This window comes from Pleurodeles waltl, chromosome 6 (genome assembly GCF_031143425.1).
Source record: "Pleurodeles waltl isolate 20211129_DDA chromosome 6, aPleWal1.hap1.20221129, whole genome shotgun sequence".
Lineage (NCBI taxonomy): Eukaryota > Metazoa > Chordata > Amphibia > Caudata > Salamandridae > Pleurodeles > Pleurodeles waltl.
In genome coordinates this window covers 35473140-35545228 of record NC_090445.1, presented here as the reverse complement: position 1 = coordinate 35545228, position 72089 = coordinate 35473140, and positions in this window count along the sequence as shown.

The window sequence follows — 72089 nt, the reverse complement described above, 5'->3', positions numbered from 1 at the left end:
GGCACATACCAGGTCTTCAACTCTGCATTTCAGATAAGTGCTATCTCTAGCAGTAGTACAGTGCACTGCAAGAGCATGCCAAGTCGTGATCCCTAGCTCCTGTACACTACAGAAACATGTACTGTCCTAGCTGATAGAAACAGCACCAGTACAAAAGAGAAACTGGAGTGCGGACACTTTTGCCCCAGCCTTAAGATTATGCCCACCAGATGCATTTTCACATCTTGGTCTAACCTGCAGAATCACCTGTGCCATGGCAAGAGCACGCTTTTCTGTCACTCCTTTCCGAATCTTAAGAGCTGTGTGCACTGTGCACCACAGTAAAAGCATTTCATACTTCTACACTGTAGCCACACTAGGCAGTTTCTGTGCAATGGAGAAGTTAGGTGGCATTAGAAGACCAATTACGGGGAGGAGAGCTCATTCAACCAGGTATTAGTTAGAGTATTTTGTCACCCTTGGGGCAAAGAGAAAACAATAGAAAGGGGGTGCGGACCCCCATTACCAACCAGGACCACCGACCCCCAGGGCTGTTCTTGTTGGAGGGGGACCACACGGCCCCTCTTGTGGAGCCACAGATGGCCCTGGGGACCGCCACCCCCCAGGGCCGGCTCCTGCTATTTCCCGTGGTGCCACCCCTATAAAGCAGGTCCCGCTGTCAAAAATCCAAAGTTTTCATCTCTGTCCTCTGCACACGTCATAAGGTAACTATAACTTGCGTCTTCGCCAAGCACAGCTGATTACTCCACATATTATGTCACTGATGAGATCTTGTATGGCATCTTTGATATCACTGCAATGTTTGCAATAACTTTATTGATAAGAAAATTGTGCATGGCAAGGGTGCGAGTTACAGTTACCTTAGGTTGCGAGTTATAGTTACTTGTAAGAACTCTAACTATATCTGCAAAATTTCTGTGGTTTTGCATGAGTAGATTCAGAACCTAACTATAACATCCCTGTAACCTTTGTTTTATTCTGTGAATATATATATATATATACATATCTATATATATATATATATATATGTGTGTGTATTTATTTTTATTTTTTAGGGGTGGTCTATTTGTGGTGATAGAATTGTAGGCAATCGAGAAGAGCATCAGTTTCTTCTTGTGATAGCTTGTTACAGGTCCTCATGGGTAAGATGCTACTGTTGTGTAAAGGGACTGTGGGCCTGATTACAACTTTGGAGGAGGTGTTAATCCGTCCCAAAAGTGACGGTAAAGTGACGGATATACCACCGGCCGTATTACGAGTCCAATATATATCCTATGGAACTCGTAATACAGCTGGTGGTATATCCGTCACATTTGGGACGGATTAACACCTCCTCCAAAATTGTAATCAGGCCCTGTGTGCCAGGGGTATGTGTGGTGGTTCAAGATGAGTTTAGATTTTTACTATGTCTGTGCTCTGTACAAATGTTAGAGGGGAGGTTGGTAGAAACAGCATCTAGTCGCTTGATTAGGGAGAGGAGAGATGGAGAGGGTGGGACTTAGATTGTGAGCAGCATAGTGAGGGTTATTAAGGATTAGCGCTGCTGTAATTATGTGGTTGGTTTGGTCACTGGGAGTCTGCATAGTGAGGTAAGCCCACTGAGGACAACTGAGGTAACAAGGATGTGGTTAAAGGCTCTCTGCTTTAGAGTAGTGTATTGGAGAATTGCTTGTAGAGTGGAGGTCAGTTATGGTACGTTTTCTGACTTTCTTTTCAAAAAACGTCCCAGAAATGCCTTTATGGACCATCTCGCACTAAGGACTTTGTCAATATGCCAACCTGAGACCACAAAACGCAGTGAAATGCAACCTCCCTGAAAACCACTAAATATCACCTGAGTGAGGTGCATTCTAGATAACGATCAGTCCTGTGGGATATTAGGGGACACATAGTGGAACCCCAAATCCTCTTTCATCATGACTAGGTGCACTTAAGAACACTAGGAAATGTGCTTTCAAGAGTTCTGAAAACCTAAATCGAATCCTAGCTCACCCAATATGAATTGTAACAATTATGAAATTGAAGAAGATGATGGCAATATTACTTTTCAGGAGAGAGAATAATAAGAATTGGCAAGATAATGTAAATTTTACTTATCAGGATAGATAATGAATAAAAAATATTGTAACATTATGACCATATAAAAAAGCTTCTTTACATCAATATCCCCAACCCCTCCTTGCACTTGTCTAACTAAGCTAAGCGTAGCACAGGAAGGGGCCTACTCTGACTTTCATAGATGGTTCACACCTGCATACCTCTTCTGAGCAATAGAATGTATGTTCAACAAAGAAGCAGCAGGTGCCTCTGCAATTTAGCAGGTAAGTCGAGTGAAGGCTGAATATGCCCCCTCTGTACCCCTCAGCAAGGAAACATGGTTATGACTCTTTGTGACTCTCAATCTCGAAATCCTGGTATGACCTTCCTATTTATCTCATAACTCTCTGGGTATATATTCTACATGTACATTGATGAACGTTATAAAAATCCAATTAGTACTAATCCATTCTAATCTTTCACTTACTTAAATTCTGTGAAACCTTGCTTATTGTTTAAAAACAATAAGTAAGAAGTCAATATATTGGATTCCTTGGAGCATTGTTCAATACTTAACAACAATCAGTGGAAAGGCAAACAAAAACGAAATCGAAAACATGAATATACATTCTGGCAGATTGAATTATCACATTACCGTGGATAACAGCATTAGCATATGTGTATTTATATTTGAAACATCAATCCCAATTAATGAATATCTAATACAAAAAGGGGATATCTAGAAGAGAATATATATGATAAATAAATATAACAATTTTAGGTTGTCTCAGTAGGATCTATTATCTATTGGTCTTCATGATGAAAAATTAATTGGCAGTGTAGCGCTTCATCGCTGATTGTTAGATTTGAGGGTCTGAACACATTGAGCTGTGCTCTTTGATCAAAGTCTTGATGGTAGTCTTGGAGAAGGTGGCTTTGTTTGAGGCTAAGGGCGTAGCTTCAGGAGGAGTGGGGGGGTTTGGGGTGTAACACCCCCAAATAAATGCATCCTAACTTGGTCTTTTGGCCCGGGAGCCTTGAGTCGGGTTTGCTGTGTCTAATTTGGTATTTCTCATCATAAGCCAAGAATGAAAGACAAAACATTGACTTTCTATGTAAACATTGGATGAGAGAGGAAGAGAGAGAGAGACAGAGATAGCTATCTGTGGTTGAATATCAAAATGTGAAAGTAGATAACCTGGAATCAATACTTGCTTCCCTACTTGTCCAAGTTGTATGATCATAAGAAAGTTTTTTTTTTATTTCACAGTCTCCTTTTTATTTTTATTATCACATAAAACACATTTTTAAATACATGAGTTCAGGATGTGTGCTGTCCAAGCACCTCTTCTATGTGATTTAATGGACCATAATGTTGTTCCATCTATACTAAGAATTTAGGCTTGGGTTAGGGTTTACTGGCTACTGACTTGTCTCTTAGTTCCCTAAATTGTCGTTTGGGGGAGTTTCTACAAACCATCACTTCTAATAAATGCCTGTTTATGCAATGATATAGCCTAATGCACTATAATGAAATGTTTCTACAAGTTAAAGAAATACACTTTTCGAACCTTGAAGAGATTATATCATATTTAACATTATACTTGTTGCAGAATATATGGCAAACGTTTTCATGGCTCAGCTAGTGCTATGGCTCGGCCTGCCCTATTAATCTGCCTGCTTGCCAGCCTCTATTTACAACTTGGGCTTAGCACATGGAGCTGTCAGTCACTTGATAAAATGATTTGTAATATGCAAGGACTAGAAACAAGAAACCCTGCCACGTGCACCGATTTGACCTCTCTACCACCAAGGTGTCTTGCAGCAGGGACAAAGGAGAGTGTGAAGATACGTTTGAAACAGGTGTTTCCAAGTTGGGACTCCAGACCATTGTGTTTTAAGAAACTGTAGTCATGTGTTCCCAGGAAAAACTACCAGGCCTAAGTGGAACAGGCAAGAGTATAGCTTCAGCGGGGGTGTTTGGAGTTTGGCACTAATCAAATGTATTTTGATTTGATAGTTGGTCCTGAGAGCCCTGATCTGGGACTGCTATGTCTATATCAGCTTTTCTTATCATTGTCTTTTCACTAGTATGTTTTAATTTGTTCTGTTTTTTTAATGGGTTCTTAAATATATATAGTGACCTGTTCACAAACAAAAAGTAGTAAATCTGCACTGATAGAAGTACTCCTTAAATGAGAGCAAATGTACTACTTTTTGGAATTCACAAACATTGGCAGTAGAGGGATTGGAAAACTGCACCCATCTCAACTTCCTAGGCATAATAGTGGCAATCAGACACCCAAAATGTGATGGGATGAATGCGTGCAAATAGTCCAACCAGTGGCAATCACTTAGGGTTGCATTCCAACCTATCTTTTTTCTCACTGTGCCGTTCTAGATAGAGGTAGACATGATGCAAATCAGTACTGACACTGTTCCCCATGGAAATAGTCTATCCTGAACCTTAGTCATCTTGCCTCTCCACCCTGAAGCCTGCAGCTTCTTTAATTGGGAAATTTGAGATTCACGTCCCACTGCCCCCGAATTGCTGAAATGTTAGTCAATCTCCATTTCTTTTCTTATCTACTTATGAAATGTCTGTCCTCAAAGAGTTCCTAGATATACCATAGCATTGAGGATTTAGGTTGAGTGCATTTTTTCACTGATATATTGAGTTGTTCTTGGTTTTTGAAGGTACTGTTGTTTATGTTGAGGAGTATATTGACATCTGATGTGGTTTTGAGAAATATAACAGATTGGTCAGTTTTTCTTGAATGTTATTTATGAGAAGGTCATTGAAGAAGCAAAATGTCTGTTTTTCTCTTTTTTGATTGACTTTGATACATGGTTGTGGTGTGTGGGATGGAGAAGTGGTCCATCAGTTCAGTTGCATTGGGGGTTTGAAGTGGGTATAGTGTGAAGCTGTGATGGTGAGGTTGGGTGTGTCCATTTGTGGGGTAGGTGGGCCAAACAGAAACAGGGGTAGAGAGGTCTGGGACTTCTTTATTAACATTGTTTTCTGGTTCCATGGTGTCTGTAGGTCATACTGAAGATGGTTGCTGAGAGCTAGAAAATGTTGAAAGAGGAGTTCCAGTGACTTTGGTATTGCTGTGTTACCAAGGGTGCAGGGTCATAAAGACTTGTGGGTGATGATGAGTCCTCCTCCAGTCCTATGTGTGAAATCTAGCTGTTGGACACTGTAGCATGTGGGGAACACAGCATCAAATATATGAGGTTGGTTTGAGTCACCAACCTCCAGCCATATACTACGATGAAGAGTGCCTGGAGATGTGTTTTATATATTGATGTCAACTGTATCAAAAGAGTGAATGATAGCCTGTGTGTGTGGATGAGCATGAGTTGAGGATTTGTACTGTTGAGTGTGTGTGTGTGTGTGTGTGTGTTTGTGTGTGTGTGCGCTTGCGTGTGATGTAGGTTATGGGTATTATACAAATGTGCGAGTGTGTTGCATGTGTTCTCTCAGTGTAGGTGTGATTGTGGGTAAATATTTAGCAATGTTTACAAAAAATTTTCAAATGTTGATGGCTTATCTTAGGTGCAGGAGTTCTGGCCTTAGAAAGCCCCAGATGGCTAACCATGTGATACACTTCTCCTCCTCCGCAGTTAACTGAAAAAGCTCATCCATGTGTGCAGCTACAAAGTGGGCCAGTATGTGTGTCTTGTGCAGGGACTGGCTGGTGGGGATCTCAGGGGATAGGATTTCATAGGTAACAGCAGGGATGAGAGCCAGAGTTCTTTCATTGCCATGCAGAAGCAGTACATAAACCCGATAAAGAAACCCTCTTCTCCATCTTCTGCCCTTCTCTATTTCTATTGTTCTCTTTCTTCCTTCGCTCTACTCCGTTCCTATGAGTCTCCATACTTTATTTCTCCATCTGCTATATTATCTCCACTGCACCATATGTCTCCTTTCACTCTATTCCTTAAACCATCTTTCTGCATCTTACGTCTTACTCTCACTCCTATCCACACTCTTGTTATTCATTTAATTTCTGCTTGACTCTGCATCCTCACGTCATTTGTTCATATTTCTTATTTCCCTCTTCATTTCCCCATCAGCCTTCATACCCTCTTCATTTCCTAGTCTTCTTCTTTACTCTCATCCTTTCTTCTGCTTTTCTTTAGCTTTCTCTGTAGTTTCTCCCACTTTCACTGTTTCTTTGTCTCTGTCTTCCTTTACTTGTGTTCCCCTACGTCTGTCTTTCTTTCCATTTCTTCCCCCTTGCCCTGTTTTCCTCTGCCGCGTTTTTGTTTTGTTTGTCTCTTTTCACATTGTTCTCTTTAGCCTCCCTACCTTTCTCCGTTGTCTTCACATTTTCTACCCTTTGTACAAACTTCTGCTGCTTCCTGCCTATTATCTTCTTTACTGTTATGTTCTTTCCCTCTCCCTCCCTTTCTCCTCTCTTTTTCCTCAGTGTTCTCATCTTCCCTATTTACTTTCTCCATCCTTGTCCCTGTCCTCTCCCCGGCTCTACAATCATCTGTTGTTTGGACAAAATATCAAGTTGTAAATATCGGGAGACAAAAATATCAGAAAAAAATATTGTGATCAAAAATATCGTTCTCAAGAATATCGTTTTTTAGGTAAGTGATACATTTTTTAAAATAGCATTGTTTTTAATATCATTTTCAATAATATAGTTGTAAAAAATATCGTTTTTTAATTATTTTAATGTGTTTTAGTTCATAAACGAATTTTATGTGTTACTATTGTATGTGCAATGGTATTAGGGCCAGATGAAGCAAAGCTTTTTACCCATTCTGTGTCTATGGGAAAAAGTGTTCGTACATATGGCCCTTAGGGCCAGATGTAGCAAGGGTTTTGCGCCTTGCAAACGGCCCAAAACGCCGTTTGCGAGTCGCAAAAGCCTCACCGGAATGCAGAAATGCATTTTGCGAGTCGGTACCGACTCGCAAAATGCATTTCCGACTCGCAAATAGGAAGGGGTGTTCCCTTCCTATTTGCGACTCGCAGTGGGATGCAATTCCATTTGCGACCGCGTACGCGGTCGCAAATGGACTCGCAGTTACCATCCACTTCAAATGGATGGTAACCCACTCGCAAATTGGAAGGGGTCCCCATGGGACCCCTTCCACTTTGTGAATGGACCCAAAAATATTTTTTCAGGGCAGGGAGTGGTCCAAGGGACCACTCCCTGCCCTGAAAAAATACCGAAACTAAATCAATCAATCAATCAATCACAATATTTATAAAGCGCGCTATGTACCCGTCAGGGTTTCGAGGCGCTGAGGGGAGGGGGGGGCGTGGTGCGCTGCTGTTTAGCGGTCGAAGAGCCAGGTCTTGAGGAGCCTTCTGAATGCGAGGAGGTCCTGGGTCTGGCGTAGAGGTGTGGGGAGAGAGTTCCAGGTCTTGGCGGCGAGGAAGGAGAAGGATCTGCCGCCGGAGGTCTTGCGCTGGATTCGGGGTACGATGGCAAGGGCGAGGTTGGCGGATCGGAGTTGACGAGTTGGAGTGTAAACTAAAGGTTTCGTTTTTTTTTTTAAGTGCAGCTCGTTTTCCTTTAAGGAAAACGGGCTACACTTAAAAAAAAAAAAACTGCTTTATTTAAAGCAGTCACGAACACGGAGGTCTGCTGACTACAGCAGGCCTCCATGTTTGCGAGTGCCTATACTCGCAATGGGGCCGCAATTTGCGACCCACCTCATGAATATTGATGAGGTGGGTCATTGCGACCCCATTGCGAGTCGCAGTCGGTGTCTGAGACACCATACTGCATAGCAAATTGCGACTTGCAATTTGCGAGTCGGATGGACTCGCAAATTGCAAGTCGCAAGTCGCAATTTTGCCCTTAGTTCTTTTCAATACAGTTGATAATTCTAATAGATTTAGAATTTTTTTATTTAATTGCTAATAGTAATTTATAGTTTTGGAGGGGGTTGTCGGTATTGTAGGGGGATTGAGTTGGAAGATAATTAAGCAAAAACTAATTATGAATTAATATATTTTTTTTATTATGTAATTTATATTAATTATGGAAACTATGCAATACTAATTTATTAATGATGTTTCTCTGAGTCTTATATTTGTCTTTACTAAGCTAAATCCATTCATTATCTATTGTTTGCTATGACTCAAAGATCTGGATTTTGAAAGCAGATTTTTTTACTCCACAAACAGCTCTGTGAGAAACAGGAATATACTATATAATTTGAGAAATTGAGGTAAAATTTGAGAAATTGAAAAAACGTTGACAGTACTATTACATGCAAGATCACAAGCCTTAAACCTGTATTTATCAACAGGGAGCCTAAAAATGTGGACCACACCATAGATTTTCAGTGCTAAATCTGTAGGAGAATCCAGCAGTTGGATTTCACCTACCACAGGGTTTAAAGGTGAAGGAAATAACACCAGAGTAGTCTAGTCCACATTTAGCACTTCCTCAAGAAATAGGATACTTTTCTCCTGTGTAAGACACAATGGCCCCCATTACAACCGTGGCGGACGGTGCAATGTTGGCGGTAGGACCACAAACAGGCAGGCGGTAATTACCGCCCGATTATGACATTGGCGGTTTGGCACATGCCAAACCGCCAATGTACCACACCGTCCGCCACTGCGGCAACGACCGCCATGCTGGTGACAACGATCTCCAGCCCAGTGGCCGTCACCAGTCCGCCTGCGGGATCATGACCCTGCATACCGCCATGGATTTTGTGGATTTTTTACTGCCACGAAATCCATGGTGGTAGGCACTATCAGTGCCAGGGAATTCGTTCCCTGGCACTGATAGGGGTCTCCCCCTCCCCTCTCCCCCTCCCAGGAGTCCACCAGTAACAACCACAACCCCCCCACCACCCCTTAAAGGTGGTAGGGCCCCCTCCCCACCCCCACCCCCCATAGGCCTCCCAAACATACACCCCCACTCACGCACGCACACACCACTCACACACATACACACGCACTTACAAGCACACATGCACACATACATACACGTTACATCCTCACTACACACATCACACACCCCGCATCCACACACCCCCTCTAAACACTCACACTCACACCCCCATTCACGCACACACCACACAACACCCCCCCAACCCTCTCCCCTGTCGGACAATCACCTTACCTGCTTCTGTGGTCCTCCGGGAGGGAACAGGATCCATGGGGGCTGCTTCGCCACCAGCACCCCGTCACCAGAACACTGCCACATCGAATACTGGAACGTAATTCGGTGGGCGATGTTCTGATGACGTGGCGGTGATGGAGGAGCTGCCTCCATTACACTCCCAAGCACCCGTATGGTTGCTGGCGGCTCTCCGTCCAAAAAATGACAGAGGGTCGCGACCAGTCATAATATGGTTGGCGAAAGACTTCCAACACTGGCGGTCTTTGGCCCGGCAGGACCGCGGCGGTCTTTCAAAAAGACCGCCGAGGTCAGAATGAGGGGCAATATCAGGGTGAAGAATTATACATGCTCGACTTGGGTCTGAAAAGCTGAGGGACACAATTATTTCATCAATAACTATGTAAAATATTTTTTTTTCATTTAAGCATTGTTTTTATTATAGTATTAGATAGTAAGCACTAATCATTATAAAGCATGTTGCATTTTTGAGTGTGATTAGAATTGAGCAATAAAAAAGTGTTATTCTGAAATTAAAGTACCTTGATGGAATGGTGTGTAGGTACACGTCTCATGCATTCCTTGCCTCTGTGGTTGCAACACCTGATAAAGGTATATTAAGAGGTTTGTGGAAGTCACACTAATTTTCGTTGTAAAGTTATCGCCTACATCGCTGGTGGAGTCCCTCAGGGATCGCCCTACCATCAGGCTTCTTAGATGTACTGTCCACTGGCCAACATCCTGTATCTTCACGAAATAGAATGCCCCATGTTTGGTGAAAATAGAAAGCCCCATGTTTGGTGACTACAGATTTCTAAAACTTAAGGCAGGGTCTGGTGATGTTAATGAACTGTTAGAAGTTAACACAACACTGAATGCCATATACTTGGCTCCGCATGAACATCTCGAAGACAGAGAGCACATCTGTGGGACCCATGAACATTTCACCACTCACTTATACCTCACTAGAATCTACGAGCCCACCCATATACCAGTTCAGAAGCTAAACAACCTGGGCATCTTGTTTGACAAGCACCTTTGCTTCTTCTGTCATATTAATGCAAACACCAAGACAGCATTCCATTCAGTGCTTAATTTGAGCCGGTGGTTTCTGGTGCGTCGGGGGGGAACTTATTTTTGGGGGGCGGCATTTTTTTTTCAGCCCCAAGCATTTACTGCGAGCAAAAGACACATATGGGAAAGACTGAGGAAGAAAAAAATAAAAAAACATCACAAAGGGAGAAAGCAGAAAGCTGCAAGAGTGAGCAGAAGGGGCAGGGAGTGGCTGTAAATGGATTGAAGAGGCCCGAGATGGCTTCAGGATTACACTGCCTCAGTATCCCCTGCTTTCACATTTAATTGCAGCTGCCGTGGGTTCCAGAGGAGAGTTTTGGCCACTGCCACGTTTTTATTTACAAATTAAACACTGATTCCATCACCTCGTGGCATCCGATGTATCCTTTCAAAAATTACCTTCGTTCCAAGCCAGGGTGACCCTCATTTGAACTATTTCTGCAAATTTCAATGTCTGGCGCATGTGTGGCCTAAGATGTATGGACTATATCGCCCCCATACTCAGATGACTCCGCTGGCTGTCAGTGAACTCGACTCTCTTTACATAGTGTACAGGTCTCTCCATAGCCACTCAACTGAGACTGGGCAACTAAAGTCAAAGAGCTTTTCTTCTGTTTTTAACAAACCGATTGTATTACATTACAGTACAAAACGGTGCAAAAGTCAGTATTGTCTTTAACCTGGCATAGGTTGGTCTCTGATCAAGAAGTCACCTTTGTCAGCATTACATGAGGAAGAACTGGTCCATTATTAAAAAAATTAGCGTCAACAAACAGTGTTTTATTCGATAGATTCCATTCCTTCCTGTGCATTGCTTCTTCCCATTGAAGTCAAACGGAAGGAGCGATTTTATATAATTAAAGACTGCAGTTTGCGTCTTGAGTAAGTGCATCAACCTCTGATGAAGTGGAAAAAGAAAGACAAACAAACATTTACATATATCATGCAATAAAACCGCATAGAAAATGTGCTTTAGCAAAGAAAATAGTGTATGTAGAGAAATGTGCCCACGAAGTAGGTCACCACTAGCTTCAACAAGCTTGATTAATCATGAAATCTAATCAAATGTATTATTAAATGTACTAATATGTCATATTTGAAGGTATATTTTATGATTTTCTCATCAAAACTGTTACGCACTTAGCTTCAATTTAGCAGAGGCTTTGGCCCAGTTGCCTGGTCTCGAATTTTAAATGCGTAGTTTCACTTGTATTAACAAAAGACGTGTTTGAATCTCTAAAAGCTGTATTTTTCCAGTAGATGACTAATACTCTTATCTCAAAAGTTGCGTGTTAGGCAACTTTCATCTACTTTGAAGCTCAAAGTCAGTTTCTGCAGGTGCAGACAATGAAGACACTGATGCAGAATTTAATTGGCAACTTTGTTGCTACTTATGTTCCTAAATTCAAGGATACCTCATGCGTAGATGAACTTTAAGAGAAAAGACAACAATTCATTGGTCAAAGAAAAATCATCCCATGGACCCTCCAAAGGAAGAACTTGAAAGAATTGGAACCGTTTTTACTTAATCCCACCAGACGAGGAGAAGGGATCCATTTTGCCATTGCCATTCTTACCTTGATGACACCTTGATGCGTTTCTTGATGCCAGAGAGACACTTTGAATAATTCTCACCCTAGAGATTTTAACTTTAAACTTTACCCCTTCTTGCCCATACGATAACTTTTGCCCCATTTACCTTGCTGCCGCAAGGAAACTTGACTTAAACCTTGCCCCCTTCGAAGCCTTGCCCCATGCTGATCAAATTGGTGCCCTGAAGGACGAAGAATTACCTTCAATGCTGATTGTATTTGGTAATTATAAAAGGATAAATGTATTATTCATTGTGCTCTTCGTTCTTAGGTACCAACTGCTTATTTTGACAAGAAGTTTTCTAAATTTATGTTGACTAAATTCATTTTGCATGAAGCCCCACATGCCATTGCTAATCAGAGGTTAGTTGAGGTATTCATTTAATGCACCATGCTGAATTGAAATCTTGTTATGCTGATCAATGTATGCAATTAGCCAATCCCAGTTGGTTCTATCAGTGATTTGCACTGCTATATCTGAGTGTATCATAATCCAAGTTTTGCGTAGATTGCGTTTCTTCCACCGCTATGGACAGCCAGTAATGTTCGTGTATGTGTATCATTTGATTTTGAGACTTATTAACATTTTATTAGCTTTGTTAATATAGGGAAATAAACTCATTAACGTTTAATAAACAAGTGTGGTTATTCATGACTGAAAGGTCATGATGTGTCAGTTATTGACTTCTATTGATTTCTAACCGTTGTTTGATTACTAATTGAGTATTGGTTATTGATCACAAATGAATATTCGATTACTGATTTTCCGGATCTGATGATTTCTTTGGATGAGGAGAGCCCAACCCGGTCAAAAGGTTCACTGACCTCCGACGTGTCCAAGTGTATGTAATTTACAAGGACTGAACGCGCTATCAGTAGATGGTGGCAGAGTTTGATGGTTTGGCCCTTTGGGACCCCATCCGAAAAATAGACGGATCCAAGTTAGAATTTTCTTTAATAAAACAAGTTGGAGAGAAACTGATGCCCTAAATCCCCAATGACTTTCCGGGAATCTCGGAGCTTGCGAATGGAGGAATGTGTGAGGATGTTCCCGGTGTTTCTAGTGACAGTATGAGTGAGGTTAGGGTTTTGCGCTTGCACAGCTTATGCCGCAGATGAATTGTGAAGTTTGTGAGGATTTTTAGGGAGTTACGAACTCCAATTGAAATTTTAGAGGAGTGGTACTCCAAAGTGTGAAAGTATGGAAGTCGTCGAACTTCATATGTGTGTATCGCTTTGTGCGGAAAAATTGTCCACGTGGTTGTTGATGTTGAAACGGGCCCTGCGAGGTCAAGAGATTCCAGAATATGTTGAAAAGTGTATGAGACACTTGATTGATGTTGTAATTTGTTTGGTTTAATAGGTTGATCCGGCGTGGTCAACGAGTCAGTATGAATTTTGAGGAATACAAAAAATATTACACTTTGAGATTTGACGAATTCTAAGGTGCACTAGAATAGTTCATTGATCAGTTGAGAGTAAAGTTTGCAGGTCAAATTTTGCTTGCGAAAGTGGGAAGCCGAGAATGATGGAATAACTGCAGAGGTTAGTGAAAAATCCCTAAGGTTTCTGAAGCGACTGTATTACCTTTTCCTGTAGTAAACCGTCAGATTTGTTTTCTTCTTTTGATTTGTGCTCGCGATATATTGCAGAAACTAGTTTTGAGTGAAGCTGAATGAAGGAGGACAAGCCGCAAGACTTTGTCAGCCGCTGTGTATGAGTGTGACGTCACTGGAGCCGCGCTGGGATAGGTTGGTTGCTTGGAGGGGTCGCGCACAGAGTGGACACAGTCTGTGAAGCGCAATTGGTGGGGAAAGGCAAGCGAAGAGTATTCTGGGGAATTAAAGTCACTTATTGATTACAATTTTTGAGAAAATAAAAGACGGAAAGATGAAATTTTTCAAAGCATTAAAAAGTGCCTTGAGGGGAGATGTAAATATTAAAGCAAATGTAGGAGAAGAAACACTGCCCGAGGGTACACCAGCTTGCATTGTAATTGAAGAAAAGGGTGTCGCACCATGTCTTTGGTTAAAGCAATGGTGTAAATCAACAGAGAAGCATGAAAGTGTAGCTTTTCCTACCCATGGGACATTTAATTTGAGAGTTTTGGAGAATTTAAGATTTACACTATGGGGGTCATTCCAACCTTGGTGGTAAAAGGCGCATACTGCTGTCAGAAGACCGCCAACACACCGCCGCGGCCGCGGTAAACTGCCACGGTCATTCTGACCCACAACACGCAAACCGCCAAAATACAGACACCCACAAAAGTCCGCCACACCAAAGGCCAGCGATAAACTGGCAATAACCAAACCGACACCGTCACGCCAACAGAAATACGCCCACAGTATCACGACACACGAATCCACGCAGCGGTCTTTCAACCGCGGTATTCCATTGGCGGTACACACCGCCGCGCTCAAAATACACACACAGCTCCAAAACACCACCACATTGGACAATTCCAAATACACACACCTGATACACATACACACACTACTCCCACACATCCAATACAATATAAAACACACACCCACATCACCCACAAACCCCCACTCCTAGAGAATCGGGACCACGCACAGAGAAATAGAGAACCGAGCACCCAGACGCGCATATTACCATCACCCAGCAATATTACCACGCACTTCACACAACACACCAATACACATCACCACACTTAGCACCACACAATCCACCCCACACATCACCCACACCACCCCATGGCACCACAAAGACACCCCAGGTTTTCTGAGGATGAACTCAGGGTCATGGTGGAGGAAATCGTACGGGTAGAGCCACAGCTCATCGGAACACAGGTGCAGCAGACGTCCATTGCCAGGAAGATGGAGCTATGGAGCAGAATAGTCGACAGTGTCAACGCTGTAGGACAGCACCCAATAAATAGGGACGACATCAGGAAGTGGTGGAACGACCTACGGGGGAAGGTGCGTTCAACGGTATCCAGGCACAACATTGCGGTTCAGCGGGCTGGCGGCGGACCCCCACCTCCTCCCCCAGAATTTACAACATGGGAGGAGCAGGTCTTGGCGATCCTGCATCCTGAGGGCCTCGCAGGAGTATCTGGAGGAATGGACTCTGATAAGTCTCATCTTAAATACTTCATCCCCCCCACCCCACCAGCATGCCAACTCATACCCTCACCCTCACCCTCACCCCCATCACTCCTACTCCTTGCAAATGTCTCACCATCACAACCCACCCATCCCAACACCAAGCCCTGCATGCGACCACAAAGCATGGACACCCATCACCAAAGCATGCCCACTGCACATACCCATCCCCCCCCAAACCACCGTCACAAAAGCCCCCACACAGGAATGCAAGCACAGGGGTACACGGGCACCCACCCATTGCACACCATGGCACACACAGATGCAATAATCATGGTTTTATACCACTGCAGGACCCGAACGCCACGTCACCGCGCTGGAGGGTCCACAAATGTCCACTCCACCCCCAGAAGAGGCCCACAGTGATGACAGCAGCTCTGTCGACCTGGATCTAGATGACCAGCCCGGCCAATCGGGGACCTCGGGACAGTCGGTTCCCCTCAGACAGCCACAGGCCACAGCAGACCTTCCCCCCCTCTGTGAACACCAGCACAGCACCCACCCAGCGGGCCCATACCTCTGTCCCCAGGACACGTCAAGCAGCGGTGTGTCCACCACTACAGGGCACCCAGGTTAACCCACCACCCCAACAACAACAGGGACCTGGGGGCAGTGGTAGTGGGCACTCGGTCCAGGGGACAGAGGCCCAGGGAAACAGGGGAACTGGAAGGGCTGCTGTGCGACAGGGGGTGGACAGGCCCAGGGAACCCACTCTCCACGAGGCCCTCACCTCCATCATGGGAGCGTACCATCATTCCCAGGAGACGATGGCGACGGTACTGGCCAGGTTTCAGGAGACCCAGCGCCTGCAGGAGGACCAGTATTTAGGGTTCAGGGAGGAACTACGATCCATCAGTTCTGCCCTGGGCACCATCATAGGGGTTCTGAATCTGGTAGTCACCACATTGCGGGACACTGTGGCATCACAAAGGGCCCCTGACACTAGCATGGACCAAGAACTGCCTACCACCTCTGCCGGCGCTAGTGGACAGGAGGCCCCGCCACAGGACCAACAGGCCACCAGCACCCCACCCCCTGCAGAAGGAGAACCACCCCGCAAGCGGTCCCTGAGATCCAGGAAGAAGACAGAGTAAGATGCCAAGACCCCCGCCAGGAAAGGATACCTCCCTGATTGTCATCCCACTGTCCCACATTGTCACCCTGTCCATCCTTAAACTGCCCCTGCTCCACTTTCCACAGGCATTTGGACAATGCACCTGTGATACTAATAGTCTGGACTCTGCCATGGACATTCCTCCACCATCACCCCTCACCAATTTGCAACCACCCACCAATATAGAGCACTGTAATAAACACAGTCATTGCACAAAACAATCAGGAGTCTGGCTGTGATTTGGAACAAATGTATTAGACATAACCGTGCCAAAATGCTTATTTACATTGTGATGCCAACATACCAATGTCACACAGCTGTAGTCCATGGGGAAACAAAGCAGATGTCACACAGTGGGGCCCACATCTCTGAAATCGGAAGGGAAAGTCACAACTCAGTTACCATACATTGGGTGAAAAGGACAGACAGTAGAGAGGTAGTAGTGTTAAAGTACATGTAGTATGCCGGTGTGTATACTTACCTGTGTGTCATTGGAAATATTGCTGTATTACTGTGTTCCTGTTGTCTATGTCGTCTTCTTCGCATTCCTCGTCTTCACTCTCCACAGGCTCCACAGCTGCTACTACACCACCATCTGGACCATCCTCCTGCAGAAAAGGCACCTGCCGTCGCAAAGCCAGGTTGTGAAGCATACAGCAGGCCACGATGATCTGGCACACCTTCTTTGGTGAGTAGAATAGGGATCCACCTGTCATATGGAGGCACCGGAACCTGACCTTCAGGAGGCCGAAGGTCGCTCGATCACCCTCCTAGTTCGCCCATGGGCCTCATTGTAGCGTTCCTCTGCCCTTGTCCTGGGATTCCTCACTGGGGTCAGTAGCCATGACAGGTTGGGGTAACCAGAGTCACCAATTAGCCACACACGTTGCCTCTGGAGTTGACCCATCACGTAAGGGATGCTGCTATTCCGCATGATGTACGCGTCATGCACTGAGCCAGGGAACTTGGCATTAACATGGGAGATGTACTGGTCTGCCAAACACACCATCTGCACATTCATGGAATGATAACTCTTCCTGTTTCTGTACACTTGTTCACTCCTGTGGGGGGGGACCAAAGCCACATGAGTCCCATCAATGGCACCTATGATGTTGGGGATATGTCCAAGGGCATAGAAATCACACTTCACTGTAGGCAAATCCCCCACCTCTGGGAAAACGATGTAGCTCTACATGTGTTTCAGCAGGGCAGACAACACTCTGGACAACACCTTGGAAAACATAGGCTGGGACATCCCTGATGATATGGCCACTGTGGTTTGAAATGACCCACTTGCTAGGAAATGGAGCACCGACAGCACCTGCACTTGAGGGGGGATCCCTGTGGGTTGGCGGATAGCTGACATCAGGTCTGGCTCTAGGTGGGCACACAGTTCCTGAATAGTGGCACGGTCAAGCCAGTATGTCAGTATGACATGTCTTTCCTCCATTGTCGACAGGTCCACCAGCGGTCTGTACACCGGAGGATGCCTCCATCTCCTCGCATGTCCCAGCGGACGGTGCCTATGAAGGACAACAGCGAGCACAGAGTCAATCAACCCACAGGTACATAACCACAGCTTGCACAGAACACGATTCTCAATGCATAGAATGGCTTGTATGAGTGTTGATGCAAGGCCTAGGTATGTGTGACGCAGTAAAAAGTAAGCCATGTGGGCCCCTGAAATGGCGGCTGCCTGACCTGTAAAGTGTGACAATGGAATGTGAGGTAAATGCGCTGGCGTTGCACACCGTGGCGTAGGCGGTCGAAGACCGCAGCGCAATGCAGCATTGGTTAACATTGAACCCTATGGGTCTCAGGAGCCAATGATGATGTGTGCCGGCGGTCGCGGTACGCACCGCCGCGGACGTGACCGCCATTTTCTAACTTCTTAATCACTCGATACCTGATCTTCGACAGGAGAGGACCTACACTGCAAGTGCTGCTGTGACCTCGGTCTGGAAGAGACAATGGCTCATGCGACTGGGGAAAGGGCCCCTGCCTTCACTGCGGAGGAGTTGGAGAAACTTGTGGATGGGGTCCTCCCCCAGTACGCACTTGTTGGAAAATGGGTTATTGGTAGGGCAGGTAGGTACCTACACCTAGCAACAAGCCACAAACCTCCACAAAAGTACAGTTAGGTCTCAGTAAATTAATCCCAGCTCTACCCTTGGTAGCTTGGCATCGAGCGTCAAGGCTTAACTTAGGAGACAAAGTGTAAAGCATTCAGATATCACAAAACAGTAATTAAATAAAACACAGGAAACAGTTTAAAAATCCAAAACCAATTTATAAAAATAGCTTATATTTTTATCTTTAAAATGACACAAAAACGATTAAAATCGGTTCAGGGGAACCGGAGATATGAATTTTTAAAGTATTATTATTTTCTAGCGCTTAGAAACAAAAAGCGCCAATCGGGTCATCTGGTTGCACCAGGACCGGGGCAAAGTCAAACTTTCAGGCCGACCGCGATGGAGCCCTGCTCGGCTACAGGTCGCGGGAGGCCTCGGTTAAAAAGTTACCTTCTGACTTAGTCTTTATTTTGAAGTTTTTCTTCACCGGGACGAACCTGCCAGTTGGATCCGACCTCCTGGAGCCCTTGTCCGGATACGCGAAGTCGGTTTCCTCGGTGGTGATTTTTACCTTCGGACTTAGTCGTTTTTTCGAGATGAAAATCCTTCGACCGGGGTAAACCTGGATCTTGATCCGACGTCCGTGGAGCCCTTCTCGGATACGATGGCTGGAAGGTCCCGGTCAACTTTTTACGTTCGGACTTAGTCTCTTTTTTGGATGTTTTTCTTTACCGGGACGAACCACGAAGTCAGGCCGGGTCGCGGTTGAGGCAAGCCGGCTAGAATTTCCGCGTCGGGTCGGTCACTTTATGGAGCTTTTTTCCAAAAATTCTCCAATCTTTTCCAAACTTCTGGGGCTTCACCCAGATGTTCTTTTAAGGTTCTTTTGGGGTCCACAGCTCACCCCAAGGGTCCAGAAGTTCTGTGATGGTCCTTGGGAAGTGCGGACTTCAACTCCCAGAATGCACCTGGCGCAAACTCCTTTTTGGCCACTGGACAGTGGTCAGCTGGTCACTTTTTCAGGAGTTGGTGCAGGGGACTCTGGTTAGCAATTTTTCACCTGTAGCAAACAGGGAGTCCCTCCTTGAACCAGTGGAAGCCAGGCAAAGTCCTTCTTGTGGTGAAGCCCAAGTGTGCAGCTGGTGCAGTCTTTCTGAGTGCAGGGTCCAGGTGCAGGCCAGGGGTCCAGCAGGGCAGTCCTTCTTCTTCTCGTAGTTCCTTCTTCTTGAAATTTGGTGGGGATCTGAGGCGTGGGTGCAGGTCTGCCAGTTTTATCCTTGCTCCTGGGTGAAAAGCAGGGGGGCCCTGGTCCTCCAATCAGGGACAGGGTCGTCCCCCTGTGATGACCACTTCCTGGGAAGTGTGGCAAAAATCCATCCCAGAAGGCAATAGTCTCTAAAAATCCAAAATGGATGAATCTGATTTTTGGAGGAGAGATCTGGCTGGGCCCACCCACTGGTGTGGCTAAAAATCATAAACACACCCCTCTCCTGCCCTCTCCTAATCTAATCAAGGGGGCACCTAGCTGTCTGGGGTTGCAGGATGTGGGGGTGTTGCTGGGTGCTCCAGATGTCCTTCTCTGCCTTTGAAGACCAGTTTGGCAGCCCTCCCCCTTCCTGCCTCACCATCTGCTGAGGGGAGATTCTCTCCCCCAAGCACATTCCTTTGTGTGAAGCCAGGCCACTTCACACCTCATTAAAGTGGCCTGGCAGAAGCTGCTGCAGGCTGGCCAATCAGAGCACAGCAGCAAAAACAATGCAGAGCTGAAATTGGCAACTTTTTAGGTAAAGTCTAAACTTTTTACCTGCACTAGTTATATTAAATCCCACAACTGGAAGTTGTGGGATTTATTATAACAATCAATTTGATACCAAATTCTTGGTATGTAACATTCAAGGAGACTTTAAAATTTTAAATAAAGTCTGCCCATTCTAGCCTATGAAGGCCATTTACTTCAATGAGGGAAAAACGAATTTGGCTGTTTTTACCTCACCAGGGCTTATAAATCTATTTTTATAAAGTCCCTGCTTATAGTTACATGGCACCCAGCCCTAGGGGCACATAGGGCACACCTTAGGGGTGACGTATATGTAAAAATAAGGTAGTTTAAGACTTTGGAAGTACCTTTAATTCCAAAGTCGAATTTGCATATAACTTTAATTTAAAAGCAGCCAGCAAGGCAGGCTTGCTTTTAAAATGACACTGGGCACCTCAGCAATGCACCTAGGTGTGCACCACCTATGCTGTGGTCCCTAAACCTACATGCCCTACCATATACTAGGGACTTATAGGTAGGTTAACTTAGCCAATTATAATTAGCCTAATTTGCATATCCATTTTACACAGAGCACTGGCCCTGGGACTGGTAAGCAGTACCCAGGGCACAGCCAAGAGTCAGTAACCACCAGTACCTATCCAGAAAGAGTGGGGGTGATCAGGCAAAAAAAAAGGACTTTCCTACACTGCCCCCCCCCAGATGAAAGGTGATGGGTACTAACCTACACCCTGGTAGTCCTCATCAGCTAAGTGGAAAAACCTGGAAAGGCCATCTGCATTGGCATGAGCAGTCCCAGGTCTGTGCTCCACTGTGAAGTCCATCCCCTGTAGGGAAATGGACCACCTTAACAGTTTAGGGTTCTCCCCCCTCATCTGCATCAACCATCTGAGAGGTCTGTGGTCAGTTTGTACACGGAAGTGAGTGCCAAACAAGTAAGGCCTCAACTTCTTCAGGGACCAAACCACAGCAAAGGCCTCCCTCTCAATGGCACTCCATTTTTTCTCTCTGGGGAGTAGTCGCCTGCTGATGAAGGCAACTGGGTGATCATGGCCCTCTTCATTAACTTGTGCTAACACTGCCCCAATCCCTTCCTCTGAAGCATCTGTTTGCACTACAAACTCCTTGCTATAGTCAGGGGCCAGTAACACTGGTGCTGAACACATAGCCTGTTTTAGGGTGTCAAAAGCTTTCTGACACTCTGGGGTCCAAATGACCTTCTTGGGTTGTTTCTTGGAGGTAAGCTCAGTCAGAGGGGCCACTATGGTCCCAAAATTCTGAACAAACCTCCTGTAATACCCAGTCAGGCCAAGAAAGGCCCTGACCGGAGTCTGGGTTTTTGGAGCCTCCCAATCCAGGATAGTCTGGATCTTGGGCTGGAGAGGTTGTACATGGCCTCCACCAACAAGGTGGCCCAGGTACACAACAGAACTTTGCCCTATCTGGCACTTGCTTGCCTTGCTAGTCAGGCCTGCTTGAAGCAGGGCCTGAAGCACTTCCTTCAGGTGGTCCAGGTGGTCCCTCCAGGTGGAACTAAATACAGCTATATCATCCAGATAAGCTGCACTAAAAGATTCCAACCTGAAAAAAAAGAAGTGAAAGAAGTGGCCCTCTGGTGTGGAAAATGCTGACCTCTCCTTAGCTCTTGGACTTAAGGCAATCTGCCAATATCCTGAGGTCAGATCAAATGTGCTCAGGAATTTGGCAGCCCCCAACCTGTCAATGAGCTCATCAGCTCTAGGTATGGGGTGAGCATCAGTCCTAGTGACTGCATTTAGACCTCTGTAGTCCACACAGAATCTTAATTCTTTCTTCCCACCTTGGGGATTAGCTTTGGGTACCAGTACCACTGGACTGGACCAAGGACTATCAGAGGGCTCAATTACCTTCAGGTCCAACATCTTAGCCACTTCAGCTTTGATGTTGGCCTTGACCTGGTCAGACAGCCTGTACAGCTTGTTCTTGACAGGCAAGCTGTCACCAGTGTCAACATCATGGACACACCAATTGGTGAGTCCAGGGGTCAGGGAGAACAGACTAGCAAACTGTCCCAAGACTTGCTTACAGTCTTGTTGTTGCTGATCTGTCAGTTTGGGAGAGAGTACCACTCCCTCCACTGACCCATCTTTTTCCTTTGAGGACAGGAGGTCTGGCAGAGGTTCACCCTCCTCCTCCTTCCCTTCATCAGTGACCATCAGCATGGTCATGTCTGCCCTGTCCTGGTGGGGTTTCATCCTATTAACATGCAGGATCCTGTGAGGATTCCTGGGGGTGCCAAGGTCCACCAAGTAGGTGACCTCACCTTTTTTCTCTAGGATTGGATAGGGCCCAGTCCATTTGGCCTGTAGTGCCCTAGGAGCCATGGGCTCCAAAACCCACACCAGCTGTCCTGGGTGATACTCAGGCATGGTAGCCTTTTGATCATGCCAGAGCTTCATGAGCTCCTGACTGGCCTCCAGGTTCCTGCTTGCCTTCTTCATATACTCAGCCATGCGAGACCGCAGGCCTAGTACATAATCCAGCACATTCTCCTTGGCTTCCTTGAGAGGCTTTTCCCAAGACTCTCTCACCAAGCACAATGGGCCTCTTACAGGGTGCCCAAACAGTAACTCAAAGGGGCTGAATCCAACCCCCTTCTGTGGCACCTCCCTGTAGGCAAACAGCAGGCATGGGAGGAGGACATCCCATCTCCTCCTGAGTTTGTCAGACAAACCCATGATCATGCCCTTCAGGGTCTTATTGAATCTTTCCACCAGACCATTGGTCTGTGGATGGTAGGGTGTGCTGAACTTATAAGTAACACCACACTCCTCCCACATGGCTTTCAGATAGGCTGACATAAAGTTTGTGCCCCTATCTGAGACCACCTCCTTTGGGAATCCCACTCTGGTGAACACACCAAGTAGGGCCCTAGCCACTGTGGGAGCAGTGACTGTCCGGAGGGGTATTGCCTCAGGGTACCTGGTGGCATGGTCCACTACCACCACAATGTACCTGTTACCTGAAGCAGTTGGTGGGTCTAGGGGACCAACAATGTCAATCCCCACCCTCTCAAAGGGAGTCCCAACCACTGGTAGTGGAATTAAGGGAGCCTTTGGCTTGCCCCCTGTCTTGCCACTGGCTTGACAGGTGACACAGGAGCTGCAAAACTCCCTGACTTTTTCTGACATTTCAGGCCAAAAAAAATGGTTGACCAGCCTGCTCCAGGTCTTGGTCTGTCCCAAATGACCAGCTAAGGGGATATCATGGCTTAAGGTAAGGAGGAATTCTCTATACTTTTGGGGGACCACTACTCTCCTAGTAGCCCCTTCTTTAAGGGTCCTAGCCTCAGTGTAGAGAACTCCATCCTCCCAGTAAACCTTGTGGGTACCACTGGTATCCCCTTGTTCTTGCCTGGCAGCAGTCTGCCTCAGGCCCTCAAGAGTGGGACACTCTCTTTGTCCCTGGCACAAATCTTCTCTGGTGGGCCCACCTGCCCCTTGCAGTTCTGCCAAGTCAGGCAGAGTTTGCAGGGAAGGTGTCCCTCCCTCAGAGTTCAGATCCTCCCCCTCAGGGTTGGATTCTTCCTGACCCTCTGTACTTGTTGGGGCTGGCAAGCCAGACCCAGTGCTCTTTCTCTTTTTCTTGGAGGCTTGGCCCATTGTTCCAGGGTCCAAGTGTCCAGCATTTCCCTGTTGTGCTGCCTGTGACCTGGTCACAGCACACACCCATTCAGGGAGGTCCAGCATCTGTGCATGGACCCTTCTCTCCACTTCTGACCATTCAGATGCTTCAAGATCATTTCCCAGCAGACACTCTACTGGGAGGGCAGGAGCTACAGCTACTTTTTTAGGGCCAGTCACACCTCCCCATTCCAGACTCACCATAGCCATGGGATGGAGTTTGGTTCTGGTATCTGCATAAGTCACCTGGTGGAAGACACCAGGTAAGACCTGCTCTCGAGAAACCAGCTTTTCTGCAACCATTGTCACACTGGCTCCTGTATCTCTCAGAGCTTCCACTTCAGTCCCATTGACTTTAGGCCTCTGCCTATACCTCTGCATGATGGGAGGTAAGGTGGCCATAGTTGCAATGTCCACCCCACCCACGGATACTAAGGTGACTTCAGTGTACCCTGATTCCACCCCTGGGCCAACTTCCACCCCCAACCCTACACTAGCAATCCCCTGGGATTGCCCACCAGTGGGGGGCTTCTTGGTGCAGATAGCATCTCCTCTTTTATGTCCTGGCTGATAACAGTCAAAACACTTGCCGGCCTTAGCAAGCTCCTGAAACTTTCCTGCTTTAGCAGGATCAAAATTCTTTCCCTGATACCCTTTCCCTTTAAAAGTGAATTGGCTCGGGGTTCCCCCTCCCTGAGAAGTTTTTGGGGACTCTTGTGAGGACTCTTTGGGTTTTTTGTCATCTTTCCCCTGGTTCTTCCCCTGAGAAGAACCATGTCCTCCCTTTTTCTGATCACCCCCTGGGGGTCTCTGGTTAACTCTAGTTCTTAACCAGTCATCTGCTGCCTCCCCCAGCTCTCTGGGGTTGGTCAACCTAGAGTCTACTAGATACTGGCGGAGCCTCTCTTGGACACAATTAGTTAGAAGGTGCTCCCTCATAATCAAATTGTACAGCCCCTCAAAGGTACTTACCCTGTTGCCTTGTATCCAGCCCTCCAGTGCTTTTACTGAAATGTCCACAAAGTCTACCCAGGACTGGGCGCTTGTCTTTTGGGTGTCCCTAAACTTAAGCCTATACTGCTCTGGGGTTAGACCAAACTTTTTAGTCAAGCAACTCTTCATACTGGGGTATGAGTCTGCATCCTCCCCACTCATGGTTAGGAGCCTATCCCTCCCAGAGTTGGGAACTAACTCCCAAAGGAGTGAACCCCAGTACTGAGGCTTGACTTTCCTCATCTGGAGGGCCCTCTCAAAGGCCCCCAGCCACTTATCTATGTCATCCCCCTCTACATAGGCAGGAACCACCCCTTTGGGTAATCTGGGGGCAAAACCCCCACCCAGGGACACCTCAGTTTCTTTCTCGCTGCCTCCATCTTTTTTTTCTTTGCTTGCCCACTTTTTCTTTTCTAGGGCAAGCTTATCTGCTTCCAAAGCTATGTAGGCTAGCTGGGCTTCCAGCTCTCTTTCCCTGATGGATGGGTTCTCTCCTCCTGAAAGGACCCTCTTCCTACCACTAGCTTTGGGTCTGCCCCTAGTGACTGTATCCAATGAGGACCGTTCCTCCTCTTCCTCACTTGGGGTCTGATGCCTTCCCTCCCCTGAGTGGTTAGAGTTAGCATCTTCCTCTTTTTCTTCCTCCTCTGGAGCTTCCTCTGTCTCTACCTCTTGGGCCTCAGCCCATGCTGTCAGGGATTTAATCAGGATTTGCTTCCTGAGATCAGGGGTTGCAGGCAACCCCCTCTCAATACACAACCCCCTAAGCTGGACTACTGTCAGTGTGGGTAGGCTAGCCAGATCAAGCTCCATGGTTCCCTAGTTTTGTGTCAACAAAAACTTTTTGCAAAAATTGGAAACAAGAATTTAGAAAAAATTACAAAAATTCAATAATTGAAATTAATCCAAATTAGTTTTAAAAAAAATTAAAATTAAAAATTAAAAACAATTTTTGCACTAGGACAATTTAAAGGATTTTTAATTTGTTTTATCTAAAACTGTAACGTGATATTGAACACAAGTACAGGATCCCGTCGCTGCTTCCAATTATGTTGGAAAATGGGTTATTGGTAGGGCAGGTAGGTACCTACACCTAGCAACAAGCCACAAACCTCCACAAAAGTACAGTTAGGTCTCAGTAAATTAATCCCAGCTCTACCCTTGGTAGCTTGGCATCGAGCGTCAAGGCTTAACTTAGGAGACAAAGTTTAAAGCATTCAGATATCACAAAACAGTAATTAAATAAAACACAGGAAACAGTTTAAAAATCCAAAACCAATTTATAAAAATAGCTTATATTTTTATCTTTAAAATGACACAAAAACTATTAAAATCGGTTCAGGGGAACCGGAGATATGAATTTTTAAAGTATTATTATTTTCTAGCGCTTAGAAACAAAAAGCGCCAATCGGGTCATCTGGTTGCACCAGGACCGGGGCAAAGTCAAACTTTCAGGCCGACCGCGATGGAGCCCTGCTCGGCTACAGGTCGCGGGAGGCCTCGGTTAAAAAGTTACCTTCTGACTTAGTCTTTATTTTGAAGTTTTTCTTCACCGGGACGAACCTGCCAGTTGGATCCGACCTCCTGGAGCCCTTGTCCGGATACGCGAAGTCGGTTTCCTCGGTGGTGATTTTTACCTTCGGACTTAGTCGTTTTTTCGAGATGAAAATCCTTCGACCGGGGTAAACCTGGATCTTGATCCGACGTCCGTGGAGCCCTTCTCGGATACGATGGCTGGAAGGTCCCGGTCAACTTTTTACGTTCAGACTTAGTCTCTTTTTTGGATGTTTTTCTTTACCGGGACGAACCACGAAGTCAGGCCGGGTCGCGGTTGAGGCAAGCCGGCTAGAATTTCCGCGTCGGGTCGGTCACTTTATGGAGCTTTTTTCCAAAAATTCTCCAATCTTTTCCAAACTTCTGGGGCTTCACCCAGATGTTCTTTTAAGGTTCTTTTGGGGTCCACAGCTCACCCCAAGGGTCCAGAAGTTCTGTGATGGTCCTTGGGAAGTGCGGACTTCAACTCCCAGAATGCACCTGGCGCAAACTCCTTTTTGGCCACTGGACAGTGGTCAGCTGGTCACTTTTTCAGGAGTTGGTGCAGGGGACTCTGGTTAGCAATTTTTCACCTGTAGCAAACAGGGAGTCCCTCCTTGAACCAGTGGAAGCCAGGCAAAGTCCTTCTTGTGGTGAAGCCCAAGTGTGCAGCTGGTGCAGTCTTTCTGAGTGCAGGGTCCAGGTGCAGGCCAGGGGTCCAGCAGGGCAGTCCTTCTTCTTCTCGTAGTTCCTTCTTCTTGAAATTTGGTGGGGATCTGAGGCGTGGGTGCAGGTCTGCCAGTTTTATCCTTGCTCCTGGGTGAAAAGCAGGGGGGCCCTGGTCCTCCAATCAGGGACAGGGTCGTCCCCCTGTGATGACCACTTCCTGGGAAGTGTGGCAAAAATCCATCCCAGAAGGCAATAGTCTCTAAAAATCCAAAATGGATGAATATGATTTTTCGAGGAGAGATCTGGCTGGGCCCACCCACTGGTGTGGCTAAAAATCATAAACACACCCCTCTCCTGCCCTCTCCTAATCTAATCAAGGGGGCACCTAGCTGTCTGGGGTTGCAGGATGTGGGGGTGTTGCTGGGTGCTCCAGATGTCCTTCTCTGCCTTTGAAGACCAGTTTGGCAGCCCTCCCCCTTCCTGCCTCACCATCTGCTGAGGGGAGATTCTCTCCCCCAAGCACATTCCTTTGTGTGAAGCCAGGCCACTTCACACCTCATTAAAGTGGCCTGGCAGAAGCTGCTGCAGGCTGGCCAATCAGAGCACAGCAGCAAAAACAATGCAGAGCTGAAATTGGCAACTTTTTAGGTAAAGTCTAAACTTTTTACCTGCACTAGTTATATTAAATCCAACAACTGGAAGTTGTGGGATTTATTATAACAATCAATTTGATACCAAATTCTTGGTATGTAACATTCAAGGAGACTTTAAAATTTAAAATAAAGTCTGCCCATTCTAGCCTATGAAGGCCATTTACTTCAATGAGGGAAAAACAAATTTGGCTGTTTTTACCTCACCAGGGCTTATAAATCTATTTTTATAAAGTCCCTGCTTATAGTTACATGGCACCCAGCCCTAGGGGCACATAGGCACACCTTAGGGGTGACGTATATGTAAAAATAAGGTAGTTTAAGACTTTGGAAGTACCTTTAATTCCAAAGTCGAATTTGCATATAACTTTAATTTAAAAGCAGCCAGCAAGGCAGGCTTGCTTTTAAAATGACACTGGGCACCTCAGCAATGCACCTAGGTGTGCACCACCTATGCTGTGGTCCCTAAACCTACATGCCCTACCATATACTAGGGACTTATAGGTAGGTTAACTTAGCCAATTATAATTAGCCTAATTTGCATATCCATTTTACACAGAGCACTGGCCCTGGGACTGGTAAGCAGTACCCAGGGCACAGCCAAGAGTCAGTAACCACCAGTACCTATCCAGAAAGAGTGGGGGTGATCAGGCAAAAAAAAAGGACTTTCCTACAGCACTACTCTATGGTCCTCCAGACAAACAGGTAAATACACTGGGAGCATGCTTCATGGGTTATGCCTGTGTTGAGTGGGGTGGATGAACGATGGGGGGGAGGGGAGCGATTGAGGCATGCATCAAACGACGGTGAGAGCATGTGCCACATGGCAAGGGTAGGGATGGGGGGCCACTCACATTGAGGGTGCAGAAGGTGATGACTATTCTTCTCCCCTGTACATTTCATATAGGTCAGCGCCCACCAGAAGGTCGACATTTGGCGTGCCATCGCCAAAGACGTCCGGACCCTGGGTGTCCACCACAGACGGGGCACCCACTGCCGAAAGAGATGGGAGGACATCTGCCGCTGGAGCAGGAAGACGGCTGAGGCTCAGCTGGGGATGGCCTCCCAACGTGGGAGGGGTGCCAGTCGGACTTTGACCCCCCTGATGTCCCGGATCCTGGCGGTGGCCTACCCTGATTTGGATGGGCGCATGAGGACATCACAGCAGACACAAGGGGGTGAGTACACTCTCATTCTGCTGACTTTGCACGCAGTGGAGGTGTCTGGGTGGCGGAGGAGGGCTGTGGGTATCCCTAGGCCAGGGCGATTTCTGTAGGCTAGGCCCCTCCGTAAGGCATGCCCTGTGCCCCCGCCCCCCACCTCTGTAGGGTGCCAAGTACAGCTAATCATGGCCCTGTGTCATCTATGTGTGCAGATGTCGTCCATAGGCTTGTAGGCCATGTCCCACGGATTGAGTAGTCGTCCCCAAGTGCGTGGGGTAGTGCAGGGGGCTTCTGTGTCTGTCCTGTCCGCAAACGGTGATGCCAATGCATGCACTCAACATGTCTTTATTCTCCCCCCCCCCTTTTTTGTGGTCTTTCTGTTCATGTGTGCATTAGCATCATCAGGCGGAGGAGAGGTGGCCTCGGAGCACGAGGGAGCTGCATCCCACATGGCCATGGAGGGCCACGCAACGGACTCCGAATTCACCAGTGGGACGGAGGGCGAGTGGAGCTCCACAGCGGGGACTCGGGCAGAGATCAGTGACACCGACTCGTCCTCTGACGGGAGCTCCCTTGTGGTGACGGCAACATCTGTGCCCCCCGCAACAACCGGTACAGCCGCCACCCACCGCACCAGCACCGCCCTCCCAGCAGCCCCTCAGCGTTTGTCCCGTGCCCGCTAACCCAGGAAGGTGGGCATCTCCTTCGCCCCAGGCACCTCAGGCCCTGCCCCAGTCACCCCTGCTGTGCTCAGTGAGGAGGTCATTGACCTCCTGAGGACGCTCACTGTTGGGCAGTCTACCATTTTGAATGCCATCCAGGGTGTAGAAAGGGAGGTGCACCAGAGTAATGCATACCTGGAGGGCATTCATTCTGGTCAGGCTGCCCTTCAGCGATCATTCCAGACTCTGGCCTCTGCACTGATGGCAGCCATTGTCCCTGTCTCTAGCCTCCCCCCTCCAACTTCCTCCACCCATACCCTATCACCTGTACCTCTGCCTATCCCAGACACACCATCAGACCAGCCTGCACACACCTCAACACCCAAGGGAAGCTCAGCCAGACATAAGCACCACACATCACACAGGCATTCACACAAGCAACATCCACATACAGACATACCAACACCTACTGCCTCCACTGTGTCCCCCTCCTCCTCGTCTCCCTCCTCCCTCCCTGTCACGTCTCCACTCACGCCTGCATGCACAACATCTTCAGCCACTACGTCCCTCAGCAGCACACACACCAGAACCCCCCGCACACGTGCAGTCACCACCCCCACTGCCATTTACACGTCCCCTGTGTCCTCTCCCAGTGTGTCTGTGACCCCCTCTTCCAAGATACACAAACGCAGGCAGCCACCCACCCAACAGCCATCCACCTCACGACAGCCTCCAGCCCAAGCACCTGCACCCAAAGCCACCAGACTTACAACTCCTACAACCACAACCTCTTCCTCCACTCCCATACCCACTACACCTACCCGTCCCACTGCTCCTAAAAAGCTTTTCCTGTCTAAACTCAACCTCTTTCCACCAACTCCCCCACCCCATCCATGTCATAGAACTATAGTCAGCACCTCAGCCACGACAAAACCGGCCCCTGTCATCACAGTCTGCCATGGACTGTGGAGTGCCCCACCCTCCAGGGCAGCGAGTTTGGTGCGAAGCCAAGGCACGGGCAGCCCACCCCCGGAGAAACATCCAAAGATAGGCAGTGGCCGGCGTGAGAGGGTGAAAACACCAGGGACTAAAACCCCTACCAGGGCTCTGGCTGGGAGTGTAGAGACAGCTGGCACACCGCCCAAGGTGGGGAAGGGCCACAGGCGATCAGGGAAGGCTGGGAAGGGCAGCATGCCCGACAGCACCGCCATCAGCCCAGCTGGCCAGGAGGGCCCCGCCAGCCCCATCCCAGGTGGGCAGGAGGCCACCAACAGCCCCGGCACAGCTGCCCAGGAGGGCCCGCCAGCCCCAGGACAGATGGGCAGGTGGGCCCCACCATCCACAGGACAGATGGGCAGGAGGGCCCCGCCAGCCACAGGACAGGTGGGCAGGAGGGCCCCGCCAGCCACAGGACAGGTGGGCAGGAGGGCCCCGCCAGCCACAGGACAGGTGGCAAATGACCTCCCCGCCATGGCCGGAACCGCTGAACTGGGCCCTTCATCTCAAGCACCGCTGAACTGGGCACCGCCGTCTCAAGCACCGCTGCACTGGGCACCGCCGTCTCAAGCACCGCTGAACTGGGCACCGCCGTCTCAAGCACTGCTGCACTGGGCACCGCCGTGTCAAGCACCGCTGAACTGGGCCCTTCATCTCAAGCACCGCTGAACTGGGCCCTTCATCTCAAGCACCGCTGAACTGGGCCCTTCATCTCAAGCACCTCTGCACTGGGCACCGCCGTCTCAAGCACCGCTGAACTGGGCACCGCCGTCTCAAGCACCGCTGAACTGGGCACCGCCGTCTCAAGCACCGCTGAACTGGGCCCTTCATCTCAAGCACCGCTGCACTGGGCACCGCCGTCTCAAGCACCGCTGCACTGGGCACCGCCGTCTCAAGCACCGCTGAACTGGGCACCGCCGTCTCAAGCACCGCTGCACTGGGCACCGCCGTCTCAAGCACCACTGAACTGGGCACCGCCGTCTCAAGCACCACTGAACTGGGCACCGCCGTCTCAAGCACCGCTGAACTGGGCCCTTCATCTCAAGCACCGCTGAACTGGGCCCTTCATCTCAAGCACCGCTGCACTGGGCACCGCCGTCTCAAGCACTGCTGCACTGGGCACCACCGTCTCAAGCACCGCTGAACTGGGCCCTTCATCTCAAGCACCGCTGCACTGGGCACCGCCGTCTCAAGCACCGCTGCACTGGGCAATGTCGTGTCAAGCACCGCTGAACTGGGCCCTTCATCTCAAGCACCGCTGAACTGGGCCCTTCATCTCAAGCACCGCTGAACTGGGCCCTTCATCTCAAGCACCGCTGCACTGGGCACCGCCGTCTCAAGCACCGCTGCACTGGGCACCGCCGTGTCAAGCACCGCTGAACTGGGCCCTTCATCTCAAGCACCGCTGAACTGGGCCCTTCATCTCAAGCACCGCTGCACTGGGCACCGCCGTCTCAAGCACCGCTGAACTGGGCACCTCCGTCTCAAGCACCGCTGAACAATGAAACAATGAATTAACATGCCACAGAATTTGGGTAACAGACAGAATCCGGATGCAATATCTTTGCCTATCACTGTAGGTCCGCCAATACCATTGTATGCACAAGCAAAGCCAAGTATGTGCGATCAGGGCGTAATGACACAGAACGAGACAGGAAGAGGATATGTAGAAAATATCCAAGACATGACTCCTGTAAGACCGATCCCAAACGGATCTGGGTCTCTGTTGGAATTTAGTTTGATTCCAATTTGTGTTCCGTCAACTGTGGTAAGGTCAAATCCACCACTGATAATACCACAATTTTCAAAAACAGAAACATTACAGAAACCATCAGTAGCAGTGGATGTAGATGCTACAATATTGGGACTAATGGCCAGATGTATGAAAGCTTTTTGCATTCGCAAACGGTGCGAATGCCCGTTTACGAATGCAAAAAGCCATTTCAGAATGTATGAAAGACATTCTGAACGCAATTTTAAGGAATCACTAAAATAGCGATTCCTTAAAATTGCGACCCTCTAAATAAGAAATCGCAAATAAGGATTCCTTATTTGCGATTTCTAAGCACATGTAAGAAGCAATTCCTAAATGCGATTTGGGCATTTAGGAATCGCTATTTACCACCAAGTTGAACTTGGTGGTAACGATGTGCAAATTTTAAAAATGCATTTAAAATGCATTTTTTTAAATTTACATGTAAAGCACACATGCCCTTCTGGTATGTGTGCACCTTACATGTTCCAAAAATCTATTTTGGGGTGCAGCAGAGGGGGCCTTAGACCCCCAGCACCCTGGGGTTTTGCATTTCCAAAATTGCGATTTCTGGTTAAGAAATCGCAATTTTGGAAATGCAAAAAATTTGCAGATATGGGCCTAGGTGCGAATGGGGCCAGTATCGCAATTTGCGATTCTGTAATAGCATTTGCGATTTTTAAGAAATCGCTATTACCGATCGCAAATGTGATACATTGCATTTTGCGAATCAGAAATAGCGATTTCTTAAAAATCGCTATTTCCGACTCGTTGAGGGAACTATGGGTCTGAACAGGTTGGAATCATATACAGAAGAAGAGCAGAGATATATATGCCCTAGAATTACAAGAGAAGTAGGCAGCATACATAAGAGGTTACAAGAAATCACAGAGAAACATAACATAGACATAAATAAAACCAAGCACTTGATCAAAAGTTACAGGTTAGACTTTGAGACAAAAGATTTTGAACACATGAGGTCTGCAGGAATGAAAAGGCACCTTAAAGAAATACTGCAAAGTGCGCAGATTTGGAGATGCTTAGACAAATGGGAGAGCAGGTGGGCTAAGAAAAACAATAAGAAGAAAGAAAGTACCCTAGATCAAAATGTTAGAATACAACAGGATAATGATCTTATAACCATGTTACCGATGAGAGAAACAGCAGAAGGAAAACATATTCATGTACCATGGCACAGGTGTGATATTCAATATTTTACGGATGATTACCCTAGGTTAAGAGAGAAACCAATCGAATGGTATCAACAAACAGAAAGATTTGTGAAACTCGCAAAGTGTCTTTGGGAAGATTTGAATACTCTATTTGAAATTGTAGTTCCAGCAGATCTGTGGGAAGAATGTAAAAGGGTTATAGATTGGCCGACAAAGGAACCGGAGAGAGATAAGGACACAGGTGCACCATCGCCTGAAGAAATGAGAATATACTATAAGGTGATCAAGTTTCTGAAAACAAGAGTTGCGTCGAAAAATGTAGATTGGCAGAAAACTGACAGAACAGCACAGGAAGTTAAAGAGTCGCTATATGTATACTATGAGAGATTGTTGAAAGCATTTAAACATTATAGTGGTACGGAAACGATTGAGGTGAAAGACATGCTCGATTTTGTATTCAGATTTGTGGAAGGATTGAGACCCGAAATTAGCCAGATGATTAAAATGCATTTGATTTGTTGACAGTCAAAGTCGATTGATGAAGTGTTGAACTATGTAAGATACTGTAGTGATGAGATTGAGACAAAGCAGAAAAAGTTGAAAGAAAAAGTGATGGTGATGCAAATCAGAGCAGCTCAGACAGGTTTGCAAGGTTTCCAACAACAATTGCCACAGCAGCAACAGCAGGGAAATGCCATGTTTCAGCCACAGATGAGAGGCACAGGCCGAGGAGGGTTTGTGAATAATGGTCCTGATTTAAATACTGTTGTGATTCCAAATGGTGTACAGGCAATGAAGAAAGTGATGCCATGTCACACGTGCGGAATCGTCAGACATTGGAAACTGGAGTGCCCAATGTTGGTGCAGGAAGGTCAGCAAAACAATGATGTCAATACATTTCAGAATATGAAAGAATATGAAAGGACCAAGAATGAGAGGTCCAAACCCAAATTTCCAAAATAATGTAAATCAGATGCAGGGTCTACAACCTATGTAACAAAAGTAGGTGCAAATGCCCCGTGTACAGATGGTACAATCACAGCCTATGCAACAGCAGATTCCTATGGTACCTAATCAGCAAATGCAAGTACCCTTAGCACCAATGAATCAGCAACAAGTAATGCTTCCTCAACAGGTCACACATCAAGGAATGAATCAAAGTAATACAGTACACCAATTCTCGTTACACAGTGAGAATGCAATAAACGATGATTGGGAAAGTGAAAGTTCAGATGAGGATGGGAATTGAATGCTTGCAGCATCTTTGAAGTTGATCAGAAAGGACCCTATGTGGAAGGAAAGGTTGTGGGTCACAGAGTTTCATTTTTGGTTGACACAGGAGCTACACGCTCTACAGTTAGAAGTATTGAAGTACCAAATTTGCCACTTTCAGGGAGAACAGTTTAAGTAGTGGGAGTAGCAAATCAATACCTGACAAACCCAATTACAGACCCAGTACAGGTCAAAATTGGTAACTTTCAAGGGTTACATAAATTTGTGGTGTGTGACTCAAGTCCAATATCCTTATTAAGAAGAGACCTATTATGCAAACTAGGATGCTCGATTATGTGCTCACATAATGGAATTAAAATTCAGACAAACAGTGATGAGGAAGAAGAGGACAGTTTAGAAGAGGAAGAAATATAAACTTTTGATGAAGCGCATCCCCTGATTACTCTTTATCCTATGCTCACTGAAGCAGATCTTCCAGCTGATTTACAAGAAACTGTTGAAAAAGAAGTGTGGGATATGACAGGGAAAGAAGTAGGATTGATAAAAGGAGCAGAAGCAGTGAAAGTGACTATAAAACCTAATGTAGCCTTTCCTCAGACTCCACAATATCATTTGCCATAAGATACCCTTATGAAAGTCGCCCAACTCATTGACAAATTTGTGAAACAGGGAGTACTGAAAGAAGTACTGAGTAGCCCATGTAATTCACCAATCATGGGATTAATAAAGCCAAGTGGAGAAGTCCAAATTGTTCAAGATTTAAGAAAATTAAATGACATAATAGTCAAGTGTTGTCCCCTAGTACCAAATCCAGCTGTAATAATGTTTCAAATTCCCTGTGATGCAGAATGGTTCACAGCTGTTGATTTATCACAAGCATTCTTTTCTTTGCCTCTTCATGAGGACAGACAATTTTTCTTTAGTTTCAAATTTGTTGACAGAGTCTATGGTTGGTGTTGAATTCCTCAAGGGTTTTTGGAGTCACTATCCATTTTCAACCAGATTCTGAAGAAAAATTTGGAATCATTGGAATTACCTTTTAAATCAACCTTAGTACAATATATTGATGATTTACTAACTGCATCCAAAACAGAGGATGATTGTAAAAATGACACTATTGCCCTACTGAATCAATCGGGAAGGAATGGACATAAAGGGCCTCATTATGACCCTGGCGGGCGGCGGAGGCCGCCCGCCAGGATCCCGCCCTCCAAATTACCGCGCCGCGGTCAAAAGACCGCGGCGGGTATTACGAGTTTTCCCCTGGGCTGGCGGGCGGTTCCAGTAAAACCGCCCGCCAGCCCAGGGGAAAACGACCTTCCCACGAGGATGCCGGCTCGTAATCGAATGGCGGTAGGGGGGGTCAGAATCCTCATGGCTGCGGAGCGCGCTCCGCAGCCATGGAGGATTCCAAAGAGCAGCGGAAAGTCAGCGGGAGACCGCTGACTTTCCGCTTCTGACCGCGGCTGAACCGCCGCGGTCAGAATGCTCATTGGAGCACCGCCAGCCTGTTGGCGGTGCTCCCGTGGTCGGTGGCCCTGGCGGCCACCGGCCGCCAGGGTCAGAATGACCCTCAAAGTGTCTCCTTCAACATTAAAAGACTGCCAAAAGAAAGTGAAATATTTGGGTCATCAAATTGAAAAAGGGTCGAGGAAAATAATGAAAGGAAGGATAACGACTGTACTTCAAATGAGTCAACCCAAGACAAGAAAAGAAGTGAGAAAGTTTTTGGGAATGGTGAGCTACTGTTGCCAATGGATTCCCAATTTCTCAACTCTAGACAAACCTTTACTGAAACTGACCCAGAAAGATGTGCAAGATGAGATAATGTTGAAGAGAGATTAAATGGATGCATTTATTGAATTAAAGGAATGCATGTGCAGGGCTCCAGCCTTAGGTATGCCTGATCACACAAAGCCTTTTACATTGTTTTGTCATGAACGTGATGCATGTTCCTTGTCTGTCTTGACTCAAGCCCATGGTGGCGTGAACAGACCAGTAGCATATTTTTCAGCTACTTTGGATCGAGTCGCAGCAGCCTTACCAGGATGCTTGCGTGCTGTAGCAGCAGTTGGTATAAGCCTTAATCAAAGTGAAGGAATAGTGATGGGACATCCTTTAACAGTCAAGGTCCCTCACTCAGTTGAAATCCTTCTGACATGCTCCAGAACACAGCACATGACTGGTGCAAGGTTGACAAGTTCAAGTTTCAAGTTTAGTTTTATTGACACGGTTAATTAAAACCATCGCAATTCCAAAATGCATAATAATATAAATACTTTGCCTACTCATTATGTTAATAGAGACCCATAATAAAATCATAAAAGCTTATTTGAAATTAAAACATATCATGGTAAAGAGTTGTGCATAGCTAAAATGTTCTCCACTAATTCCAACCTTGGTCTTGGACTTAACTTTAGGACTTTCTTGCTTCCTTACGAACACTGAGTGAGAATCCTAAGTAGTACATAGGGCTGTTTCCTGGCTGGAACGAAACTTTCGGAGCTTTACTAATCATAAAATGATGGCCCTTGCACACTCGGCTTCAACTTTATTCACTAATTCTTTCTGAGCCTGTACCATGAATTTAGTCCCTCGACAAGAAAATGGGATTGAAAGTCCGCTAAGCCAGCTTATAATGGCCGGTCTGCATGAGCGTATGTTCAGTGTCTTAAATTTTCTTTTCAAATATAATGTCCTGAGGCCTAGCAAAGCCGGGCACACACCAAAAATGTGTTCTAATGACTTGTCTGTACCCACACAGTCGACAGAAACCTGTCAGATCCTGCTGTCTCCATGAAGGGACCATATCCTTCGTTTCCATCAACCCAAAGCGGAAAAGCATAAACCGATATTTCAGTTATTGGTTGAAGTTTGCTGCTAGGTATTCCTGTGCCCGTAAAGTTTTGTATGATGTTATTATAGTCCAGACGTGCTGTCTGCTTGCCAGTTTTTGTTTATTAGAATTTAAAGATTTCTTCTTAGTGACAGTGTTTGCTTTCCGAAAAAACTCCTTTTTTTCCAGGTTCTAGTCCCAGGCTTCTAGCTAACCTAGGGCCAGATGTATTAAAAAGTTTTGCACTCGCAAGCGGTGCGAATCGGTAAATTCGGCCGTTTGCGAGTGTAAAACAGTGGTCTGCGATGCATGAAATGCATTCGCAGACCATAAGTAAGAAATCGCTAAAATTGCGATTTCTTGCGTTGCGACCTGGAAATTGCGAGTTGCAATTTGCGATTCGCAATTTCCAGGTCGCAAGGCTATGCTGGAAAAAATCGCAAATTGCGATTTTTCCAAAAATGACATTTTGCACTTGCAAAATACCATGAAATGCAACCAGGTGGTAACCTAGTGCAAAATTAAAAAATGCAGTAAAACTGCATTTTTAAATTGAACATGTAAAGCACACATGCCCTTTTGGCATGTGTGTACCTTACATGTTCAAAAAAAAAATGTTGGGGTGCAGGAGAGGGGGCCTTAGGCCCCCAGCACCCTGGCCTTTTGCAAAAAATTCGCAGCTATGGGCCAACAGGCCCAAAGCTGCGAATGGGGCCGGTATCGCAATTTGTCATTCGGTAATAGCATTTGCGATTTTTAAGAAATCGCTATTACCGATTCGCAAATGTGATACATGGCCCTTTGCGAGTCGGTAATAGCTATTTCCTAAAAATAACTATTACCGAATCGCAATGGGCCATGATAATACATCTGGCCCCTAGTGCTTTAATGCAGTTATTTAAGTGATGACCCCAGGTGCTTTTATCATTGTGTCGCTGTTGCTCCTCAATTTCCATCCAACATAGGTTGTTTAGAGTACCAGTCTCAGCTGCACGCATCTTCCAGCATAGTTTAATGAAGGCACATCTACTCTGAAATTCATAGTTTTTCAGACCCAATTCTAAACGAACCTGAGCTGGAGATGCTCGTCGTGGTATCCAAAAAACTGTTTTGTAGGCCTTCGTCTGGTCTTGAAAGAAACTGCCTCCTTCCCCAGCATAATTTTGGTGCCATAAGTGATGGTGGGCATTAGCCGCGCTGCCATGACAGAAAGCAGGTGAGTGTATGAAGGGCAGCTCAGTTTTTGTTGTCGAACTTTAAAACCATAGGTCAGTGAGAGTGCTTTTGCTTGAGCGACAGCAGGCTGCGGCTTGAAAGTCAGGAGGCGGTCCATAGTGAATCCCAAGTACTTATATGTGGGTGCAACCTCCACCCGAGATCCGTTTATGAACCATGAAGCAGATTTAAAATTCCTGTCAATTAGGCGGACAACCTTAGTTTTACTCAAATTCAATTCTAGGCCTTGCATTGTTATGTATGTATAAAATGCATCAATGCTATGCTGTAGCCCAACAGGTGTTTGGCTGAGTACAACTATGTCGTCTGCGTACTGTAGCCATGCAATTCCTTTCTTGGCCAATACTGGTGGATGGCTATTTACGGGAGCTAGAGCCTCGGCTAGGTCTGCAAGATATAAGTTGAACAGCGTGGGAGCCAATACACACCCTTGTTTAAGTCCTTTTGCTGTTAATATTCTCTTGGTGAGGTGGCTGCCCTCTCCAATTTTTACTTGCGCCCAAGTACCTGTGTACAAGTCCATCATTGCGCTAAGAAAGCTGCATGGTAAGCACCACCCTTTCAGTTTCTCCCATAGGTGGGTTCCTAGTACGCAATCAAAAGTTGCCTTTAGATCAATAAAGCATGCAAGTAGCCTTTTTTTCTTAAGCCTGGCTTTGTTTCCCAGCAGGGTCAGGGTTGCCAGGTTGGTGGAAGCACCCATAACAGCTCTGAAACCTGTCTGGCATTGTGGAATTAACTGTCTGTCATGAATCCATTCTGCTAGTTGTTGCAGTAGGCAGGATGCGTAGAGTTTTGCTTCCACATCTATCAATGCTATTAGCCTGTAGTTTGAAGGATTTGCGGGGTTACCTGCTTTGTATACAGGGTGAACAATGCTGCCTTTCCATGCATCTGGGAGACCCGTAGTGCTTCGGAGCTCGTTAAAAAGCAGCGCCAAATAATACGCCCAGAATGAAGGGTCTCCTCTAAACAAGGCGTTTGGAATACCGTTCTGGCCAGCTGCCCCTTCCATTTTTAGTTTGTTGATAAGGCTTGTCACCATTTCTATGTCAATGGTCATTAGTGCGTGCTTTCCTTCGTTTCCGTTTAGAGTTAAGTCTGTTTGCGTTGTCACGCTGAAGCCAAAATTAATCTTGCTTAAGTCATTGGCTATCTGTGAGGCCTCCTCCTTCGCATGGTGCTCTGGGAGTGAGAACATTGTCTGTACGCGGGCTTCCCATGTGGCTGCATCGATACCTGCATTGGTGTGTCGATTTTGTCCATTAGTTAATCCGTTTATTAGTTTCCAGAACTTTTTGTTATTTTTCTGTTTGTTGGACATAAGCAGCTTGGTCCACAGATCCTCGTGATAACTCTGTTTTGCCATCCAGCAGTTTTTCTCATATTTGGCTCTTAATTCAGAAAGCCTTGTGTCATCAGATTTCCTCCCCCAGTGTACGTCCTTTAGGACTTTTTTTGATTCTCTAGAGACTTGATTTTTCAGATTGCGCAATGTCCTGTTGAACCATGGCTTTTCTTCTTTACGACTCTTGACTTTGTTTTTTGACTCTATGACCGAAATTGGGAGACGTTTTTTGATGGAAAATGTATTTATTAAAGAATCACACAAGTGCATCCAAGCGATCACTCGTTCTCCTTGGGGGTGATCTTCTAGTTCCTGCACACTTATTGATTCTTTGAGCTCTTTAGTTGTGCCTGCACTGCGGTACTCTTCTTCCATTACTTTGTCGAGGCCCGGCCCCTTCCATTTCAGTTTTTTGTATCATAAGTCACTGGGGCCGAAATTATGATATTGGCAGTGGGGAGCCGATTCCATTCATTCCGGATCTTAATAAGTTGTGGAAAGTGATTGCTCTCTGTGCGTTGTTGGATCCTATATGCTGAAACCAGTGGCAATGCGGTATCGTTTATTAATGTAAAGTCAATGTTGGATTTTTTTGTGCCACTTGAAAAGGTTACTTGTGCGGATGAGGCGTCCTCAGGGAGAGGCATCAGGCAGCACCAACCCAGGGATTCAAACTTTATATATGTGCATGTTCCGTTAGGGTGTTTTGTGCTGCCTTTTCTCAAATCAAGGTTGAAATCGCCAGACAAAATGAGGATTGCGTCCTTATTTTGTTTCTGCAGCATTTTTAGAATACTGGTCAATGTTTCAATGTTTCCACTGTTGTGGATTCTGTTAAGGTGTATGTATACGTTGATCAATAGTAAAGTTCTGTTGTTGCCTGATGGCGTCCGATGTTCCAATTTTATTGGAAGCAGCCAGTCAATTCCCAGGTCGATATGTTTGATCACCCAGTTGATTTTTGTGGAGCAACACGTTGTGAGGCCCCCCTTGGGGTGTCCATGTTTTTTAGGTTGTTTTGCAGAGACGTCTATCCCAGAATAACCCGAAATTTGTATCGGCTCCATGCACCATGTTTCCTGCAACATGATGATTTCAAACTGCTGAAGGAAACACAGAGCCGCCCTATCAGTAACCAGATTTTTTAAACTGTGAATGTTCCAGGAGCAAATATGGATATATTCTGGGTTTTCGTCAGGACCATTTGTAAATGTCATTTAAATTTTGCCTTCCAGCCTGTTTGACTGTTGAGGGGGTACCAATGAAGATCTGTTGGTGCAAGCCAGGATGGAACGTGCTTTGGTGCTTTGCAATTGTAATGTGGTCCCCACTGCTTAGGGAGGTTTCTACTCCCACGGCCCCTTTTAAGATTGAGCCGCCCTTCTTTTGTTGCAGTACCAGAAGGTTAGGGTATCTGGGCGGTTCTAGTTTTTGCAAGACGATGCCCCATGCGCTCAACGTATCTTGATGTGCTAGAATTTGGTCAATAATGGCGGACGTGGCCCAGGATGTCAGCGTTGCCTCTTTATCTTTATTGTGTGGATGTGGAGTGAACTTCACAGTCATCAATTCTGTTGTTGAGATGAGAGCTAGGGGCAAAATCACATTTATTAACTTCAGTATGGTACCTCTATTTAGAATGTCAAAAGCCCCCTTTGAATTATAGCAAGGAATGAAAAGTTATTTATTTTCCTCTGAGACCGTATTGTCCTGCGTTATCTGGTGTCCCGGAATTCTTTTTTGTGCCGCGCTGTTTGTGCAATCATCTGACCAAGCGTGGTAACCATGATGTAAAATCTGTTTGTTGTTGCCTGCAGGTTGATTTGTTACGGTCATGATGTGTGCGGAGCTTGTGCGTTGAGGGTTATGTTCCCAGGGCTTGCCAGTTTCCTTCCTGTCAGTAGACCGCTGAGTTCCCTGTTCTGGGCACTGCCTGATGATTGTTCTATTTCCCTGGAATTCTTTTAAGGCCGTCTCTCCATGCAAAAGGCTGCTACCCTGCTTGTTGCTGGAACAGGGGTTTTTCAGAGACTGTTGCTGTGATGTCGATTGATTGACAAAAGTGCTTGGTTCACCCGTAGAATTGTCCTCGCTGGCTGGCCGTTCTGCCCTGATCTGTCTAGATTGGCAGATCTAGTTTCTATTTTCAGTGCTTTCTGATTCCTTGGACTGCATGCCATTTGATTTAGCAAACGATTTCCATATACAGCTGAGCTGGACCCCCTTTGTTTTTTTCCGTGCCTTCCTTTTTCATTTCTTTTCCCATTTCATAAGGGATGATTCCTCCACTATTGAATTGTTGGGAATTAAGTCCTTCGATCCAACCGTGAGGGATCCCATTTCTTGTGTACTAAGGCATGATCTGCCCTCTGTGTTGCTTTGAGACATTCCCTGTCCGGATAAGTGAATATCCTTGATATTATTACTTTCCTCATGGGATATCTTTGCGTTTTGTGGGTTATCCTTATTCGTTTGGTTTCTGGGGATCTTCTTGCCACAATTACTAAGATGCTCTTCAGTTCTAGGGGTCTGGATTTTTACCTCTTTCAAGATGTCGTTTAGGATATCCAGGGATCTTTGTGAGTTATCGTCTGTGATGGAGCACTGACATGTCACCTGTGAGTGTATGAGTGGGTTTGAGCCCTTTTTATCAGATCATTCAAGGACTGTAGCTTGTTGTCGATGCTCACAATGTGGATAGCCAGGATGTTGAGTAAATCTACCTGAGTGTCTTGCTTATCTGCTTGAAATTGGATGGCTGCTGATATCGCATCCATTGTTGCTAGCAAGGCCTTCCACGAGTCACCAGATGTTGATGGTTCGACATTTACTTAAGCCCCCGTTGTGTGGTCAAGTGAGTCTTCAAGTTCCTCTAGTTGCTCTGGTTGCTCCGTTGCCATGACAGCTGAGGATACATGCGTGTCGAATGTTGTTGTAGTTGTTATATTACAAGATGAGAGATCTTTTCGTGGTGAGCTTGTACTACAGGTAGATCTCATTTTTGTTTTGTTGTTTGCAGGCTGAGTGCCCTGAGGTGTATCTGAGCAAGTATCTGAAAGGTCTATCAACGGAAATTCCTCAATTATGATACAGTCAGCGTCATTCTCTACTTGCAAGGGTTGTTTGGAAAAAGGAGTGTAGCACAGACTCTCGCCCCAGTTGTTCCAGTTACTGAGGTTTAAAGTGGAAAAAGTATCATCTAGCTAACATCTGTGAATTTCTGCGCTGATCGTTAAGCCGGTTTTATTTGGCTGGGGAATTGGTAAGTTGATTTTTCCAGGTCCGCACAGGTCCTTTCAATGTCCTGCGCATTCTTTACGTCAGCTACACATGTTGTCTCGGAGTCGTCGGCGGGAGCTATACCCATTAAGGCGCTGGTGGGATTTGATTTCTTCTTAGTGAGCAAGAAGTCTGTGATTTTGTATCCTGCTTTTTTTCCCTTGCTTGGAGATTTGCAAGGTGATTTCTTAGTTTGTGCCAGGTTTGGGGGTACTTTCCTTCCTGTAGATTCATTTTTTGGCTTGTGCTGGCCTTCCCCTGGTGAGCCTTGCCTCTGTCTCTTTACTGCTTTTTTCCTTCCACGTGTTAATGTCATCCTTGCTGCCACCCCTGACGCTGGAGGAAGAGGAAGGCTCTGCAGTCCACTCTCGGAGCACAATTCACGCAAAGGCACCGAGCACCAAGCGGCACTGCCAACTCTCGCAGTGAGAAGGAGCCGCGCTCCTCAGGAAAGGAGCCTAAAACAGCCCAGCCTTTAGGACAATCCCAGGCACCCCTGGCTGGGGTGGGAGCGGGTTCTATCTCACAGGGTAGGGGCCAATGGCGATCAGTTCCTTACCGAGAAAGAGAGAGCACATCAATTGCAGCCCCGGGGTCTGCGCGGCGCTGGCCGTGTGGGCCCCTGGCGTGAGAAAGGCGGCTGCGGGGAGCAGAGTGGAGCCTGGTCCGTCAGCAGCTCCTCCTGTGGGCGGCTCATGGCCCCCCTCCGCCCGGCGCCCCCCGGCTCTCAGCGTACCTCCCGCGGCGAGTCTGGGAGTCCGCGGTGCCCAGCAATCAGGGCTGTGGGTACATTGTCTCCTGACCGGGGTGCCGCCCCCGGTGTCGCCGCCGGTGTCGCGGGTGTCGCCACTTGGTGCGCCCGGACCTTGCTTCGCTGGAGGCGGCAAGGGATCCGACTGGAAGTCAGGCAGCAAGTCAGCCCGGAAGTCAGGCGTCAGGCGTTACCCAGGCATGAAACAGGGAAAGTTGCCAGTAGTCAGTGTGTCTACCTAATGTCCGTGACACTAATCCCAAGATACAAAACAATAATTTTGGGATCACCTAATGTGTCAATAAAAAGATGTACTACATTAAATCCAGCAACTTTGTTTCCCAGTGAAAACACTGAAATTGAAAATGTCAAAGACATAGAGCATGATTGTCTTCAGGTGACTGAATTTTGTACCAAACCAAGACCTGATATCAAAGATACTCGATTAGGAGAAAATGATAAAATTATTTTTGTTGATGGTTCATATTTAAGAGCTGCAGCAGGAATATTGAAAGCAGGATATGCTGTATGTACAATAACTGGTGTTCTAGAAGCATCTTGGCTTCAAGGAATCTATTCTGCACAAGTAGCAGAACTAGTAGCTCTTACTAGAGCTTGCCAACTTTCTGCATTAATGAAAGTCACCATTTACACTGACAGTCAGTACGGATTCGGAATAGTGCATGACTTTGGACAATTGTGCTCACAGAGAGGCTTTATGACCTCTTCTGGATCACCAATGAAAAATGGTAAAAGAATCAAAGATTTGTTATATGCTATCCAGTTACCAGGAGAAGTAGCAGTGGTAAAATGCAGTGCACATTTGAAATCACAAGACTTTGGGGGTCATTCTGACCTTGGCGGTCTTTTCGCAAGACCGCCGAGTTACTGCCGCGGTGAAGACCGCCGACCGCGGCGGTATGCCGCTGTGCGCATTCTGACCGCTGGGAGCGTTCCGCCGGAAAACCGCCAGCAGCCACACTGGCGGTCGGCGGGAAAGTGGAGACTGGTCAACCTCCACCGCCACGCTAGCAGAACACCGCCCACAGAATTACGACCCACATTTCTGTGTGGCGGTCTTCTGTTGGCAGTCTTCTGTTGGCGGTCACCTCCCCATGGCTCCTGTCACCTCCCGGAGGACCAACGCACAAGGTAAGTTGATCGTCCGTGAGGGGAGGGGGTGGGGGGGTGTTGTGTGATGTGTGCGTGCATGGGGGTGTGCGTGTGAGTGTGTAGAGGGGGTGTGTGAGTGCGTGCATGCGGGCGGGGAGTGCTGCTGTGCCTATGGGCAATGTGTGTAGTTCGGCGGGTGCGCATGTCGGCATGTATGTGTGCGGGTATGTGTCCCCGTTGTGTATGTGTGTGTGTAGGGGGTGTGTATATGTGCATGTTGGGGGTGTGTGCATGTCGGGGTGCGTGTATGTGCATGTCGGGGTGGGGGTGGGGAGGGGGTTCGTACCACCTCTGGGGGGTGGCAGGGGGGTGGAGGGTGTGGGGGGAGGACTCGGGGGGGCAGTGGGGGGTGGGGGAGACCCCTATCAGTGCCAGGGAAGGAATTCCCTGGCCCCGATAGTGCCTACCGCCATGGTTCGCATGGCGGTTCCCGAACGCCAGAAACCGCGGCGGTAAGCAGGGTCATGATACCGTTGGCGGTCTTGGGTCGACCGCCGGACCGGAGTGCGCAGACTCCAGCCCGTCGGTCATAACCGCCGTGGCTGTCGGAGTGGGGAAGTGGCGGTCGGTCGCGGCGGTGACCGCCGCGGTCAGAATGCCATTTTTAATACCGCCGGTCTGTTCGCGGTCCGACCGCCGCCTCTCCGCCGACCGCCAAGGTCAGAATGAGGGCCTTTGTTTCTTTGGGAAATGGATATGCAGATCAAGTCGCAAGGTTTTGCGCATTGAACTGTATATTGCTCAGAGACGAATGGAATTTGATAAATGAGCCAGAACAAAATTGTAGACACACTTGAGGAATTGAAATTTCTACAAAATAATGTTAGTAGAGATGAAAAACTCTCATGGAATAAATTACAATGTGTATGAAAAACAGATGTTTTGTGGGTTTCAAATGAAGGAAGATTAGTTTTGCCAGACAGTCTTTTGATGCAAATAGCTAGGCTTTATCACAGACAAGCACACATTGGAAGAGATGCCATGATTAGATTATTCAAAATTGACTGGTTTAATCCTAAATTTCACCAAGTTGCTAAGCAGTTTGCCATTGTTGCGTCATTTGTCAACAAATGAACGCAGGGAAGGGAACCGTGGTAAATTTGAGCCACATTGGAAGAGCAGGAGGTCCATTTAGCAGAATGCAACAGGTTTGAAATACATATGTGTTGGTGATTGTGTGTATTTTTAGCCACTGGATTGAAGCTTACTCTACACGTAGAAATGACAGTCTCACAGTTGCAAAACTACTGTTGAGAGAACTAATTCCACATTTTGGATTCTCGATCTCTTTAGAATCAGACAGGGGAAGTCACTTCAATAACGAAGTAATCAAATTACTATGTGCAGCATTGAACATTGAACAAAAATTGCATTGTAGCTACCGCCCTGAAGCATCCGGACTAGTAGAGCAAATGAATGGCACATTGAATTCAAGGATGGCAAAAATATGTGCATCCACAAACTTGAAATGGCCTGGTGCGTTGCCTTTGGTGTTAATGTCAATAAGAAACACACCTGATAGAAAAATAGGACTATCACCACATGAGATTCTCATGGGCAGAGAAATTAGACTTCCAGCAGTTCCTGTAAATGCCCTTGTAAATGTTACAGATGATAGGGTGTTGGACTACTGCAAAGGTCTGGCTGATGTAGTCTGCTCTTTTTCTCACCAGGTGGAGGCAACCACCTTGCCACAGATCCAAGGTCCAGGACACGCCCTGAAAGCAGGTGACTGGGTTGTGGTAAAGAAGCAAGTGAGGAAGTTGTGCTTAGAACCCCGTTGGAAAGGACCTTTTCAAGTGATTCTGACGACTACCACCGCTGTGAAGTGTGCGGGAGTTCCCAACTGGATTCACACCAGTCACACGAAAAAGGTGACGTGTCCCACAGAAGAGGAAGGTGAAGCACTGAAATTACCAACAACTGACAGGAAAGTATCAGGCACTGAGACAGAATGAAAAGAGCCTGAAAGCGAACAAGGAGAAACTGAGACAGAAGAAATATTCACTGAGGAGGTCACAGTCACTCCTTTCGAGGACAACAGTGAAGAAGCTCCAGGAGGTGGCGAAGATCCTATCTTAAGTGAAGAAGCAGGAGAGCCTAGTCAAAGGAGGGCTTTCCCAGAAGCAGACGATACAGGAGAACAAAGAGAAAAATTGACCGATCTCCCAGGTGAAGGAGCTGAGACGGAGCAAAGTCAAATTGTTCAAACTCTTCTGGAACCGGTTTCAGGTCCGTCAAGCGAAAACAACACAAAATTAAAACAAAGTGTATCACCAGTGAAATCAAAGACTAAAGAAACATTACATGGAGACAAATGGCCAGAATTGAAGGAGAAAAGAAAAGAAGTGTCCATCATAACAACAATAAATGAAGGAAAAGACAGCCAAAGAACAAGATATAAGCGAAGGGGAATCGAAAGGAGATTCAAAATTGAAAAGGAAAAGAATAGCGAACAGATGATATTCATGTCCAGAATGGGCATACACAGCCACTAACGACTGGTCAGATGAATTTTTATCTCTTAGTCTTGAAAATGAAGAAGCAGAACGACATTTTGGTACTTGAAAATTAAATTTCATGAACTAAATTATTTTCTGAAAAAGAAAGAATAAAAAATATTACCGGATAAGACGTTGATAACCTGATTGACTTCGAAACTGATTTTGAAACAAAGCTGCTAAACTAATAAGAGACCAAGGGCCAGATGTACCAAAGGATTTTACCCATTCTGTGTCTATGGGAAAAAGCTTTCGTACATATGGCCCTAAGCTGCTAAGAACCCGATCTAGACAAAGAAACTCTGAAAGAAAACCGTGTGAACTTTGATCTCGTTGTTCCTTTATATTTTGCTGCAAGTTTGATTTTGTTAAACTATGTTCAACTTTCTGATTCTCTGTAGATCATGACTGACACTACTACACAAGGACATAGGACGAAATGCTGTAAATTCATGTGTATAGGTCTGATAATTGCATGTGTACTAATAATTATGCCACAAATTTTGGGAATGCATGGATGGAATAAAAGAGATGCGAATGATGCTTCTGTCTTTAAAACTACTACTGAACTAACTTCTTTGAAGAAACTCGAACTGGACGAAAAATATTTACATGACGATACTAACGCCAAGAAGGAACTCTCCTCTAATGTTTTCTATCGCTTGCTGAATGAGTATGTTGAGACAATGGATGCAAAGGATTGTTATGTATGTACACAAATTCCTACACCAGTATTAGAAGGAGTTACATATCATAGCATGCCCCTTACATATGGAATAACATGTAGTTTGTTACTAACCAGATTTTATAACCAGGAGTATAATGAATACTTCTATTCCAATCAGGACGTCGTATTTTCATTTGTACCCATAATTGAGTATTTGAGTAAAGTAGCGAGAGATTATTATATAAAATTAGTTAGAGGTTTCTTTAAGCCAACCTTGAATTTTGTTACAGTCTACGCTCATAGAAACAACCTTACCTGCTTACTTTCACCTGTGGAGAAAAGCTTTTAGATCACACTGAGGATAGAAGAAGATTGCTAAAGGAAAAATTAGAAAAGGAATTGCAAAAAAGGACATCTGTAGATTACTGTGTTTTTGCCGCAATAAAAACACAAGGGAAATTAGCTTTAGATGTATTACATATAGGGAAACTTTGTGTATTTAGACCTAAATCATATTATGATAAAATCTTTGTGGGAACGAGTGAAGGTAAACACGTATTTTTGTTCCAGAGTAAATGGACGTTCATGTTAAATGGACAAGACCCAGCTATTCCATGGGTCTATTATATTTGTGGACTTAATGCCTATTATCGTCTTCCTAAAGGATGTATGGGATATGTTATTTGGGAATAGTATTTCCAAAGATTTATCAACTTGACGACTTCAGAAAAGGGAGACAGCTTCTGGTGTAATAGGAGACATATTTGGAGCTATAATTCTGACAGTGGGAGTTATTTTGAACTCAATTAAAATACGAAAGTTGTCTACTATTGTGGATAACATGCTGACAAATTTCTCAGGAGCAATGATCCTGATGGATACTGAACTTGCTGCAGAAAAGAGCTATGACTCTTCAAAACAGGCTTGCTTTAGACATTCTTTTAGCAAAGAATGGAGGCGTTTGCAAAATGCTCAGTGCGCATCACTGTTGTTCATATATTCCTGACAACAGTAAACTAATTAGAAATATGCTTACAAATTTAACTAACAATAGTATAGATTTGAAAGAATTGAAAGAACCAGGAGTATGGGAAAAGGTTGGAAAAGGTCTTGCTTCAGTGGGAAATTGGCTCAGCAACATTTGGAATGGAATATTAATGAAAATAATAAAAGGGATATTAATAATATTAATTTGCTTAATAGGAATATGGGGAATATGGAAAATTATCAAAATATTGAGATTAAGAAACAAAAGAAGAACTGAAAAGAAAGAACACAAAGAAATGATAAAATTATAAAGGGAAAATTCAAAGGGAGAAAATCGAAAAAGAAAATTGATTGAAATGAAAGAATATGAAAACAGAATTTTTGGATAAAACAAAATTTGTGAAGGAAGATTTACTATGAGGACATAATTAGTCATTTGAGGAGGGATTAATGAAGCGGAAAAAGAAAGACTAACAAACATGTACATATATCATGCAATAAAACCGCATAGAAAATGTGCTTTAGCAAAGAAAATAGTGTATGTAGAGAAATGTGCCCACGAAGTAGGTCACCACTAGCTTAAACAAGCTTGATTAAGCATGAAAACTAATAAAATGTATTATTAAATGTACTAATATGTCATATGTGAAGTTATATTTTATAATTTTCTCATCAAAACTGTTACGCACGTAGCTTAAATTTAGCAGAGACTTTGGCCTAGTTGCATGGTCTCAAATTTTAACTGTGTAGTTTCACTTGTATTAACAAAAGACGTGTTTGAATCTCTAAAAGCTGTATTTTTCCAGTAGATGACTAATACTCTTATCTCAAAAGTTGCTTGTTAGGTAACTTTCATCTACTTTGAAGCTCAAAGTCAGTTTCTGCAGGTGCAGACAATGAAGACACTGATGCAGAATTTAATTGGCAACTTTGTTGCTACTTATGTTCCTAAATTCAAGGATACCTCATGCGTAGATGAACTTTAAGAGAAAAGACAACTATTCACTGGTCAAAGAAAAATCACCCCATGGACCCTCCAACGTAGGAACTTGAAAGAATTGGAACCGTTTTTACCTAATCCCACCGGACGAGGAGAAGGGATCCATTTTGCCATTGCCATTCTTACCTTGATGACACCTTGATGCCTTTCTTGATGCCAGAGAGACACTTTGAATAATTCTCACCCTAGAGACTTTAACTTTAAACTTTACCCCTTCTTGCTCATACGATAACTTTTGCCCCCTTTACCTTGCTGCCGCAAGGAAACTTGACTTAAACTTTGCCCCCTTCGAAGCGTTGCCCCATGCTGATCGAATTGGTGCCCTGAAGAACGAAGATTTACCTTGAATGCTGATTGTATTTGGTAATTATAAAAGGATACATTTATTATTAATTGTGCTCTTCCTTCTTAGGTACCTGTGAGAAAACAGGGCTGATTGCAGAGGCCCCTAACTTTGTGCCCCCATTTTCCACTTTTTGCTGGTGTTTTCCTGACTCTGATGGTACCCGGGGTACTGCTAACCAGTCCCAGGGCCTGTGCTCTGTGTAAAATGGATATGCAAATTAGGCTAATTATAATTGACTAAGTTAACCTACCTATAAGTCCCTAGTATATGATAGAGCATGTAGGGTTAGGGACCACAGCATAGGTAGTGCACCCATAGGTGCACTGCTGAGGTGCCCAGTGTCATTTTAAAGGCAGGCCTGCCTTGCTGGCTGCTTTTAAATTAAAGTTATATGCAAATTCGACTTTGGAATTAAAAGTAGTTTCAAACTGCCTTATTTCTACATATAAGTCACCCCTAAGATGTGCCCTATGTGCCCCTAGGGCTGGGTGCCATGTAACTATAAGCAGGGACTTTATAAAAATAGTTTTATAAGCCCTCATTGTAGTAAATGGCCTTCATAGGCTAGAATGGGGAGACTTTATTTTAATTTTTAAAGTCTCCTTAAATGATGCATACCAAGAATTTGGTATCAAATTAATTGTTGTAATAAATCCCACAACTTCCAGTTGTTGGATTTAATATAACTTGTTCAGGTAAAGAGTTTTAAACTTTACCTGAAAAGTTGCCCATTTCAGCCCTGCATTGTTTTTGCTGCTTTGCTCTGATTGGCCAGCTCTAGTAGCTTGGCCAAGCTGCCTTGATGAGGTGTGAAGTGGCCTGGCTTCACACAAAGGAATGTGCCTGTGGGAGGGAATCTTCCCTCAGCAGATGATGAGGCAGGAAGGGGGAGGGCTGCCAAACTGGTCTTCAAAGGCAGAGAAGGACATTTGGAGCAACCAGCAACACCCCCACATCCTGCAACCCCAGACAACTAGGTGCCCCCTTGATTAGATTAGGAGAGGGCAGGAGAGGGGTGTGTTTATGATTTTTAGCCACACCAGTGGGTGGGCTCAGCCAGATGTAACCTCCAAAAATCAGATTCAGCCATGATGGATTTTTAGAGAATATTGCCTCCTGGGATTGATTTTTGCCACACTTCCCAGGAAGCGGTCATCACAGGGGGAAGGACCCTGCACCTGATTGGAGAACCAGGACCCCCCTGCTTTTCACCCAGGAGCAAGGATAAAACTGGCAGACCTGAACCCACACCTCAGTTCCCTACCACATCCAACAAGGAAGAACAACAGAAGAAGAAGGACTGACCACTGTCCAGTGGCCAAAAAGGAGTTTGCGCCAGGTGCATTCTGGGAGTTGTAGTCCGCACCCCCCAAGGACCATCTCAGAACTTCTGGACCCTTGGGGTGAGCTGTGGATCCCAAAAGAACCTTAAAAGGACATCTGGGAGAAGCCCCAGAAGTTTGGAGAAGTTTGGACAACTTTTGAAAAAAAGCTCCATAGAGGGACCGACCCGCCGCAGCAACTCTAGCCGGCTTGCCTCAACCGCGACCCGGCCTGATTTGCTGGTTCGTCGGATCAAGATCCAGGTTTACCCCTGTCGAAGGATTTTCACCTTGAAAAAACGACTAAGTCCGAAGGTAAAAATCTCCACCGAGGATTCCCGCATCCCGTATCCGGAAAAGGGCTCCAGGAGGTCGGATTGGACTGGCAGGTTCGTCCCGCTGAAGAAAAATCTTCAAAAAAGAGACTAAGGCGGTCATTCTGACCCTGGCGGTCGGTGATAAAGCGGCGGCCAACCCGCCAACAGGCAGGCGGTCCAAAAAATGGAATTCTGACCCTGGCGGGAACCGCCAACACAGCCCGCCACCTTAACACTCCGACCGCCACGGCGGGACACACAAACAGCGCGGCGGTCACCGCCAACAGGCAGGCGGCAGACAATATACCGCCCACACTATCACAACTCACCAATCCGCCACCTTTTCCGGGGCGGGAGCCCCGCCGATAAAAACACGGCGGAAACAGACTACGAACGGGAAAACGCTCACCTATACACACTCCACGAGGACGGAGAACAGCATGGAACCCGAATTAAACATCCCACCAGCTATTGTCTACCTGCTCATCTACCACGAGTACGAACGCCGGCGCAGACGACAACGGTGAGTACTGCACCTACGACACAGGGGAGGGGGGAGGAGGAAAGCTTACGGGCACACACATATGTGGGCCCCCCCCCAACTATCTACACACCAATGCAGAGCACCAAGTCACAGTGACACCACCCAAACCCCCCGGAATAATGCAAAGACATAATTAAAGTGGGAAACAAAATTTATGTATAAAAGAGGTTCTTTGAAGTCATGGTAAAATAGCAATATGAATTGTAAAAAATCAAGTAAGAACATTGTGAAACCGATAAACATAGGCAATAAGTCCTGCACAGTCACTTAAATTTCCACTGTCCGTGGGCCAAAGTGTATCAACACATGGGCAAAGCCCACACAGGAGACCTGAGTCCGTTGGAGAGAACACTGCTGGGGCATCAGATGACATAACTACAGGCACCTCAGGGGGAAGGGAAGGGGGGGCACCTCAGCCACATGAGTCCACGACGCCAGATCCACGAAGGGTCCACCATGCCCACTGTGCCATCCTGGGGAGTGCAAAGCCACAGTCTCACAAGTCTCTACAGTGGGTGGTCTGCCCACTGTGCCATCCTGGGGAGTGCAAAGCCACAGTCTCACAAGTCTCTACAGTGGGTGGTCTGCCCACTGTGCCATCCTGGGGAGTGCAGAGACACAGGCCATCAGGTGGATCACAGACTCCACAGGTAATGGAGGAGGCAGGGTGCCCCGAGTGCAGCGTGAACACTAGCTCGACACAGAACCGGCACTGTCAATGGGCCAGCGGTGCTTGACAGGAAGGGCCCAGCGGAGCGGTGCTTGAGACAGCGGGGCCCAGCGGAGCGGTGCTTGAGACGGCGGGGCCCAGCGGGGCGGTGCTTGACAGGAAGGGCCCAGCGGAGCGGTGCTTGAGACGGCGGGGCCCAGCGGAGCGGTGCTTGACAGGAAGGGCCCAGCGGAGCGGTGCTTGAGACGGCGGGGCCCAGCGGAGCGGTGCTTGACAGGAAGGGCCCAGCAGAGCGGTGCTTGAGACGGCGAGGCCCAGCGGAGCGGTGCTTGACAGGAAGGGCCCAGCGGAGCGGTGCTTGAGACGGCGGGGCCCAGCGGAGCGGTGCTTGACAGGAAGGGCCCAGCGGAGCGGTGCTTGAGACGGCAGGACCCAGCGGAGCGGTGCTTGACAGGAAGGGCCCAGCGGAGCGGTGCTTGAGACGGCGGGGCCCAGCGGAGCGGTGCTTGACAGGTAGGGCCCAGCGGAGCGGTGCTTGAGACGGCGGGGCCCAGCGGAGCGGTGCTTGACAGGAAGGGCCCAGCGGAGCGGTGCTTGAGACGGCGGGGCCCTCTTCAGCAGTGCCTTTCTGCACGGCGGGGCCCTCTTCAGCGGTGCCTTTCTGCACGGCGGGGCCCTCTTCAGCAGTGCCTTTCTGCACGGCGGGGCCCTCTTCAGCGGTGCTTGTCCAGTCATTCAAGGGAGCCAGACCTGGCCAGGACTCCCTGCTTAGTCGCCCTCCGACCGTGCAGTTGCTGGACCCTTCTGTGACAGAGTCCTGGGCCCGTGGGTGTCCTCCCACACACCCGGGATGGGGCTTGTGGGGCCCTCCTGGTCCGCGCCCCTGCTGGCTGACTTCTCCGCCCTGCTGCCCTTGCCCTCCTTCGATGAGGCTCTCTGGCCCTTGCCTCCCCTGGATGTTGTGGCAGTTGACGGCCCAGGACTTTGCTCCTTGGGGGCAGCCGTGTCAGTCTTCTCGCGGCGGCCCTTGATTTTACGGGTCCTCTTTCCAGGGGGGGGGGGCTGGCTGGCCCCTTGCTGCTGGCCGATGTATCAGTGCTGGGAAAGGGTGGACTCCAAAACCCGTGCACAATGGTGACACTTGAAGCAGGGCTGGTGGTGGCTGAGGTGCTCTTGGGACTCTTAGCAGATGGAGTGGGTGGGTCAGGTGGGGCAAAGAGGTTAAGTTTGGACAGGTAAAGTTTTTTAGGACCAATGTAAAGGGTAGGTGTGGTGGGTATGGGAGTGGAGGAAGAGGATGTGGTTGTAGGAGAGTCAGGTGTGCTGTCTTTGGGTGCAGGTGCTTGTGACGTAGGCTGTCGTGAGGTGGTTGGCTGTTGGGTGGGTGGGTGGCTGCCTGCGTTTGTGTGTCTTGGAAGAGGGGGTGACAGACACAGTGGGAGAGGACACAGGGGACGTGTAAATGGCAGTGGGGGTGGTGACTGCACGTGTGCGGACTGTACTGGAGGGTGTGCTGGTGATGGAAGTACTGGCTGATGGTGGTGTGCATGCAGGTGTGAGTGGAGACGTCACAGGGAGGGAGGAGGGAGACGAGGAGGAGGGGGACACAGAGGTGGTAGTGACTGTTGGCATGTCTGCATCTGGGTGTTGCTTGGGTGAATGCTTGTGTCATCTGTGGTGCTTATGTCTGGATGAGCTGCCCTTGGGTGTTGAGGTGTGTGCAGGCTGGTCTGATGGTGTGGATGGGATAGGCTGAGGAACAGGAGACAGAGACAGGGTGGAGGCAGTTAGAAGAGGGAGGCTGGAAACAGGGACAATGGCTGCCGTCAGTGCTGAGGCCAGAGCATTGAACGATCGTTGATGGGCAGCCTGACCCGAATGAATGCCCTCCAGGTATGCATTGCTCCGATGCACCTCCCTCTCTACCCCCTGGATGGCATTCAAAAGGGTAGACTGCCCAACAATGATGGTCTGTAGGAGGTCAATGACCTCCTCACTGAGGGCAGCAGGGGTAACAGGGGCAGGGCCTCAGGTGCCTGGGGCGAAGGAGATGCCCGCCTTCTTGGGCGAGCGGGCACGGAGCGAAGGCTGAGGGGCTGCTGGGAGGGCGGAGCTGGCGCGCTGGGTGGCGGCTGTACCTGTATAGGCGGGGGGCCCGGATGTTGCCGTCACCGCTAGGGAGCTCCCTTCCGAGGACGTGTCGGTGTCGCTGGTGTCACCACGGGTCCCCGTTGTGGTGCTCCCCTCGCCCTCCGTATCACTGGTGACCTCGGTGTCTGTACCATGGCCCACCGGGGCCTTGTGAGTTGCAGCTCCCTCGTGCTCCGATGCCAATTCTCCTCTGCCTGATGATGCTAATGCACACATGCACAAGAAGATAAAGAAAAAGGACGGGGGAGAAATAAAAACAGGTTGAGTGCATGCATTGTAAACACCGTTGTCAGAGAGGACAGACACAGGAGCCTCTAGCACTACGCCGCGCAATCGGGGTACACTACTCAGTACTTGTGACTAGGCCTACAGGTCTATGGACAACAAATGCACACATGGGTGATGCTGGACCATGGATTGCTGTACTTGGCACCCTACAGAGGTGGGGGGCGGGGGCACAGGGCCATGCCTAAAGGAGGGGACTACACTACAGAAAGCGCCCTGGCCTAATGTCACCCACAGCCCTCCTCCCCCACCCAGATGCCTCCACTGCGCGTAAAGATAGCAGAATGTGCTGGTACTCACCCCCTTGTGTCTGCTGTGATGTCCTCACGCGCCCATCCAAATCGGGGTAGGCCACCGCCAGGATCCGGGACATCAGGGGGGTCAAGGTACGACTGGCACCCCTCCTACGTTGGGAGGCCATCCCCAGCAGTGACTCGGTGGTCTTCCTGGTCCCGCGGCGGATGTCCTCCCACCTCTTTCGGCAGTGGGTGCCCCGTCTGTTGTGGACCCCCAGGTCCCTGACTTCCTTGGCGATGGCACGCCAAATGTCGACTTTCTGATGGGCGCTGACCTATTTGACATGTACAGGGTGGGAAAGGAAATTTCAACATTTTTCTGCATTTTAGATGTGATTGCCCCCCCCTCCCCAACCCTGCCATGTGGCACATGCTCTCATCTGTCGTGCCTTGCACTCCTCATTCGCTCCCCACCCCACCATCTTACATCCACCATACACAACCCAGGCATTGCCCATTCAACGTGCACCCAGTGTACTTACCTGTTGGTCTGGAGGACCGTAGAGTAGCGCATACTGGGGCAGGACCCCATCCACAAGTTTCTCCAACTCTTCTGAAGTGAAGGCAGGGGCCCTTTCCCCAGTCGCAGCAGCCATTGTCTCTTCCAGACCGAGGTCACAGCAGCACTTGCAGTATAGGTCCTCTCCTGTGGATGATCAGGTCTCGAGTGATTAATGAGATAGAAAATGGCGGTCACGCCCGCGACGGTGCGTACCGCGGCGGTGTGTCCCGCGACCGCCGGCGCACATCGTCATTGGCTCCTGAGACCCATAGGGTTCAATGTTAACCAATGCTGCTTTGCGCCGCGGTCTTCGACCGCCTACCGCCACGGTGTGCCACGCCAGCGCAGTGACCTCACATCCCACTGTCACACTTCACAGGTCAGGCAGCCGCCATTTCAAGGGCCCACATGGCATGATTTCTACTGCGTCACACAGGCCTAGGCCTTGCATTGCCACTCATACAAGCCGTTCCATGCATAGCGATTCGTGTACTGTGCAAGCTATGTGCACGAACCTGTGGGTTGCTTGACTCTGTGCTCCATGTTGTCCTTCCTAGGCACCGTCCGCTGGGACTTGCGAGGAGAAGGATGAATCCTCCCGTGTACCGACCGCTGGTGGACCTGTCGACAATGGAAGAACGACATATTATACTTCGATACCGACTTGACCGAGCCACTATACATGAACTGTGTGCCCAGCTGGAGCCAGACCTGATGTCCCCCATCCGCCAACCCACAGGGATTCCCCCTCTGGTGCAGGTTCTGTCAGTACTCCATTTTTTGGCAAGTGGGTCTTTTCAGACAACAGTGGCCATGTCATCAGGGATGTCTCAGCCTATGTTTTCTAAGGTTTTGTCCAGAGTGTTGTCTGCCCTGATGAAATACATGCGGAGGTACATTGTTTTCCCTGAGGAGGGTGATTTGGCCACTGTGAAGGGTGATTTCTATGCCCTTGGACATATCCCCAACATCATTGGTGCCATTGATGGGACCCATGTGGCTTTAGTACCCCCAAAAGACAATGAGCAGGTGTACAGAAATAGAAAAAATTACCATTCGATGAATGTCCAGGTGGTCTGTTTGGCTGACCAGTACATCTCCCATCTAAATGCCAAGTTCCCTGGGTCAGTGCATGACGCGTATGTCATGCGAAATAGCAGCATCCCTTATGTGATGGAACAGCTACAGAGACACCGTGTGTGGCTAATAGGTGACTCTGGTTACCCCAACCTGCCTTGGCTATTGACCCCAGTGAGGAATCCCCGGACCAGGGCAGAGGAACGGTACAATGAGGCACATGGGCGAACTAGGAGGATCATAGAACGGACCTTCGGGGTCCTGAAGGCCAGGTTTAGGTGCCTGCATATGACAGGTGGATCCCTAATGTACTCACCAAAGAAGGTGTGTCATATCATCGTGGCCTGCTGTATGCTTCACAATCTTGCATTGCGACGCCAGGTGCCTTTCCTGCAGGAGGATGGTCCAGATGGTGGTGTTGTAGCAGCTGTGGAGCCTGTGGAGAGTGAAGAGGAGGAAGACGACGGGGACGACACGGACAACAGGGACACAGTTATACAACAGTATTTTCAGTAGCACACAGGTAAGAATCACCCACGCCATTTTACATTTACTTCTGGCCTCCTGCATCTCTACTTTCTGTGTTTCCCCCCCAGTTCCTTTTAACTGATTTTTGACTTTCCCTTCCCTTTTCAGAGCTGTATGACCCACAGCGTGACTTCTGCTTTGTTTGCCCATGGACTAATGCTTATTGTCATTGGTATGTTGTCATCACAATGTAACTGAACATTATTGCACTGTTATGTGTAATACATTTGTGAAAAATACAAGCAGACTCCTGAAATTTGAAGTGCAATTGGTGATTTATTTTAAGTGCTGCATATAGGTCCATGATAGTAAAACGATGATGGGTGGGGGTGGAGTAATGTCCATGGCAGAGTCCAGTTCTCAGTCGCACAGGTGCATTGTCCATATGCCTGTGGAAGGATGGAGCAGGGGCAGTTCAAGGTTGGACAGGGTGACAATGTGGGACAGTAGGATGACATCAGGGGGTATCTTATGCTGGCGGGGGTCTTGGCATCCTACTCTGTCTTCTTGTGTGATCTCAGGTTCCGCTTGCGGGGTGCTTGATCTTCAGCAGGAGGTGGGGTTCTGGTGGCCTGTCGTGGTGTGCGGGCCTCCTGTCCACTAGCGCCGGCGGAGGTGGTAGGCTGTTCGTCGTCCGGGCTAGTGACAGGGGCCCTTTGGGGTGCCACATGGTCCCGCAATGTGGTGTCTATCTGGTTGAGGGCCAGGACGATGGTCCCCATTGCGGTACCGATGTTCCTGAGTTCGTCTCTGAACCCCATGTACCGTTCCTCCTGCTGTGCCTGGATCTCCTGGAACCTGGCCAGTACCGTCGCCATCGTCTCCTGGGAGTGGTGGTATGCTCCCATGATGGTGGTGAGGGCCTCTTGGAGAGTGGGTTCCCTGGGCCGGTCAACCCCCTCTCGCACAGCAGCCCTATCAGTTCCCCTGTTTCCCCGGGCCTCTGTCCCCTGGACGGTGTGCCCACTACCACTGCCCCCAGGTCCCTGTTGTTGTTGGGGTGGTGGGTCAGCCTGGGTGCCCTGTAGTGGCGGACACACCGCTGATTGACGCGTCCTGGAGACAGAGGCATGGGCCCGCTGGGTGGGAGCTGTGCTGGTATCCCAGAGGGGGTTGGGTCTGCTGTGGCCTGTGTCTGTCTGTGGGGAACCGACTGTCCAGAGGTCCCCGATGGTCCGGGCTGGTCATCAGGTTCTAGGTCGACAGAGCTGCTGTCATCACTGGGGGCCTGTTCTGGGGGCGGGATGGACAAATCTGGACCCTCCTGGCCGGTGTGTTGGCGTTCAGGCCCTGCAGGGGTAAAAGAGTATGGTTATTGCTTCTGTGTGTGCCATGGCGTGCGATTTGTGGGTGCCCTTGTCCCCCAGTGCTGGCATTCCCTTGTGGGAGGAGTTGTGAGGGTGGTTTGTGGGGGGGGATGGGTATGTGCAGTGGTCATGCTTAGGTGATGGGTGTCCATGGTTTGTGTTGGCATTCAGGGATTGGTGTTGTGTTGGGTGGTTTGTGCTGGTGAGACATTGGCAGGGAGGATGTGTGCTGGGGGGTTGGGGGTGAGGGTGGGTGTGTGGGTTGGCATGCTGGTGGTTGGGGGGGTGAAGTAGTTGGGATTAGACGACTTACCAGAGTCCATTCCTCCGCCTACTCCAGCGAGGCCCTCAGGATGCAGGATGTTCAAGACCTCTTGCTCCCATGCTGTGAATTCGGGTGGAGTGGGTGGGGGTCCGCCGCCAGTCTTCTGCACAGCGATGTTGTGTCTTGACACCATCGACCGCACCTTCCCCCGTAGGTCGTTCCAGCGCTTTGGGATGTCTTCCCGGTTTCGGGGATGCTGTCCCACAGCGTTGACCCTGTCGACGATCCTTTGCCATATCTCCGCCTTCCTGGCTATTGTGGTGTGCTGCACCTGTGTGCCGAATAGCTGGGGCTCTACCCTAATTATTTCCTCCACCATGACCCTGAGTTCTTGGTCCGAGAACCTGGGGTGTCTTTGGGGTGCCATGGGGTGGTGTGGGGTGGTGTTTGTGGTGATGAGTGTGGTGTGTGTGGTGGTGTGTGGTGTTTTGTGCGTGGATGTAGTGTGGGTGATGATGTTGTGTTCCTCTGTGTGTTGGGCTTTTCGATAGCTGTGCTCTCTCTCTCTCTCTCTCTCGCCTTCTCTCCGAATTTCTAGTAGTGGGGGTTTGTGGGTGATGTGGGTGTGTGTTTTATAGTTGATTGGATGTGTGGGAGTGGTGTTTGTATGTGTATCAGGTGTGTGTATTTCAAATTGTCCAATGTGGCAGTGTTTTGGAGCTGGGTGTGTATTTTGACCACGGCGGTGTGTACCACCAATGGAATACCGCGGTTAAATGACCGCCGCGTGGATTCGTGGGTCGTAATGGCATGGGCCTGTTTGTGTTGGCGTGACGGTGGAGGTTTGGTCATCTCCAGTTTATCGCTGACCGCTGATGAGGCGGCCTTCCGTGGATGTCGGGTTTTTGGCGGTTTGGCAGTTGTGGGTCAGAATGACCGTGGCGGTTTACCGCGGCTGCGGCGGTAGAATGGCGGTCTTCTGACCGGCGGTAAGAGCCTTTTACCGCCGAGGTCAGAATGACCCCCTAAGTGTGAAGGTAAACTTTTAACCGAGGCCTCCCGTGGCCTGTAGCCGAGCAGGGCTCCATCGCGGTCGGCCTTAAACTTTGACTTTGCCCCGGTCGAGGTACAACCAGATGACCCGATTGGCGCTTTTTGTTTCTAGGTGCTAAAAAAAAAAAAAAATCTTTAAAAATTCATATCTCCGGTTCCCCTTATCCAATTGTATCAGTTTTTGTGTCATTGTAAAGATAAAAATATAATCTATTTTTATAAATTGGTGTTGGATTTTTAAACTGTTTCCTGTGTTTTATTTAAATACTGTTTTGTGATATTTGAATGCTTTACACTCTGTCTCCTAAGTTAAGCCTTGACGCTCGTTGCCAAGCTACCAAGGGTTGAGCTGGGTTTAATTTACTGAGACCTAACTGGACCTAAGTGGAGGTTAATGGCCTATTGCTAAGTTTAGGTACCTACCTGCCCTTACCAATAGCCCATTTTCCAACAGTACCAACTGCTTATTTTGACAGCACCTAAGCTAGAAGTTTTCTAAATTTATGTTGACTAAATTCATTTTGCATGAAGCCCCACATGCCAATGCTAATCAGAGGTTAGTTGAGGTATTCATTTAATGCACCATGCTGAATTGAAATCTTGTTATGCTGATCAAGGTATACAATTAGCCAATCCAAGTTGCTTCTATTAGTGATTTGCACCGCTATATCTGAGTGTATCAGAATCCAGGTTTTGCGTAGATTGCGTTTCTTCCGCCGCTATAGACAGCAAGTAATGTTCGTGTATGTGTATCATTTGATTTTGAGACTTACTTACATTTTATTAGCTTTGTTAATATAGGGAAATAAACTCATTAACTTTTAATAAACAAGTGTGGTTATTCATGACTGAAAGGTCATGGTGTGTCAATTACTGACTTCTATTGATTTCTAATCGTTGTTTGATTACTAATTGAGTATTGGTTATTGATCACAAATGATCATTCGATTACTGATTTGCCGGATCTGATGATTTCTTTGGATAAGGAGAGCCCAACCCGGTTAAAAGGTTCACTGACCTCCAGCGTGTCCAAGTATAAGTAATTTACAAGGACTGGACGCACTATCACCTCTGCAAAGCATTCAGGACATCACTCTGTAATGGTAATTTGGAGTATGTGTAATCCCTGCCGTAGATTGTCCCAAGGGGTCAATATTGGGTCTTCCGGAGTCCACGCACTTCCTCTCTGCGACGTGCCTTCGCTTCAGCCCCACCCCATTTACGTGTTGCCGCGCTCCAGTGCTTTGGGCTCAGCAGCGTAGTCACCTTCCAGTGCATAGCAATGAGCTGGTGGGCAAGGAGGAACGCCACATCAATAAATTGGTTACTCACTCTTTGAGTTTTCTCGCATTTAAATAGACCCAAAATGGCTACCTGTGCAGTGAAAAAACATCCGGCTCTGCTACTGTTTGCAATGCGTCGGTTACCTGTCTCCAGAAAGTTTCTACAACTGGGCAGCTCGAGAACGTGTGTATCATATCTGCATGTAGCCTCTGGCACCTCTGGCAGAGGGAGCAGATCCAAAGATTTTATGTGAACTGGCTGGAGTTAGATATGCTCTGTGTAGGATATTGTGTTGGAGATATTGGAACTTGGTGTTGCACAGTACTTTACGGGGAAAGCAAAGAACTCTTTCCCACTCTTTGGGTGATATGTCATGGATGAACTCTCGCTCCCACTGTTGCTTTATTGGGCAAAGGGGATCCCGATTAATATAGCCCAATGCTTTATTAAGGCACGTGAGTAGTCTACAAGCATTCCCCATAATATGTAGGGCGTGTATGAGGGGATGATGCTCAGGCTCCGTGTCTGTTACGTGCCATACGCAACTCAGCTCCGCTACTAGAGCTCTATGAGCCAAGAAATGGCCCACTCATAGGTCAAACTCCAGCTGCACCTGGTCAAAGGAGAGAAGCACCCCATCCTTGAACAGTGCTCCTAATGTTCCCACTCTGGCCTCCTCCCAGGTTTACAGCCTATCCCTCCCTACTAGTTCACAGAAGGAAGAAATGTGTCAAAGGCTAATGTCAGGAGAGTACGGAGCCGGGGGGACATAAGTCGTAGGCCTCTACAGTAACTGCCAATTGCTATGTGCAGCAGATTATTTGCTGTATTTGGGAGTTTTGCAGTGGGAAGGAATGTTTGCACACTAGTCACTGGTTGTGATCCCAACTCGTCTGTCAGCCTCCCATCTAGCCGGCGGGCAGGCCACTGTAATTGAGCTGCTAAGTAATAAAGTTCAAAATTTGGAGCACCTAAATCCCCTGTCTACTGGTAACTGGAGCTCGCTTCCTCCCTTTGTTCCAAATGAAGTTTCCCAGCGCAGCATGGAGCACATAGAATGTTGAGCGTGGTATGTGCACTGGCAGATTTTGCAAATAATATAATAGATGATCAAGCATCACCATTTTAGCAATGACACTCATCCTTGCACTGTGAAGGGAAGTGTACTCCAGAAGGCCGTCTGTGGATGTAATGAGCATATAGCTTCCGTCAAAAAGGTTGTGCGTTTCATGGAATATGCATATCCCCAGATATCAGAACACCAAGGGTTCCCATCATAGGGGATGTGCATCAACCACCAGATGTGGGCAGTGTTATTTTAGTGGAAATATGCAAGATTTGGCCCAATTAACTCCAAGTCCTGAGGCCCGCAGGAATGTGGACAGAAGCTCCGCTATCTCACTGATGCCTTCCCAGATGTCTTGCACATGTATGAGGACATTGTCAGCATGAAGGAGGATAATATGCATCTCTGTGAGTAAAAGTAGCTAGTTTTTGTGCTAAGGGCTCCATGGCAAAAGCAAATAATAAGAGGGACAAGCAGCAACCTTATTGGGTCCATCTGTTTACTGGAAATGGGGGGGAAGATGCATTGGCTGATTCTAACACGTGCAGTAGGTTCAGCTTGAAATAGTTTAATAAGACTGAGCAGGTTGTCCGGGATACCCAGTATTGGCAGGACGGAGAATAAGTAGCTCCAGACGGGGGTGTCAAATGCCTTTTCCAAATCTAAAACTAGGCATGCCTCATATGGCCAATGGTTGAGAGCTAATTTCATCACCCTATGTAGTCTGTGTATGTTAAGGGTGGTGGCCCTGCCCGGGATAAACCTGTTTTGATCTGGATGCACCAGTCAGGACATATACTCCAGCAGGCAGGTAGCAACTATTTTGCTGAGGATCTTATAATCCATTCCCAACAGTGATAACCGGCAGTAGGAGGTTATGTCCACTGGATCTCTACCAGGTTTAGGTAGAGAAACTAACAGGGATTCCCGGAGGGATGGTGGGAGTCGATCCTGTTCTGTGGTCACTTGGTAGAGCTCCAAGAGCCATGGCGCTAAAACAGATTCATAAGCTTTATAGAATTCAGTGGGTAGCCCATTGAGGCTGGGGGTCTCATGTGTGGCCAGTCCTCTAATGGCTGCCCCAATGTCTTGGAGCGTACTGGGTCCATTTATTTCTTCTCTAGCCAAGGGATCCAGAGTGGGGAGTTCCAACCCTGTGAGGAAGTTGCATATATGTCCCTGGCGCACTGTGGGGAGGGTTGTATAGTGTCTGATAGTTTGTGATAAACAGTGTATTTCAGCTTGACTAGTGAGAATGTGCATCAGAGATGTTCTGAGCATAGTGATTGGGGTGTGAGGCAGTTCCGCATGCAGAAGCCATGCCAATAGGCACCCTTACTTATCACCCTCTGCGTGCATCCTTACCTGATATGCTCAGAAATCTAGGCATTGCAATTGTTCTATTACATGAGCGTGGTGCGCTAGTGCTGCCGACAGTGTCGGCTGCTCTGCCAGGTCCATTATTGCTGCTGGTTCCAGTGTACCTAGGGAGGATTTGAGGTGTTGCAAGTCACTGTATAGGGTTGCCTGAGCGCCAACCACTGCGCAAATGCAGTGGCCGTGCATTATCACCTTGAGTGCTTCTCAGTCTATCTGCTGAGTGATGGCTGTGCCCCAGTTTTCTGCAAAATAGTAAGTAAAAGTATCAAGGGTTTCATCCTTGAAGGCCACATCGTCAAACATAGAAGGCTGCAGGCGTCAGGTTGGGACTGGTGGTCTCAGCACCTCCCAATCTAGGTGTATTTGCAATGGATTGTGGTCAGAAAAATTCTTTCCTAAATATTCCACGTCGGTGATGAGTGGTTGAGGACGGAAGTGGCACATATAAATCACATGCAGGTGAATAGAATAAGTAATCCCTAACGCCTGGGTGAAGCACACACCAGCTATCCTGGAGGGACCAATGAGCCAGCCATTGTGTAAGGCCAGGTGTGGGCATTATCACTGGGGAGATAGGTAAGAGAGGATGTGGCCTGTCCAGTTCGGGGTCCAGTACACAGTTAAAGTCCCCTCCTCTGACCCAGGGAAGTTGTGCCCAGTGAGTGAGTGAGTATTGTGGATATGTGTCACCAGTCTCCGCTGACTGTCCATTGGTACTCTGTCCCAGGTCTGCCGTGGGCCACCACCGGGGGAACCCAAAGGGACATCCTCGGTTATCCATGTCCATGCCGCCATAGGGTCTTATTGTTATGCACCACTCAGAGCCTCACAGGGAAAAGAAGACGGTAGGGTATTTCTATTGCTCTCAGTTTCTGCTTGACTTCCATGTAGGATTGGCGTTGCAATTGAACATCTCTTGTGTAATCCAGAAATACAAGGACCTTTGTTCTGTCGCAGCACAGATCACCTTTGGAGCGTGCCTCTTGTAGCACTGCATCTCTGTCTTTAAAGTTGAAGAAACAAAGTATCACCGGCCTTGGCAGGGAGCCAGGCGGCGGCCTGGGCTGCAGAGTTCCGTGGGCTCTCGCTATTGCGAACCATGGCATGAGGCGGTCTCCAGGCATCCAGCATCTGAACCAATCCTCCAAGAAAGAGGCCAGAGAGGAGGCCGTTGTGTTCTCTGGAAGGCCTACGATATGAAGATTATTGCGTCTGAGTCTGTTTTCAACATCTTCTGCCCAATAGCATGGACACTTGCGTTTTCAAGGCGACCAGCTCATCTTCCATGGTAGATATTCTCGATTCCGCTTCTGTAATCCGAGCAGTCGCATTGCGAAGATTCTGCCGCACTTGCACCACATCTGCTCTGACCTCCCCAATCTTGGCTTCCTCCGCAGCCTGGTATGCTTGGATAGCTTGAAGAATAGTTGCCAGGTCGCCGGCGGGCACTGGCTTCCCACCAGAGCCTCCCAGTGCTGAATCTCCGACTTGAGTCACCTTGCAGCTCGTAGCAAATTGATCTATGAGCATTTGTGACGAGGCGGGCCGCGCCGGCTTGTCCTTGCCCATTATGGCTCTCGTAGTTTTCAGTTTTCTCAGCAGCGGACACTGTCGGACCCACGCCCGGCCTGCGTTTTCCCCAGTGTGATCAGTTGAGATCTCTGTTACTGGATCCCAGGCCTTGCAGAGCCCCAGCGTGCAGATCATGTCTTGCTATGCAGCCCCTCCCTCATGAAGCTCTACCTCACACGAGGCAGCAGCATCCAGGAGCTGCGCAAGACGCATATATTCACATGGTCTCACCACTCTCCAACCCACTGAAAATTTGTTTACAATGGCCGGAGGACCCCAGGCCTCAGTCTCCAGGTTTGGGATCTTCCTTTAGAGCGGTCGCTCCAACTACCTCCGGTCGTACCGCCGCAGCCCCTCCGTTCCTCCTATCGCAGTGCCTCTCTGCCCCCACTCCATTCCATGGCATTGCAGGACCCTGGGGGCACTCACCACCACTCTCCAGCTGTGCCGCCTCCTCACCTCTTGTTTGCCACCGCCCGGTCCTGGTCCTTGCCGGGCAGCCTCCGCACTCTCCTGGTGGCAGGAGGGGGGGTACCAGTGCACTGTTTTCTTTCTGTTGGGAGCTCTCCCGACCCCAGCACCATCGCCAGCCAGGGCTCCAGGCACACCTCAGGGGGGCCAAGTGGGGGTCTAGGCCTGAGGACAGCCGCGCACCCCGGGGTCCACTGTACAGCTCACTCTCCTCCTGCCTCTCCGTTCAACGTGTGTTGACTGCAGCTGCTCAGGCCTCCTCTCCGTGCAGTCTGGCTGCAAGCAAGGAGGTCGTGCACCCCGCAGCTCTCTTGGCCCCCAGGAATACTTCAAAGGGGGGCCAGGAGGTCCTAGCAACCGCTCTCTTTTCTTCTGGGCCTGACGCACACACTAGGCCTGGCCGCCACACTCCAGGGGCCCACGGCACAGCCCTGGCTCCTTGCCCTGCTGCCATCTGCCACCGCTCTTCACTGCTCCCACTTCCCCACCCTCTGCTCACCGCCGGCCGCCACACGGGTTGCTTCTTCCACCAGGCGGCCTCAGCTCTCTTGCGACAGCGGGTGGGGAGTCGCCCGCCTCTTCTGCTCGCCGGGGCCTCAGATGCCCCAGCCCATGCACCGCGTCAGCGGCTTCCGGCTGCCATTTTAGGCGCGGCCCGCATACCAGGTCCCAGGGTCTCCGATTTCCAGCATGGCCACTCCGGGGGCAGCAGACAGTCTCCCGGCACTCGCCCACACCTGAGAAGGGCTCAGATGGGCGCTGCCTGAGGCGGTTGACGGAGAGGTCCGAAGCACTATGAAAATGCAACCGCCATCCTTACGCCTTGGCCACTCCCTGACTTTATTATTTTTAAATAAAGCCTCCCACTGTTCACCTATGAAGCTAATGTACTATCATGGGGAAAAACGAATTTGGCAGTTTTCGGTCTCCATGGCTTATAAAACATATTTTATAATGTCCCTGTTTATATTTACATTGCACCCGACTCTTGGGGCACCTAGGACAGACCTTATTGGTGACATATATGTGAAAATAAGGTAGTTTAAGACTTTGGAAGTACTTTTAATTACAAAGTTGAATTTGGGGTTAAATTGAATTGAAAAGCAAGCAGCAAGGCAGGCCTACCTTTAAAATGACACCAGACACCACAGTAGTGTACCCATGGGTGCCCTAACTAGACCCCAAATCTACAAGCCCTACCATATACTAGGGACTTACAGGAAGATTGTCAGAGTCAATTATAATTATATCTAATTTGCATATACCACTTTAATCAGAGCACAGGCCCTGGAACTGGTTAGCAGTGTCCAGGGCACATTCAGAGTCAGTAACCACCACTATCAATAAAAACATATGGGGTTGATCAAGGCCAAACGTTTGACTTTCTCACAGTGTTCCATAAAGAAACCCCTGCTATCTCTTCTAAACATGAAATTATTTAAAAATCATCTAGTCAGAATTTTAAGTCAGGAATAAGGATTGTTGGGATGGAATCTTAAGGAAATTCAAGAAGGTGTAAGCACAGCGAAGGTTTCAGTAGAAGTCCACCAAGGAAAGAAATACGTGTTAAGCATGAAGCTTCACACTTGCAGGTTTAAGGGGAAGCAGACAGGTCTGTACCCCTGGAAGTCTGAGGGAAGTCTGCCTTAATTTTTAACAGTATAAACATTCATGAAAACAAACAGAATCTTCAACATGAAAGTTATCAGTTTCCTCCCCTCCAAGGACCAATCTGCTTCGGATCCGTCATCTGCATTTACAAAACCACCTGAATTTCTTATCCCACAGATCCCGGACAGTTACTACCACCTTGAACAGCCTACTTTCCTGGTACACAATGAATAGGAGGCTCCAGCTGCTCATAAAATCTTCACATCTCTTGCCAAAATGTATTCTCTCAGACCTTACTATCAGCAAAATTAATACTTAAGACTTAGGTGGTAATTTTGACATCGGCAGTCAAAACCACCTACCGCCGCGGTGACGGGCGCCAAAATACCGCCACTGCAGCTAACCTCCGTCCGCCATAATATGAGCACTGCCGGACTTCTGCCCAATCCGGCAGTGTTCATGGTGGCGGACAGTGGTAAGGTGGCGCTGCTACCACCAGCACCGACAGGCTAGTAGAACGCCGCCAGCCGTATTATGACAAGTAACACTTATAATGTGGCGGTATGTACCGCCAGCCTGTTGACGGTACTACCACTACATTAACACTCACCGCCAGGGTCATAATGACCCTCTAAGTCCTTTTCACTAGCTAACAAAGCCTTAAAACCTGCAAAGGAAAAGAACACATTATCCAAGCAAAGCACATTTTGAAATAATGGCCTTTAGTCAGTTTACTTAGCCTGGCTTTAACTAAACATTTAGGGCCTGATTCACAGTTAGACCAAAAGTCTTATTTTGGACCTCAAGTCTAAGTTTAGACCTAAACTCTAAAGTCTAAATTTACACCTGAAGTCTAAGTTTAGACTTAAAGTCTAACTTTACTACTTTTCGGCATTCACAAAGGTAAGTTATTACTAGTAAGTTTACTAATAGTAAAGAAACTAGTAGTAAAGTTACTAGTAGTTAAGTTGTGAATCGGGCCCTCTCATCAGAGTCACCAGATCCTCGGGGTCTGCGCACGTTCCCAACACATCCACCACTGAACAGCTCCAAGACTCTGATAGATAAATCACAGAGGCTAAGAGAGTTCAAGAGGGGAAGAGGGGATTAGGAAGACTATGATTCTAAGCCTAGTCATTCTGAAAACATGAACAATCTAAGAATTAAGCTTAAAATGACTACGTTTCAAGATGGCCGGATACCTGTAAGGGAATCAAGATGGATTAAATAAAAACTTTCTTATTCAAGTACTTTCCTTTACATGAGAATCAGAAAAACATTCTGACTAAATTTTAAACCAGTCATATAAATCCTTTTTTGAGAATGCATACTAGGACCATACAATATTGCATCTAGAAACTCTGGCCTTCTGTGTACTCTTAAAATGTTTCCACAATAAATGCGCATATTGCAGATTTATATATATATATATATATAGTAAACACCATAAAAGGATTGTGCATCATGAATAACACAATATGGATTCAGGAAACAAATCACATCACTTGTCAAACTCGAATATTACATAATACATATCTTAGAATAGTGGCATACAATAAACAACATGAATTAAACTCGAGGGGAGAACGGTGCGTCTTGCCGATTCGAGTGTCACCATGTAAAATGCCAAGAAATGGTAGCACACAATGATATCAAAGTCAAATCATCATTAAACGAATCGCGCGTCTTGCCGATTCGTAAACCACGATGTAAATGCCAAGAAATAACAGCTCACAATGGATAACAAGATCAAAGTACAATGAAACGAATCGCGCGTCTTTTGCCGATTCTTAAGCCACCATGTAAATGTCAAAAAATGGAAGCGCGCATTGAACAACAAAGTTAAATCCTCATGAAACGATTTGCGCGTCTTTCCGATTCATAAGACATCATGTAAATATCAAGAAATAGTAGCGCGCAATTGAATAATAAAGTCAAATCATTATGAAACGAATTGCGCGTTTTGCCGATTCGTAAGCCACCATACAAATGTCAAGAAATGGTAGCGCGCAATGAATAACAAAGTCAAACCTTTAAGAAACAAATCGCGCGTCTTGCCGATTTGTAAACCACCATATAAATGTCAAGAAATGGTAGCGCGCAAGTAATCTGTTAATCATTAAAGAATTAAACCAAGAATATGAAAATTCTCAATAACTGTGTCGGGACAGTCCAACCACCGTCTTACCGCCTGGAACAATGATCACCAGTGAAGGATGAAGGGCAGAAGCCTGGAAGATCCAATAGGCCGCCGGGACAGGAGCTCAGGAAGAAGCTGCTGCTCTGCACCGGGACCTCAGAATAGTGAGCACTGGGAGTTGGGCTGGCTTTCTTTGCCCAGCCCAGCCCACAACCACGCCCATGCATGTTGCAGGGAAAGTCTCTGGAAAGCCCTGGGAAGGGGCCACACCCTAACACACTCTGAAAACCTGCAGCAATACATTGCAAAGGAACAGTATTTGTAAGCATGTTAAAAATAAGTTTTCAGGATTAAACTCTGCAATGCAAAAGGTTAAACCACAACATATCAGCACAATGCATAAATTACGTTGTTTTGAGAGTGCTGGGTTTTTGCATTCTAGTCGCCAATAGAGCGCGTACTGCTCTGGTGTCGACACCTCTATGTGCATTTCAAATACACAGTTATACATGCACTCATCAAATTTTAGATTAAGCATAAACTTGAAAAAAAGGAATACAATTTACTTCATTAAATGCTAATTACAGGACAAATGCAAATCATGAATAATGATTACAGGTAAGCATGTTATATGAACATTAATATGCACATTCTAAAACTTCAGTATTTCAGTGACTACATTCCGTTAATGCGTTTTAGCATCTATCAACACTAATAATATTAAGGCACACAATAAAAATAATGTCAAACATAAATGCGTAATTTTGCAATGTTGATGTATAAAGGGTGGAGCCTAAATTGCACTACCCCAATCCCCCGTCTGATGGTGATGTAAGTCATCACAATATCACAAATGTGAATTTGTATCGGGTGAGATCAAGTTAAGACCTTGAGGTTTTCAATAACTTCCATCTAGTATCTTCCAGATGTTTCAGGTCATCATAAAATATACACTGATTCTCCTCCATATCTTTATTCCTTCTAGTTCTTATCAATCCCTTTGATTGTTGTACATCCTTCCTTGTCTTTACTTATTTATATCCATTGAGGATGATAAACAGACACATCGCACAGATGTAAGAACGACAAGAGGTCTCAAGACAGAACCCACTATTCCACTTCCTAAGTTTCCAAACCATCTGCCAATCCTAGAAAACCTATCTCCAATTGCTTCCCAAACACCTGTAGCTTCTTACTCCCGTATATCTCCTCTCAGCTCGGTAATGTTCTTAATGTATTTCTTCAAGGGATGTAGGTGCAGCATTGCTGGACCTTTAACATCCTGCAGACTCCGCCTTCTTTTGCAAGAGGAATGCCTAGCGCAAGATGAATGTGCAAAATCATGGATCTCATAGCTATTATTTTAATATCTACAGCCAACAAGGAACTTGCTGTACTTGTGGACAATTTATCCACTATGGTGTACAGTTTTCTAATCTTGAGATCATTAAAAATTACCCCTATATTTGGGATTATTGCACCAAAAATATCTCCTACAATTTCAGCACCACTAACACCTCTCATAGTTCTAGGTTGTGTCTCCTATTCTGGATCATTCAGATGTTGAGCATAATATATTTTTGGGAAACCAACACCCAAATAGCGTGTACCATACCATCCCCTTGGGAAGTTTGAAATATGCACGACCTCCACAAATGAAATAAACTCCAGGAATGACAGGATGAGTTCCTCCCAAGAATTCAAGCCAAATATATCCATATTTAAAATC